Source organism: Coregonus lavaretus (genome assembly GCF_964263955.1).
Source record: "Coregonus lavaretus genome assembly, chromosome: 10".
NCBI classification, from domain to species: domain Eukaryota; kingdom Metazoa; phylum Chordata; class Actinopteri; order Salmoniformes; family Salmonidae; genus Coregonus; species Coregonus lavaretus.
Window position 1 is genome coordinate 3,216,032 of NC_139997.1, and position 72,089 is coordinate 3,288,120.

General features: G+C 44.2%; 3 protein-coding genes across 4 annotated transcripts in view; 1 reads left to right on the plus strand and 2 right to left on the minus strand.

The window, feature by feature from the left end:
• mbd2 (methyl-CpG binding domain protein 2) overlaps positions 1–2,082 on the minus strand; it is a 57,822-nt gene extending 55,740 nt beyond the window's left edge. The window contains exon 1 of the mRNA XM_084169925.1: positions 1,605–2,082. Coding sequence (XP_084026051.1) covers positions 1,605–1,720 — 116 coding nt within the window. The 5' untranslated portion in view covers positions 1,721–2,082. The remainder of the gene's footprint in view (positions 1–1,604) is intronic.
• Positions 2,083–12,523: 10,441 nt separating this feature from the next.
• LOC311135859 (lung adenoma susceptibility protein 2-like) lies at positions 12,524–16,405 on the plus strand. Of its 2 annotated transcripts, none has more exons than XM_084169883.1 (8): positions 12,524–12,618; positions 12,939–13,231; positions 13,412–14,350; positions 14,484–14,682; positions 15,206–15,281; positions 15,455–15,667; positions 15,803–15,849; positions 15,976–16,405. In XM_084169883.1, exons 2-8 carry the CDS (start codon positions 12,940–12,942, stop codon positions 16,061–16,063), a joined length of 1,854 nt encoding a protein of 617 aa, XP_084026009.1. In that variant the 5' UTR covers positions 12,524–12,618; position 12,939; the 3' UTR covers positions 16,064–16,405. The 2 variants fall into 2 exon arrangements, with proteins under 2 accessions (XP_084026009.1, XP_084026008.1); XM_084169882.1 differs by having other exon boundaries at positions 12,537–12,618; positions 12,927–13,231.
• A 4,217-nt stretch (positions 16,406–20,622) lies between these two features.
• wdr91 (WD repeat domain 91) lies at positions 20,623–56,338 on the minus strand. Its single transcript, XM_084170299.1, is given in 17 exon segments — positions 20,623–21,378; positions 26,503–26,700; positions 29,843–29,955; positions 30,461–30,569; positions 30,971–31,142; positions 32,353–32,447; positions 33,931–34,081; positions 34,938–35,149; positions 41,074–41,232; positions 43,649–43,820; positions 47,857–47,963; positions 48,408–48,494; position 48,498; positions 49,534–49,733; positions 50,883–51,062; positions 55,196–55,330; positions 56,265–56,338. Coding segments are annotated over 16 exon segments (2,247 nt in total). The 5' UTR covers positions 55,319–55,330; positions 56,265–56,338; the 3' UTR covers positions 20,623–21,210.
• Positions 56,339–72,089: the final 15,751 nt, after the last annotated feature.

Sequence of the window (72,089 nt, forward strand, 5' to 3'; positions counted from 1 at the left end):
GGCCTACACACCCCCCACACAGCAAACACTTTCTCACACGCTGCTGGGATCACACCATTTGAATAAGAATGAGAGGCATGTTTTTCACCAGGGGAGGGAGGGAGGGAGGGAGGGAGGAGGGGGTGTAGAGTAGACGGGCAGGCTCATTGGCCCAGGATGCAGCCAGAGTCACACTCCAGAGGCACTAGGCCAGCCCGAGGGCTTTGCCTTCAAACACTGAGCTGAGGAGGGGGGTGGGGAGAGCATGCAAGGCCTCCTATGTTGTTTTTCATGCTGATCACTACACAGGGGTATACTACAAAGCAGTATCAATGACTTAGCCAGCTAACTTGCCAAATTTCCTTTGTATTTTTTTTTAGAAAGATAAGCTTGAAATGGCCATGGTCTCTTTGACTCAACAACCAAAAACACATATCTGAGTTTAGCTTTCTTAACAAACCAAAACATCTAGTTAGCATTTTAACTGATTGATCCTGCTTTGTAGTATACCCCCCTGATGTTAGGCTTACCTGGAAGACAAATGTTATCAATGCGTCTCAATCTGATAGATAATTGAATAATTGGGCTCCCGAGTGGCGCAGCGGTCTAAGGCACTGCATCTCAGTGCTTGAGGCGTCACTACACACCCCCTGGTTCGATTCCAGGCTGTATCACAACCGGCCGTGATTGGGAGTCCCATAGGGCGGCACACAATTGGCCCAGCGTCGTCCGGGTTTGGCCGGTGTAGGCCGTCATTGTAAATAAGAATTTGTTCTTAACTGACTTGCCTAGTTAAATAAAGGTAAAATAAAAATAAATAAAAAGGGAGGGAAAAAATGATTGCTTGTGCTGCATTTCAGTCAGATTTTCCCAGGTGGAAGGAACGCACATGATCACAACACACACAAATGTTCAGAACTTTCATAGTATTGATTATTTAAATCTTGACTCCCCCCAAACATACACAAACACAGGCACACATATAGTCAGCAACAAGCTGGACACCTTTCTTGAGGCCACAAACTGGAGGGGCCTGCATTGGGTCACCAATCGATGAGTTACTGGGGAAGGTGAAGGCCTACAGCAAAGCAGCTAAATGAAAAGATGAACTGTCATTTAGCGTTGAAGAGTCCAAAGCATAGACAACAATTATGGCTTATAGACCATTTATGAAGGACCATGTTGTAAATTGCCAAGGAATTAGCCGCACAGATAATGTACTTTAGACAGAGGGCTGAGTTCCAATGGTTTAGCCTAGATTGTAAACATAGTTTCAGTTTCAGAGGTGCCATTTATCAAGATCATCACGCATATCATATCAATCACATGATGAGATATGGTCAAGAAGGCAAGTGACCTAATGAAGTCTAAACTAAGTTACATTTGAACTTCCGCTGGCGATACAAAGTGTGATACAATGTTCACACTGATGGCATTAACTAGCATGACACAGTGTGAGTGGGTGCCCAAGCTTAAGGTTTTGCTAGCTAGTTAGCTTTAGCCCATACTTTTCTCCTTGGAAAATAGTTATTGTAGCTAATCAGACAACCAGGTAACTATCATAACTTGTGCACGTATCAAGGTAGCCAAAGTTACTGTTATCTAACTTCATGTTCGATCATTACCTGTAGTAATACACATCACACTTGCCAGCACTGAGCCCTGACTTCCGGATCACTTCTTCTTTCTTCCAACCCGGTGGCAGAGAGGGGCAATCCATCCTCTTCTTCTCCATAATCATCCAGCAATACTTTATGATTGGGAATCACCCCAATCGTTATTCAAGGCCGACAAATAGCTAAAAGAATACAACAATGTGTTAATAAATACAGCTGACCTGGCGATCTAACGTGAAGCTCCTGAAGCCGTTTCAACTGCTAACTACTAAACGGGAGCGAAACTTTGAACTTGTTATTTCCGCGATTGTATCGGGACTTTCGGTAGATAGATAGATAGATAGCTATATCGTTAGTTGGACAGTTTCCCTCTTTGATCTTCAACTATCCAACCGTGAGTAACGGCAGTGGTATCTCGGTGCTGTTATCTCGGTGCTGACCCAGCGCTTGGCAACTGCACTGCTCGAAACAGCAACGCCCCGCCTCTTTGGAACGTCCCGTCACTTCTCGCTTCCCCATTGAGATCCTATTTCTAATTCCTAATTCTATATGGGTTCCTCCCTACCTAGGCGGTGATGCACCATTTAACAGATAAAATACCATCTCATTCGTAAAATATGAACCTAAAAAAAAAAGTTATCTAGGTGAACCATTTATTTTGTCATTTTTTCAATTTGAATGTTTCTGCAAGTATTATCATTGGCTTGTACATAGCCGCGTGAAGTAGGGGTACTGAGTGCAGCGGCGTCAACGCTCTAAATAAGCATTTCCTCTTTAAACTCCTCCTGATCATGAATGTGCACCATCATTTTACTTGAATGCTGTACTTTTTTCTTTTTTTTCTGAGAACAATAGAGAAAAGTTCCTATCAAAATATTGTCTGAAAGGTGTAGTTGTGTAGTCAGATTTGCCACTGTGGCGCAACGAAGCAAGCTTCTGTATAGTTATTCATACTGAATTCTAACTCCATTGATAGCATAGTCTTACGCAGTCTTCAAAATGGCCAGTCTATTTCTCCTATTCAACTTATTTTAAATTTTCAGATCATGTTACCATCTTGTCTCTAAATAGCTTTGCTCTCGCACACACTCAAAACAATTTCTAACTGAAACCCAACCGTCTGGCCGAGTTGTGGTGAAAGAGATACTATGGGAGGCAGGAGTAGTAGTATACTTTGATAGTGTTTTACTTTTCTAAAGCCCCCAGTTTGTGAAGCCTGCCTGCATGGCCACCTGGGTAGTATTCATTAGTGCACACCGTCGCAAAACACTTTTGTATAAAAAAAAATAAAAAACCTGAGTGTTTTTTTTGTTTTTTTTGTTTGTTAGGGGGTAGATCAGCTTTAATATTGCAGATAGATTGTAGCTTTCATCAATGTAATTGTCTGCATCATTTCCAATCCCCCATATATTGTTTTGTAAATATATACAGTGCCATTCAAAAGTTTGGACACACCTACTCATTCAAGGGTTTTTCTTTATTTTTACTATTTACTACATTGTAGAATAATAGTGAAGACATTAAAACTATGAAATAACACATGTAGTAACCAAAAAAGTGTTCCTTGATGACATCTTTGCACACTCTTGCCATTCTCATAAACCAGCTTCATGAGGTAGTCACCTGGAATGCATTTAAATTAACAGGTGTGCCTTCTTAAAAGTTAATTTGTGTCTTAATGCGTTTGAGACAATCAGTTGTGTTGTGACAAGGTAGGGGGGGGGTATACAGAAGATAGCCATATTTGGTAAAAGACCAAGTCCATATTAAGGCAAGAACAGCTCAAATAAGCAAAGAGAAATGACAGTCCATCATTATTTAAGACATGAAGGTCAGTCAATATGGAACATTTCAAGAACTTTGAAAGTTTCTTCAAGTGCAGTCGCAAAAACCATCAAGCACTATGATGAAACTGGCTCTCATGAGGACCGCCACAGGAAAGGAAGACCCAGAGTTACCTCTGATGCAGAGGATAAGTTAATTAGAGTTACCAGCCTCAGAAATTACAGCCCAAATAAATGCTTCACAGTGTTCAAGTAACAGACACATCTCAACATCAACTGTTCAGAGGAGACTGCGTGAATCAGGACGTCATGGTCGAATTGCTGAAAAGAAACCACTACTATAGGACACCAATAAGAAGAAGAGACTTGCTTGGGCCAAGAAACACGAGCAATGGACATAAGACCGGTGGAAATCTGTCCTTTGGTCTGAAGAGTCCAAATTTGACCTGTAGTAATACTGTAGTAATGACCAACCGCCGTGTCTTTGTGAGACGCAATAGTATGTGAATGGATGATTTCTGCATGTGTGGTTCCTACCGTGAAGCATGGAGGAGGAGGTGTGATGGTGTGGAGGTGCTTTGCTAGTGACACTGTCTGTTATTTATTTAGAATTCAAGGCACACTTAACCAGCATGGCTACCACAGCATTCTGCAGCGATACACCATCCCATCTGGTTTGCGCTTAGTGGAACTATCATTTGTTTTTCAACAGGACATTGACCCAACACACCTCCAGGCTGTGTAAGGGCTATTTGACCAAGAAGGAGAGTGATGGAGTGCTGCATCAGATGGCCTGGTCTCCACAATCACCCAACCTCAACCCAATTGAGATGGTTTGGGATGAGTTGGACCGCAGAGTGAAGGAAAAGCAGCCAACAAGTGCTCAGCATATGTGGGAACTCCTTCAAGACTGTTGGAAAAGTATTCCAGGTGAAGCTGGTTGAGAGAATGCCAAGAGTGTGCAAAGCTGTCATCAAGGCAAAGGGTGGCTACTTTGAAGAATCTCAAATATAAAATATATTTTGATTTGTTTAACACTTTTTTGGTTACTACATGATTCCATATGTGTTATTTCATAGTTTTGATGTCTTCACTGGTACTGTATATATATATATATATATATATATATATATATATATATATATATATATATATATATACTACCGTTCAAAAGTTTGGGGTCACTTAGACATTTCCTTGTTTTCCATGAAAACATACATGAAATGACTTTGAATAGGAAATATAGCAAAATGAATAGGAAATGTAGTCATTGACAAGGTTAGAAATAATGATTTTTAATTGAAATAATAATTGTGTCCTTCAAACTTTGCTTTCATCAAAGAATCCTCAATTTGCAGCAATTACAGCCTTGCAGACCTTTGGCATTCTAGTTGTCAATTTGTTGAGGTAATCTGAAGAGATTTCACACCATGCTTCCTGAAGCACCTCCCACAAGTTGGATTGGCTTGATGGGCACTTCTTACGTACCATACGGTCAAGCTGCTCCCACAACAGCTCAATAGGGTTGAGATCCGGTGACTGTGCTGGCCACTCCATTATAGACAGAATACCAGCTGACTGCTTCTTCCCTAAATAGTTATTGCAGAGTTTGGAGCTGTGCTTTGGGTCATTATCCTGTTGTAGGAGGAAATTGGCTCCAATCAAGCGTCGTCCACAAGGTATGGCATGGCGTTGCAAAATGGAGTGATAGCCTTCCTTCTTCAAGATTCCTTTTACCCTGTACAAATCTCCCACTTTACCACCACCAAAGCACCCCCAGACCATCACATTGCCTCCACCATGCTTGACAGATGGCATCAAGCACTCCTCCAGCCTCTTTTTATTTGGTCTGCGTCTCACAAATGTTCTTCTTTGTGATCCGAACACCTCAAACTTCGATTTGTCTGTCCATAACACTTTTTTCCAATCTTCCTCTGTCCAGTGTCTGTGTTCTTTTGCCTTTTTCTTTTTATTGGCCAGTCTGAGATATGGCTTTTTCTTTGCAACTCTGCCTAGAAGGTCAGCATCCCGGTGTCGCCTCATCACTGTTGACGTTGAGAGTGGTGTTTTGCGGGTACTATTTAATGAAGCTGCCAGTTGAGGACCTGTGAGGCGTCTGTTTCTCAAACTAGACACTCTAATGTATTTATCCTCTTGCTCAGTTGTGCACCGGGGCGGGGCCTCCCACTCCTCTTTCTATTCTGGTCAGAGCCAGTTTGCGCTGTTCTGTGAAGGGTGTAGTACACAGCGTTGTACGAGATCTTCAGTTGCTTGGCAATTTCTCGCATGGAATAGCCTTCATTTCTCAGAACAAGAATAGACTGACGAGTTTCAGAAGAAAGTTATTTGTTTCTGGCCATTTTGAGCCTGTAATCGAACCCACAATTGCTGATGCTCCAGATACTCAACTAGTCTCAAGAAGGCCAGTTTTATTGCTTCTTTAATCAGCACAACCGTTTTCAGCTGTGCTAACATAATTGCAAAATAGTTTTCTAATGATCAATCAGCCTTTTAAAATGATAAACTTGGATTAGCAAACACAACGTGCCATTGGAACACAGGACTGATGGTTGCTGATAATGGGCCTCTGTACGACTATGTAGATATTCCATTAAAAATCAGCCGTTTCCAGCTACAATAGCCATTTACAACATTAACAATGTCTACACTGTATTTCTGATCAAATTAGCTTTTCTTTCGAAAACAAGGATATTTCTAAGTGACCCCAAACTTTTGAACGGTAGTGTATATATACACATCTTTTAAAAAATATATTTTCCTTTATTATTTTCCACTAACCCTACCACCCCTCCCCTAATTGGAGTAAACTAATTGATAACAACATTTAGGCTTCTACTTCCAGCTTATACATACTATATACATTTTATGGACACAATCTATTTGATATATAGTAGTTATATAAAATACAATAGTTATAATTTGTTTGTTTTTAGTCCTGTCCTTCGTCTACCCTCAACCTCTTCCATCTATTTCCATCCAGTTTGATTTCTATTTGCCATATATTTTTAACTGTACTGTTTCTGCATTTTCAGATCATGTCACCATCTTGTCTTTAAATAGCTTTTAGGTTCTAGATAGCACCTTTTTTTTCTAAGAGTGTAGAGATATTATAGGATTCATCATATTCAGAGCCACTGTTAGCGAGGTCTTTCTCTCTCTCTCTCTCTCTCTCTCTCTCTCTCTCTCTCTCTCTCTCTCTCTCTCTCTCTCTCTCTCTCTCTCTCTCTCTCTCTCTCTCTCTCTCTCTCTCTCTCTCTCTCTCTCTCTCTCTCTCTCTCTCTCTCTCTCTCTCTCTCTCTCTCTCTCTCTCTCTCTCTCTCTCTCTCTCTCTCTCTCTCTCACACACCCACCCCTGATCCCTGAAGGCCCTTGTGGTTTCGTTAAACCCCAATGTGGAGCATGATGTCGGGCCAGTCTGGACTGTCTCTGTCTGAGTCTGACTAACAAGAGGAGATGTGTGATGGTAGTTGATATGAAGTTATTCTGATGTAAACAAAATCTACAGAATAAACCATATTCGTTGTGTTCTAATTTTTTTTTTTTAAATGCTGTCTAAATGAATGTAACATAATCAGTAGACATCCTCATAGCCCCCTGTCTTCCCTCCCTTCCAGCCCTTCATACGAGCAAGGGCAGCCCAAATGACCGTTGCTTTATTCTGAGCAGCCACATGAAAAGGCCTGACAATGGCTGGGTTCAGCCTAGCGAAGAGACAACAGGGAGCCCCCTCGCCCTGCACTGTTCATCCTGCTGAGGGAATAAAACACCACAGAACCAGGCAGAACACTCTCTGGACCCCCTGATCATTTTTTTATCGGACATCTTTTAGTAGCCTATCCCTAGCCCATATTCTACTTGTGGAAGCCTAAAATCATTCATCTATCTTCATAATAGTGAAGCATTAATGTGTCAGAGTGAAGCACTAGCATTTCAAGTTTCTCACCGTGTTTGAAAATGTGTGCTCCAAGCAGGGTGTGCTCCAAGCTGGGTGTGCTCCAAGCTGGGTGTGCTCCAAGCTGGGTGTGCTCCAAGCCTTTTCTTTTACTGCAGTGTTTTCGGGCTGAAGTTGTCAAGAGACTGTCTGAACTTAACTGCTCTAAAGCCACAGGTCCTGCCAGGTTTTTAAGAGATGGTGCTGAACTTATTGTCCCCTGTGTCACCCATTTAATCAACATCTCTGTTGAGTAACTCCTGAGTGGCGCAGTGGTCTAAGGCACTGCATCGCAGTGCTAACTGTGCCACTAGAGATCCTGGTTCGAATCCAGGCTCTGTCGCAGCCGGCCGCGACCGGGAGACTCATGGGCGGCGCACAATTGGCCCAGCGTCGTCCAGGGTAGGGGAGGGAATGGCCGGCAGGGATGTAGCTCAGTTGATAGAGCATGGCGTTTGCAACGCCAGGGTTGTGGGTTTGATTCCCACGGGGGGCCAGTATAAAAATAAAAATATTCACTAACTGTAAGTCGCTCTGGATAAGAGCGTCTGCTAAATGACTAAAATGTAAATGAGTAGGGAAATAGTTCCCACAGATACCAAACATGCTAGAGGGATCCCTCTCCGCAAGACAGACAAGGGCAACTGAAGTCGGAAGTTTACATACACTTAGGTTGGAGTCATTAAAACTCGTTTTTCAACCACTCCACAAATTTCTTGTTAACAAACTATAGTTTTGGTAAGTCGGTTAGGACATCTACTTTGTGCATGACACAAGCAATTTTTCCAACAATTGTTTAAAGACAGATTATTCATTTATAATTCACTGTATCACAATTCCAGTGGGTCAGAAGTTTACATACACTAAGTTGACTGTGCCTTTAAACAGCTTGGAAAATTCAAGAAAATTATGTCATGGCTTTAGAAGCTTCTGATAGGCTAATTGACATCATTTGAGACAATTGGAGGTGTACCTGTGGATGTATTTCAAGGCATACCTTCAAACTCAGTGCCTCTTTGCTTGACATCATGGGAAAATCAAAAGAAATCAGCCAAGACCTCCACAAGTCTGGTTCATCCTTCGGAGCAATTTCCAAATGCCTGAAGGTACCACGTTCATCTGTACAAACAATAGTACGCAAGTATAAACACCATGGGACCACGCATCCGTCATACCGCTCAGGAAGGAGACACGTTTTGTCTCCTAGAGATGAATGTACTTTGGTGCGAAAAGTGCAAATCAATCCCAGAACAACAGCAAAGGACCTTGTGAAGATGCTGGAGGAAACAGGTACAAAAGTATCTATATCCACAGTAAAACAAGTCCTATATCGACATAACCCTTCTGATAACCAGGTGGCGAATCGCATCTCTGCATGTCTGGCAGACATATCAGTATGGATGACGGATCACCACCTCAAGCTGAACCCTGGCAAGACGGAGCTGCTCTTCCTCCCGGGGAAGGACTGCCCGTTCCATGATCTCGCCATCACGGTTGACAACTCCGCTGTGTCCTCCTCCCAGAGTGCGAAGAGCCTAGGCGTGACCCTGGACAACACCCTGTCGTTCTCCGCCAACATCAAGGCGGTGACCCGCTCCTGCAGGTTCATGCTCTACAACATTCGGAGAGTACGACCCTGCCTTACACAGGAAGCGGCACAGGTCCTAATCCAGGCACTTGTCATCTCCCGTCTGGACTACTGCAACTCGCTGTTGGCTGGCCTCCCTGCCTGTGCCATTAAACCCCTACAACTCATCCAGAATGCCGCAGCCCGTCTGGTGTTCAACCTTCCCAAGTTCTCTCACGTCACCCCCCTCCTCCGCACACTCCACTGGCTTCCAGTTGAAGCTCGCATCCGCTACAAGACCATGGTGCTTGCCTATGGAGCAGTGAGGGGAACGGCACCTCTGTACCTTCAGGCTCTGATCAGTCCCTACACCCAAACGAGGGCATTGCGTTCATCCACCTCTGGCCTGCTGGCTCCCCTTCCTCTGCGGAAGCATAGCTCCCGCTCAGCCCAGTCAAAACTGTTCGCTGCTCTGGCACCCCAATGGTGGAACAAGCTCCCTCACGACGTCAGGACAGCGGAGTCACTCACCACCTTCCGGAGACATTTGAAACCCCACCTCTTTAAGGAATACCTGGGATAGGATAAAGCAATCCTTCTAACCCCCCCCCCCCCCCCCCCCCCCCCTGAAAGGCCGCTCTGCAAGGAAGAAGCCACTGCTCCAAAACCGCCATAAAAAAGCCAGACTACGGTTTGCAACTGCACATGGGGAAAAAGATCGTACTTTTTGGAGAAATGTCCTCTGGTCTGATGAAACACAAATATAACTGTTTTGCCATAATGACCATTGTTATGTTTGGAGGAAAAAGGGGGTTCTTGCAAGCCGAAGAACACCATCCCAACCGTGAAGCACGGGGGTGGCAGCATGTGGGGGTGCTTTGCTGCAGGAGGGACTGGTGCACTTCACAAAATAGATGGCTTCATGAGGAAGGAAATTATGTGGATATATTGAAGCAACATCTCAAGACATCAGTCAGGAAGTTAAAGCTTGGTCGCAAATGGGTCTTTCAAATGGACAATGACCCCAAGCATACTTCCAAAGTTGTGGCAAAATGGCTTAAGGACAACAAAGTCAAGGTATTGGAGTGGTCATCACAAAGCCCTGACCTCAATCCTATAGAAAATGTGTGGACAGAACTGAAAAAGCGTCTGCGAGCATGGAGGCCTACAATCCTGACTCAGTTACACCATCTCTGTCAGGAGGAATGGGCCAAAATTCACCCAACTTATTGTGAGAAGCTTGTGGAAGGCTACCCGAAAAGTTTGACCCAAGTTAAACAATTTAAAGGCAATGCTACCAAATACTAATTGAGTGTATGTAAACTTCTGACCCACTGGGAATGTGATGAAATAAATAAAAGCTGAAATAAATCATTCTCTCTACTATTATTCTGACATTTCACATTCTTAAAATAAAGTGGTGATCCTAACTAACCTAAGACAGGGAATTTTTACTAGGATTAAATGTCAGGAATTGTGAAAAACTTAGTTTAAATGTTTATTTTATTTATTTTTATTTAATTAGGCAAGTCCGTTAAGAACAAATTCTTATTTACAAAGACAACCTACCCCGGCAAATTATGCGCCGCCCTTTGGGACTCCCAATCATGGCTGGATTGTGATACAGCCAGGAATCAAACCAGGGTCCGTACTGACGCCTCTAGCACTGAGATGCAGTGCCATAGACGGCTGCGCCACTCGGGAGCTCCAAAATGTATTTGGCTAAGGTGTATGTAAACATCTGACTTCAACTGTATATATATTTTGAGTGTGTGGTCTAAAGTAATTTACGAACAGATAGAGGAATATGCTAGCATGAAAAATATTTTTTTATGACCTACAATCTGGTTTTAGAAAGTCCCACTCCACTGACACATCTGTTGTTTTTAACTGACTTTATCAGGAAAGAAGGTGACTTGGGAAAGTTCTGTGGAATGGTAATGCTTGATCTGCAGAAGGCATTTGACTGTTGATCATGATATTATGCTCTACAAGATAAGCCCTTGGTTTTAACAGCAGGGTCATTGACTGGGTTAAATCCTATTTAACAGGATGAGACCAAATGGTGGATGTTAATGGAACACTTTCTAGTGCAAAGAGAATTAGCTGTGGGGTCCCGCAGGGGAGCATCCTTGGCCCAAGTCACTTCCTACTGTACATTCATGATATGAAATCAGCCTGCTCTCGTGAATTGTTTTTGTACGCGAATGACTCTGCTCTACTGGTCTCCCATAAGAACAAAGCCTCAGTAGAATAGATCCTTAGTGCAGAGTTATCCGATATCAGTAGATCCAAGCGTCTTGGAAAAACAGAATCCATCTTATTTGGTTCCAGAGTAAAGCTTGCAAGGACCCCTGGTTTTAGTGTCAAAGTGGTCAACTCAGAGGTCACACCAAACACCTCAGTCCTTGGGTGTGAATTGGATAGATACCTGACTGGTGACACTATGACCCTGAAGGTTTTAACTAAGATAAAGCAAAACATAAATGTCCTTGCTCGGACCTCAAAATATCTTGATAGTGTCACACTAAAGACTCTGGCCGGTGCGCTAGTTCAGTTTCACTTTGATTATGGGTGCCCATATTGGTTCACCGGCAGCCCCAAACATCTACAGAATAAGCTACAGACCAGCCAAAAACAAGCTGGTTGGAATTGTACTTAAACTACCCCCTCGTACTCATCTGGGGGCCAAGCATTTTAATCAGCTAGGCTGACTTTCTGGGTAATATTAATTCAACCTGGGCTGGTCCACATAATTATTTCTGACTCAGCCACCAGGTAATAATCACATTATTTTACCTATATTAGAGATGTCCACCAATACAACACCAGAGCCAGAGACTCTGATATTGTCTGTTTTAAATTTAAGAATGTATCTGGTAAGAACACGTTTTACATACTGCCGCTGTTGAGTGGAACAAACTACCACAGCAACTCAAAGCCATACCGACCATAACTTCATGTAAAAAATAATTTGATAAAGCTGGCTAATGATCAAGCAATATAACACTTTTGCATGTCTGTATTTATGTAATGTTTCTGTATCTATGTCATTTTGTAATGTTTTTGCACCATGGAATTTAGGGACCACAATGGAAATAAGTCTCTTTTGAAATGTATATACTGTGTGTATATGTGTTTTTTTAACTGGCAAATCAAATCAATCAATCAATGGAAAATTCAATCATTGTGATAAATAACCTAATGATGATCACCATTATATCAAATTGTATTGGCAATTCATTGCAATATATTCCAAACTGTACCGCTGTAATTTTGAACATTCTTTCCATTTGATTGAACAGTGTAGAGGAGGGGTAGGCTATCTTGTATCCATAATGACGTGGATGAACAACTTCATCATCACAGTGGAAGACTGCAGAGGGTCTTGTAGCCTTGTAGCCGCTGTGACGTAAGAACGCATGGAATATTTCCTGTTGGCCAACACGTTTGCTGTGCTGGAGAGTTTCCACTAGTTACTATAGCCACAAAGTCAAATGTCTGTATCGTAATTTTTATTTATTTCTTATTTAATGTTAGGGTTAGGCATATCATTAGCAGTGTGATTTAAGAAATGATTAGGTTTAAAATCCCATTTTAAGATGAGAAATTGAATAAATAGGCGGGGGTTATGACTTTGTGGCTGTGGTAGCGACTGTGCTGGCGCTTGTTTGCTACGAACCAACTCAACTATAGGAGCTAGCTTACTAATGTTTACCGGTAAGTTTATAACACGTTTCCCATCGTTTAAATGCTTTTGCTTAATAGGTTACAAGCAGGTAAAACCCGCAAGAGTACGACAAAAGCTGACGTTTAAGTTAACGTTTTGTTTTACAGTCAGCAAGCACAAACTTTTGGCGGGTGGTTTTTTTATTTATCCGTTACAAGTCAGCTGGAGCTACCCACCCCCAGATATTCAGCTTGCTACTAGCCAGATAAACGCATGCTTTCTTTACCATCAGTTTATGGTAACTTGGATATATATGACAAGCTTAAATAAGAAACTATCTAACTTTACAACATGTCAGTTTGTTTGACAGTATGACTTCCGGCCAAGGTGACGTTATCTTTTCTCCGGAGTCAACCGTCACCTCCTTGTTGGCTAGTTCCGGACACCTGAGAGGCACCCAAAGCCTAAATGACCCCGACCTGTCTCTCACCGGCATCAGATACCGGGATCGGGACTACGAATCGGCTACTGAGGCCCTGGAAGCCTACATCGCAGACTTTGACAGAAGCCTGCACACTTCTGAAACTTCTACCGGGAGACTGCAGCTCCAGAAAATCCAGATCAGTTCTGCTCTGCCCAGAACTGAGTTCAGGAATAAAGATGGTGAAGATTTAGGTTTTTGTTTTCAATAATGAAATGCTTAACTTTTATCTGTCCAAGTTGTTTGAAGATGGATATAAAAGTATTATGTTTTATCTAGTGGTGCTTGGAACTTAATTAATGTACAATAATTAGCCACCTTGATTGTGTACTGTAATGGTGTATCATGTCCTTGGTTCCCAGTTCTTAGAGAAAGACTAACGGACAGGGAGCTGGACTTCCTGAATCTTCCTGTGGGTTCTGGTCGCCGTGGAGACTCAGACTGCATCAGCCTGACCACCGACGACCTGCTGGTGCTCCCCTGTGATGGCTCCCTACCCGTGACCCGCACCTCTGCCTTCCTCACCCAGTCTGGGGACTACCCTCTGGGGCAGAGCTCCCACTCTAACTCCTGGTCCTCTGGGAGGCCTAGGCCTAACAGCAGCTCTCATATTAAACGCTGCCTGCACTACTCTGCCCCTCACAACACTCCTCACAAGCTGTACCAGTCCAGAGTGGGAACTCGAGCAGGGAAAACGCAAAAGACAGAGCCCTTCACAGGCCTTAGATCCTCAGGCCCCAGAGTGAAGGGGAGCCTGCCGCCCCAGCCCCATCATGGTCTCTACCACCAGACCCCAGGTCCAGAGGTGAACCAGAGGGACCTACCACCCCCAGACTCCCATGGCCCTTTCTCCCCCCACCATGACTACCCTCGCTGGCTGACCAGCCAAAAGTCTGAGATGGATTTCTCTGGGGTCACCAGCATTCCTGACCTGAAGTACCCTGCCTGGCTCCAGGAGTGTGACAATGTTCCCAAAGACTTTCCCACCACTACCGTAGACCTCTCAGAGTCTCATAAGAAGACGCAGCATTGGGGCCCGACCCAGACCTTGCCCCCCTCCCCTAGACCTCCCTCCTGGCTGGGTGAGCTGGAGGCTTCCTACGAGGAGCTAAAAGGAAACAAGGAGGACGGTAACGGCGGCCATCTTGAGGGCGCCTCTGGTTCTGATGATGACAGGCAACAACTTCTCAGAGGAGAGGCTGATCACAGGACACTGAGGGAGTTGAGACTACAGTTTGCAGAGCGGCTAGCTTTAGCTGCAGAGGGAGAACGGAGCGCTGGTTTCGACGAGCTCTTCAGCGGTATAATACACTTTCTGCATGTCTAAACAACACCACTTGTCCAGACTTAGTCCTCAGTTTACAGTGCAGTACACTGCTACTTTCGTGTGTTGTAAAACTTGCATTAAGAGCTGTCCACCGTGTTTCTCCACAGATGATAAGATAGAGAGTTTGATCTTGAAGGCAGAGGCCCTTAACTCTCCTTCGCTAGGCCTAAACACTAACCGCCAGCTGCAGAACTCTCCTTCACTAGGCCCGACCAGCCAGCTGCAGAAGGACATGGGACAGAGCCCTGGGGGCTCAGAGGATGTCCTAGAAGCTGATCGCTCTTGGGACAACCCTGCCATCACATTGTGAGTGCTAGTCCATGATCCTCCTAGTGTCAAAGTGGTGACATGTACTGTGGTGTATTGAGAAATGTATTATGTGTTAATGAGAATGTTTAGATTTAAAATGGTTGCAAATAGCCAATGGGATTTGTATGCAGGAGTTGAGTTATTTGAATTAACAAATGACAACGGGGTTTCCGTTCTTGCATTGAAGTGATTTGGATTACGAGATGCAAGGGCGGTGAAAAAGTTAAATGACGTAAAGGAGAGTTGGGCTGAAGACACTGTAGTAGTTGATTGGAATGTGTTAAGGTGAACATGAAATAAATCAGTTCTGGTTATTATAAGTACGCTTCGGAGTCATCAGTGAAAGAACCCAGCGTCTCAGGATGCAACATGTACGAATACTCTCAAAATACAAACGAGCATGATACATTACCAATATTAAGTAGGATATGTTTTGCAGAATCTACTTAGTAAACTCAACTATTATTGAGCTATAATTTCACAGAAGGCTTTGCTAAACGTTTTGCTTCTCTCCCTGCAGTAAATCACCAGTGCCAGTAGGGGGAGCAGAAGACACACTCATCACCACAGAGCCTCTGAGAGACAGGAAAGACGAGGTCTGTACAAAATGTTTCTTGATAAGATGATTCCTTTAGTCCATGTAAAGTTTTAACTAAGAATTCTGATTGAGAGTTGGGTTTATTGTAGCCCAGAGCCATGTACTTGAATCCTAACTCAACCCCCCATCCCCCCCCCCCCCCATCTTCCATGTTGTGGCGTGCCTGTGCAGGCTGCCTCAGGCTCATGTTCGTCGGGCTACAGCAGCAGGAAACACCCTGGTCCGGTGGAGGCCCTCAAACAGATGCTGTTTAGCCTGCAGGCCGTGGAGCAACAGGTCAGTCTGGAGAATGACTCGACACAAAAGGAAGTCACCTTGGAGAATCCTTCAACACCGTACCAAACGCCAACGTTGGAGAACGGCACAAAACCACTGATGATAAAGGTACTGAAAATGAGATGGTTGATGTGTAGACTTCAAGTTATCTGGTTTCTAGTTATGAATCTATTTTGCCTGACACATAACTAGATGACATAACTGATGTGAACCTGAGCAGTGATACCGTTGTCTGAATTACAGATGTCAGATGACTATGACACTGCGCTCGGTGGACAATCATTACAGAGGTACAGTGCTTATACAAATAGATACATTTAGTCTACTGTCTTATTTCAGATATGTCCTTTTTTTCTAAAGACCCTGATACTCTGTCACATAAAATGGTTAAATAACTATCTTATCTTTTGTTTTAGGGCCCTGCATCACCTTGGGAGATTGAAGAGGCTTGTTGAAGACTCACCTGGTGAAAAGGCCAAATCTCAGAAAGGGACAGAGTTGTAGAAGAACAGCCATATCTTTATTGGATAGGGTTGGTTATGTGAAAATGGTCTGAAAAAGCATAATGTCTAGGTCTTGACTTGGACATTGAACATGAGGGTCAAACAAGTAAATCATAATTGACAGGGGAATGTCAGTGCCTCGAGTATTAAAGAACAAAACTAGTCCACAGTAACTACACTAATAGCCGGTTTGTATTGTTTGTTTATAAGTTTCAATTTTATGATATCTCAAGTGCACATAACATCTAGTAAATTCAATATTCAGTAAAGCCTTGTGCCTTTATAAACAGGAAGATCTCACAGAACCTGATTTTAATAAATTGTACGTCACAATGCCATGCTTTTTTTTTTTTGTCTGTTTTTATATAGTGAATTTCAGAGAATCCAACGGTAGGAAACCGATTGTAAGTATTTGATCCCCTGCTGATTTTGTACGTTTGCCCACTGACAAAGAAATTATCAGTCTATAATTTTAATGGTAGGTTTATTTGAACAGTGAGAGACAGAATAACAACAAAAAAATCCAGAAAAACGCATGTAAAAAATGAACCGTTTTTTAAATTATATGAGAAAAAAATATTCAATTTTATTTGGAACGGCAAGCCTGACCAAATTAAACGGGCCTATTTATATAATGAATATGATTTCGCAGGACATAAATTATTAAATATTAAAGCATTAGACCTATCACTAAAAGCTTCAGTCATACAAAAGTTATACTTAAATCCGAACTGGTTCTCTAGCAAATTAGTAAGATTGTCTCACCCAATGTTCAAGAATGGCCTTTTTCCCTTTATTCAGATTACAACCTCTCACTTTCAGTTATTTGAAAAGGAAATCATCTCCCAGATATCACTATTTCTAAAACAAGCCATAGAAAGTTGGTTGCAATTTCAATTTAATCCTCCAGAAACGACAGAACAAATAATGCAACAAATATTGTGGTTAAACTCAAATATACTAATTGACAAAAAAAACTTTTTTTTTTGACAAAATGTTTCAAAAAGGTTTAATCTTTGTAAATGATATCATCGGTAGGACTGGTAGAGTTATGTCGCACATGCAGCTAACAAAAACATATGGAAATGTCTGTATAGTGTTTATGAACTGATACGCAAAATGACACCGGATTCAAAACTTAATCTTTCAACTTAAATTATTATATAAAATTCTTGCTACCAATATAATGTTATATATATGGGGGATACAATCTTCTCAGCTCTGCAGATTTTGCTGCGAAGAGACAGAATCATTAGATCATTTGTTTTGGTACTGTCCATTTGTAGCTTGTTTTTGGACACAGGTCCAGGAATGGCTAAAGGATTGCAATATTTACCTGGAGCTAACCCTGCAGATAGCACTACTGGGTGATCTGAAAAGGCATAGTCAATCGATCAATAACATAATACTATTAGCAAAAATGTTTATTTTCAATTTACAATCCTGTAGAAACAATGAGAATAGAAAGGTTCAGAACTTTTGTAAGACATCACAGTACAGTTGAAATATATATGGCAAAGAGAAATCCTATATGGATGGTGTTAAAAGATAGATGGGAGGTGTTGAATGGAATTGAAGGATGGGACTAATAACAACTAACAACAAACAATAACAAGATAACTAATAATGTAGGCATACTGTGTCCATAATAAGTATATGGGTTGTAGGTTGGGAGCTTTTGTGAAGGAGCACAGTTAGAAAGATATGGCATATAGAAGCAAACCGGATGGACATCATGAAAATGATCGGAGAGGTTGAGAGTAGGAGAGGTTGAGAGTAGAAGAAGTTCAGGTGAAAGAACCAGCAAAATGTAATTACTGTAAAATTGACTGTGTCCATAAAATGTAGATAGTGGGTATGGGCAGGAAGTAGAGGCCTAAGCATTGTTGTTCACTAGTTTACTCCAAGTGGGGAAAGGGTGGCGGGGTTGGAAAGTAATAAAGGGGAATATATATATATTTTTAAAAAGGATTATATATGTGTATGTTTGTGTGTATATGTGTATGTGTATATATACAGTGGGGGAAAAAAGTATTTAGTCAGCCACCAATTGTGCAAGTTCTCCCACTTAAAAAGATGAGATAGGCCTGTAATTTTCATCATAGGTACACGTCAACGATGACAGACAAATTGAGATTTTTTTTCTCCAGAAAATCACATTGTAGGATTTTTAATGAATTTATTTGCAAATTATGGTGGAAAATAAGTATTTGGTCACCTACAAACAAGCAAGATTTCTGGCTCTCACAGACCTGTAACTTCTTCTTTAAGAGGCTCCTCTGTCCTCCACTCGTTACCTGTATTAATGGCACCTGTTTGAACTTTTTATCAGTATAAAAGACACCTGTCCACAACCTCAAACAGTCACACTCCAAACTCCACTATGGCCAAGACCAAAGAGCTGTCAAAGGACACCAGAAACAAAATTGTAGACCTGCACCAGGCTGGGAAGACTGAATCTGCAATAGGTAAGCAGCTTGGTTTGAAGAAATCAACTGTGGGAGCAATTATTAGGAAATGGAAGACATACAAGACCACTGATAATCTCCCTCGATCTGGGGCTCCACGCAAGATCTCACCCCGTGGGGTCAAAATGATCACAAGAACGGTGAGCAAAAATCCCAGAACCACACGGGGGGACCTAGTGAATGACCTGCAGAGAGCTGGGACCAAAGTAACAAAGCCTACCATCAGTAACACACTACGCCGCCAGGGACTCAAATCCTGCAGTGCCAGACGTGTCCCCCTGCTTAAGCCAGTACATGTCCAGGCCCGTCTGAAGTTTGCTAGAGTCCATTTGGATGATCCAGAAGAGGATTGGGAGAATGTCATATGGTCAGATGAAACCAAAATAGAACTTTTTGGTAAAAACTCAACTCGTCGTGTTGGAGGACAAAGAATGCTGAGTTGCATCCAAAGAACACCATACCTACTGTGAAGCATGGGGGTGTAAACATTATGCTTTGGGGCTGTTCTTCTGCAAAGGGACCAGGACGACTGATCCGTGTAAAGGAAAGAATGAATGGGGCCATGTATCGTGAGATTTTGAGTGAAAACCTCCTTCCATCAGCAAGGGCATTGAAGATGAAATGTGGCTGGGTCTTTCAGCATGACAATGATCCCAAACACACCGCCCGGGCAACGAAGGAGTGGCTTCGTAAGAAGCATTTCAAGGTCCTGGAGTGGCCTAGCCAGTCTCCAGATCTCAACCCCATAGAAAATCTTTGGAGGGAGTTGAAAGTCCGTGTTGCCCAGCGACAGCCCCAAAACATCACTGCTCTAGAGGAGATCTGCATGGAGGAATGGGCCAAAATACCAGCAACAGTGTGTGAAAACCTTGTGAAGACTTACAGAAAACGTTTGACCTGTGTCATTGCCAACAAAGGGTATATAACAAAGTATTGAGAAACTTTTGTTATTGACCAAATACTTATTTTCCACCATAATTTGCAAATAAATTCATTAAAAATCCTACAATGTGATTTTCTGGAATTTCTTTTCTCTCATTTAGTCTGTCAAAGTTGACGTGTACCTATGATGAAAATTACAGGCCTCTCTCATCTTTTTAAGTGGGAGAACTTGCACAATTGGTGGCTGACTAAATACTTTTTTTCCCCACTGTATATATATATAAAAACATGGGGGATTGGAAGTGATGCAGACAATTACATTGATGGAAGTTACAATCTGCAATATTAAGCTGATCTACCCCCCCCCCCCAAAAAAAAAACACTCCACGAGGTGAGATCTTGCATGGAGCCCCAGGCCGAGGGAGATTGACAGTTATTTTGTGTTTCTTCCATTTGCGAATAATCGCACTAACTGTTGTCACCTTCTCACCAAGCTGCTTGGCAGTGGTCTTGTAGCCCATTCCAGCCTTGTGTAGGTCTACAATCTTGTCCCTGACATCCTTGGAGAGCTCTTTGGTCTTGGTCATGGTGGAGAGTTTGGAATCTGATTGATTGATTGCTTCTGTGGACAGGTGTCTTTTATACAGGTAACAAACTAAAATTAGGAGCACTCCCTTTAAGAGTGTGCTCCTAATCTCAGCTCGTTACCTGTATAAAAGACACCTGGGAGCCAGAAGTCTTTCTGATTGAGAGGGGGGTCAAATACTTATTTCCCTCATTAAAATGCAAATCAATTTATAACATTTTTTACATGCGTTTTTCTGGATTTTTTTGTTGTTATTCTGTCTCTCACTGTTCAAATAAACCTACCATTAAAAATTTAGACTGATCATTTCTTTGTCAGTGGGCAAACGTACAAAATCAGCAGGGGATCAAACACTTTTTCCCCCCTCACTGTATATAGCTAACGTCTCTCACTTCTGTTCCTTCTGTTTCCGTTTGGATGATTCCAATGTTCTGAGATATAATATAATACCCATATTTGGGTCTAGTGAAGTATAACCATTATAATATATCATCATATAACCATAATTCCATTGGTTGTTGTATTTGAATCCAGTTGATTTTCATCCCCCCCCCCCCCTCCGACACCAAAAGGGTCCATAACGACAGAAAAAAGAAGAAAAAAAAACACTTGCTAATACAGGGCTATCTACAAATGTTTATTGTCATAATCACAAGTGATTATACATACATGATGAAACAAAACAACCCCTGATCAGGAGTACTGCGTCAAACAGAGAAGCAAGAAATGGTCCCACGTCTGCACGGTGCAGCCTAGGACCGGTGCACGGTGCAGCCTAGGACCGGTGCACGGTGCAGCCTAGGACCGGTGCACGGTGCAGCCTAGGACCGGTGCACGGTGCAGCCTAGGACCGGTGCACGGTGCAGCCTAGGACCGGTGCATGGCATCTCATAACCAGTTCAGATTTGTAGGCACAACTTCTGTACTGTATCAAATATAACATTGTCTCTCACATGGACTGAACACCACTTGCAGGTAAGGAATGAGTTGATGTTGCTCTAATTATGACTTTCTAATGCCCCATTTCATCCATGATATGTTGTGGACCATCCAGCGCTACTGTATAGGACTGCCTTAGGTCAGTACAAAGTATTACATTTTATAAGACGTGTGCTACTGTACAATACATCGGCTTCAAAAGTGTGATGCTCCAATAAAATGCTCCGCTCCAATGAGGCCCCTCCCTCACGACTTTAAAAATCGATCAACCAATCAGGACTTCTGTGCCAGTAGCGTGCTGAGTTTGATCTTTCCGTCCATGGATGCGGTGAGGCAGGTGCCACAGTCCATGGCAGAGCACCAGTCCACTGTGACCACGGGGGCCTTGTGGCCCCCCAGGGGCAGAACCCTCTCCAGACCACTCTCACTGGAGCTGTTCAGCTGGAAAGGAGAAGAGGAGACACACACAGACAGTCAGGGCAACAAACAAAAAAAACACCCTTGCCTTGTTCGCACTAACTCTCACACTTGCCAACACTGATTTTGCCAATAGCTACTTCTATCGAGGGAAGAATTGACTTCCTATGGCTATGCCTTAAAGATGGAATGCCCATTAAGCGAAGCCACTGATAACACCCAGGGACATTTGTTATTGTTTTGTTTATGAAAGGAGGAGGAGCATCTACGTAAAACAAAACGTGTAGTACATACTCTGCTGTTGTATCCCGCATACAATGATGTGCAATGATGTCAGAGGGGGGGGGGGGGGGGGGGAATGTTTGTTTGTTGTTTGAAATATCGTCTTTGTTGTTGTAATCTCGCAAACAGACGTGGCAGTTTCACCGCTACGGATTCCAGCTTTAAAGATGGACTAACTGTAAGTCGCTCTGGATAAGAGTGTCTGCTAAATGACAAATGTAAATGTAATGTTGGTGCCGTACTTACTACTACACACCGATAGTCTGCTTATTGTAGCTGGGAGAGGCTCCACTGGCCCCATCACTAATACACATCTCCTGCATGACATCCAGTCTTAAAGAGATCTGTTCACTTCACAGCAGAGACTGTATAATATATAACGGTTCACAGGCAGCGGGTCAACAGCAGCAGATGTACAGATCCATTGGTATTAAATTAATGTGGTAGTCGACAAATAATAGGTTTCACTCTCATGCAGGAGGTTTTGTATTAGTGCTGTTCAAACGGAGCCTCCTAGCCACACACAGACACACACACACAGACACACACACAGACACACACAGACACAGACACACACACAGACAGACAGACACTCACACACACACACACACACACACACACTCCCAATAGCCCCCTTAGCCTCTGTTTTGAGCGATCCTGCGAGCCGTTTGAAGTGGGAGTGTTGTCCTAATTCAACTTTGAGCGAGGTGTAGTGCCTTTTCAGCCCTCTAGTTGGGCCTAGTGATTCCAAACTAAGCGAATCGTGTTGCTGGCTTCCTACTGAGTGGTACTCAAAATTCCCATGAAGCTCTGCGACCCAAGGCTAGAAAATTGTATTCCACTGATCTAGCATGTTCCGAACTCCTGTGTGTAACAGAAGGAAGGACGCTAGAAAAATGTAACAGAAAAATAAACCTGGTTAAAACATTTTGCATTTGTGAAATTATTTTGATGTGATATGGAAGTAAAGGCCTTTATGTTTCTAGAACCGTATCGCTTCACGTTTAGATGGAGTATCTGGCTGTTTTGGCTGCCAGAGCCAGTCTCCCTCTAAACATAACATATAAGGTCCTTGGATGTTAAAGAGTAACGGTAAGCTCGCCTGCAATCTTTAAACGTCCAATTGCAGACGCTTTTATCTCAATATCAGATCATTTCTAGGGAACAATTAAGTACCTTACGGTCAATTAAAATGGTTTAAAAAATGCTTCTTATCAAAGAGCAATTTCTCAAGCAAGAAATTTGCTAGGACCGTTTAGGAGTGGTCTGAGTGGGGAGGGGAAAACTGAAAACTAGCCGTTATTGGCAGAGAGGTTTGGAACTCTCTTTCTTATTGGTCTATGAACTAATTTACCACATGGTGATGTCAACAGGCAGGCCAAAACTCCATCCCACCAAAACAGGCTGAAATTTCAGGAGGTCTTTTCAAACAGCTCTTATACTAAAAGGGCATTATCATAATTTTTACAATTTCACAATATTATTCCAAACTCATAGTAGAAATATACACTATGTGGCCAGTTTATTAGGTACACCCATCTAGTACAGAGTCGGACCCCCCTTTGCCTCCAGAACAGCTTGAATTATTTTGGGCACGGCAACGTTGCTCAATTGGTATCAAGGGACCTAACGTATGCAAGGAAAACATTCCCTACACCATTAAGCCACCAGCCTGTACTGTTGACACCAGTCAGGATGGGTCCATGGACTGATGCTGCTTACACCAAATCCTGACTCTGCCATCAGCATGACGCAACAGGAACCGGGATTCGTCGGACCAGGCTGTTGTTTTTCCACTTCTCAGTTGTCCAGTATTGGTGATGGCCTGCCCACTGGAGCCGCTTCTTCTTGTTTTTAGCTGATAGGAGTGGAACCCGGTGTGGTCGTCTGCTGCAATAGCCCATCCGTGACAAGGACCGACGAGTTGTGTGTTCCGAGATGCCGTTCTGCACATCACTGTTGTACTGCGCCGTTATTTGCATGTATGTGGCTCGCCTGTTAGCTTGGGATCTACCTGTTTGTGGCTCGCCTGTTAGCTTGGGATCTACCTGTTTGTGGCTCGCCTGTTAGCTTGGGATCTACCTGTTTGTGGCTCGCCTGTTAGCTTGGGATCTACCTGTTTGTGGCTCGCCTGTTAGCTTGGGATCTACCTGTTTGTGGCTCGCCTGTTAGCTTGGGATCTACCCGTTTGTGGCTCGCCTGTTAGCTTGGGATCTACCTGTTTGTGGCTCGCCTGTTAGCTTGGGATCTACCTGTTTGTGGCTCGCCTGTTAGCTTGGGATCTACCTGCGCCTTCATTGCTGGGACTGCCTGTGTCTGCGACGGCTGTGCCGACTCCAGCAGCGGCTTCGTCGTCGAGTTCAGCTCCCTTCCCTTCTCTCTGGATCTGAAGGGGCACTGGCTGCTGTGGGAGGTCTGGACCTGTCGCCGGGAGCAGCGGGCGTATGCTATCCTACTTCTCATGGGCCCGTGAAAGGTTCCACAAATTGTGTGAGGGTTTCAGATTCCTCCATCCCCTTCTCCAGCCGTTGTGTTGGGCAGTTCAATGGTGACAAATGTCTCAGTCCCTGGAGCAAAAACGTTGTGCTATCCAGGAGCACGAGTACTGGACATCAATAAGCTGCTCCCAAACATTTTAAACCTGCATCAGGAAATTGAGTCTATCATAGTTCATGTGGGATTCAATTACATTATGAAGGGCAGCTCAGAAAAGCTGAAGATGGATTTTAAAGAACTGATTGGGTCTCTGCTAGACACCAACAAACGCCCCATAATATCTGGCCCTCTGCCCTCCCTAAATCATGGCATTGAACGTTTCAGCAGACTTTTAGCCTTCAATAACTGGCTTCGAGACTATTGCAGCTCTGTGGGTGTAACATTTATTGACAATTTTGATACCTTCTGGAAACAAAGCTAGTTTTATAAGGAGGATGGGATCCACCCAAATCATTTGGGTTCCTGGATCCTTTCACATTATAAGGCTGCGTTGATACAATGACTTATCAATGACCCAAGCCCAGCTCAGTTAATCCCTACCATTGTGTCGCTGAGTTCCCTAGGGTGATGTAGTGATGTCCCATTCCCTAGGGTGATGTAGTGATGTCCCATTCCCTAGGGTGATGTAGTGATGTCCCATTCCCTAGGGTGATGTAGTGATGTCCCATACCCTAGGGTGATGTAGTGATGTCCCATTCCCTAGGGTGATGCCGTGATGTCCCATTCCCTAGGGTGATGTAGTGATGTCCCATGCCCTAGGGTGATGTAGTGATGTCCCATTCCCTAGGGTGATGCCATGATGTCCCATTCCCTAGGGTGATGTAGTGATGTCCCATTCCCTAGGGTGATGTAGTGATGTCCCATACCCTAGGGTGATATAGTGATGTTCCATTCCCTAGGGTGATGCCGTGATGTCCCATTCCCTAGGGTGATATAGTGATGTCCCATACCCTAGGGTGATATAGTGATGTCCCATTCCCTAGGGTGATGTAGTGATGTCCCATTCACTAGGGTGATGTAGTGATGTCCCATACCCTAGGGTGATGTAGTGATGTCCCATTCCCTAGAGTGATGTAGTGATGTCCCATTCCCGAGGGTTATTTATCTCTCCCTACCAATAGTTGCTCCGTTTTCCAGTGCCACTCCCCTACTGAGGGACACTCCCCTACTGAGGGACACTCCCCTACTGAGGGACACTCCCCTACTGAGGGACACTCCCCCACTGAGGGACACTCCCCTACTGAGGGACACTCCCCTACTGAGGGACACTCCCCTACTGAGGGACACTCCCCTACTGAGGGACACTCCCCCACTGAGGGACACTCCCCTACTGAGGGACACTCCCCTACTGAGGGACACTCCCCCACTGAGGGACACTCCCCCACTGAGGGACACTCCCCTACTGAGGGACACTCCCCTACTGAGGGACACTCCCCCACTGAGGGACACTCCCCCACTGAGGGACACTCCCCTACTGAGGGGAGGGCTATTGGGATTGAGCCACACACACAGGCTGGCATTACTAAAACTGTAGTACTGAGTCATGGTCAAGCGAGTGGGGACACTCCTGGCTCTACGCTACTGCCAAGGGGTGTATTCATTCGTTTTTTGCTACGGAAAACGTTTCCTCCCCGTTTGCTTCCGTTTGGTTCATTTTTTTACATTTTAGTCATTTAGCAGACGCTCTTATCCAGAGCGACTTACAGTTAGTGAGTGCATACATATTTTAATATTTTTTTTGTTTCATACTGGTCCCCCGTGGGAAACGAACCCACAACCCTGGCGTTGCAAACGCCATGCTCTACCAACTGAGCTACACGGGACTAGACTGGGGGACTAGACTGGTTCCTAGTGAATACACCACATGAGAGCAGGGTCCACCCTTGTAAAGCACCTTCTCTCCTCCACATCTCCCTCTCTGTTTTTGTATCTACATAAAAAATACGAAAAGGTTTCAAAAAAAACTTTAAGCCAGTGGTTCTCAAACCTTTCCTTGGGGACCCTCAGCCGTTCCACGTGTTTGATCTACTCCAGAGCTTGCACACCTGATTCAACTGGTAAACTCATATTCAAGCCCTTGACTCCTTGAATCAGGTGAAATAGCTCAGGGCTACAACACAAATCGTGAAACATCTGGGGGGTCCTTGAGGAGAGGTTCGAGAGCCACTGCTCTGAGCAGCCTTACTACCTTAGGTTTTATTGAACGGTTCGTATTTTAGTGTGCGTCCCAAATGACACCCTATTCCCTACATATAGTACACTACTACCCCTATGGGCCCTGGTCAAAAGTAGTGCTCCATAAAGGAAATAGGGTGCCATTTGGGAAATGGTTAATCAACAAAAAAAAAAAAACTCTTAAGCAGCCTTTACCCTGTAGATGATTCCTCCATTGTTGGAGCAGGTGAGGACGTGTTGTCCCTCCGAGTCGAAGGCGAAGAGCCGTCCGCGTGGCACCTGGACCTGCTTGTACCCACTGTACCCAGACAGCACAAAGGGCCCCGTGGCATCCTGGGGCAGGGAGTGCTCGAACTGCTTCTCCCCACATCGGTGGATGTTCCACTGGATAAACTGGAAAACACACAATTACAGATGGTTATTACCGTGTAATTACCATTTAACTACTATGTTACTGATTCAGAGGGGTTGGGTTAAATGCAGAAGACACATTTCAGTTGAATGCATTCAGTTGTACAACTGACTAGGTATCCGCCTTTCTCTTTCTGTCTGTGTTACTATTTGGCTACCAGGTCAGTAAGTGACTGTAACGTTGACATTTTAGTCATTTAGCAGACACTTATCTAATCTAGAGCCAATCAGATACTATTATGTTACAACTTGGTTACTAGTGTGACACTACCATGTTACTACAGTCTCACTACCATGTTACTACAGTCTCACTACCATGTTACTACCATGTTACTACAGTATCACTACCATGTTACTACCATGTTACTACAGTCTCACTACCATGTTACTACAGTCTCACTACCATGTTACTACCATGTTACTACAGTCTCACTACCATGTTACTACAGTCTCACTACCATGTTACTACAGTCTCACTAACATGTTACTACAGTCTCACTAACATGTTACTACCATGTTACTACAGTCTCACTAACATGTTACTACCATGTTACTACAGTCTCACTACCATGTTAATACCATGTTACTACAGTCTCACTACCATGTTACTACCATGTTACTACAGTCTCACTAACATGTTACTAGTCTCACTAACATGTTAATAACATGTTACTACAGTCTCACTACCATGTTACTACCATGTTACTACAGTCTCACTACCATGTTACTACAGTCTCACTACCATGTTACTACAGTCTCACCACCATGTTACTACAGTCTCACTAACATGTTACTACAGTCTCACTAACATGTTACTACAGTCTCACTAACATGTTACTACAGTCTCACTACCATGTTACTACAGTCTCACTACCATGTTACTACCATGTTACTACAGTCTCACTAACATGTTACTACAGTCTCACTAACATGTTACTACAGTCTCACTAACATGTTACTACAGTCTCACTACCATGTTACTACAGTCTCACTAACATGTTACTACAGTATCACTACCATGTTACTACAGTCTCACTACCATGTTACTACCATGTTACTACAGTCTCACTACCATGTTACTACCATGTTACTACAGTATCACTAACATGTTACTACAGTCTCACTAACATGTTACTACAGTCTCACTACCATGTTACTAACATGTTACTACAGTCTCACTACCATGTTACTACAGTCTCACTACCATGTTACTACCATGTTACTACAGTATCACTAACATGTTCCTACAGTCTCACTAACATGTTACTACAGTCTCACTACCATGTTACTACAGTCTCACTACCATGTTAATACCATGTTACTACAGTCTCACTAACATGTTACTACCATGTTACTACAGTCTCACTAACATGTTACTACAGTCTCACTACCATGTTACTACAGTCTCACTACCATGTTACTACCATGTTACTACAGTCTCACTACCATGTTACTACCATGTTACTACAGTCTCACTACCATGTTACTAGTCTCACTAACATGTTACTACAGTCTCACTACCATGTTACTACCATGTTACTACAGTCTCACTACCATGTTACTAACATGTTACTACAGTCTCACTAACATGTTACTACAGTCTCACTACCATGTTGCTACCATGTTACTACAGTATCACTAACATGTTACTACAGTCTCACTACCATGTTACTAACATGTTACTACAGTCTCATTAACATGTTACTACAGTCTCACTACCATGTTACTAGAATGTTACTACAGTCTCACTACCATGTTACTAACATGTTACTACAGTCTCACTACCATGTTACTAACATATTACTACAGTCTCACTAACATGTTACTACAGTCTCACTACCATGTTACTACCATGTTACTACAGTATCACTAACATGTTACTACAGTCTCACTACCATGTTACTAACATGTTACTACAGTCTCACTAACATGTTACTACAGTCTCACTACCATGTTACTAACATGTTACTACAGTCTCACTACCAAGTTACTACCATGTTACTACAGTCTCACTACCATGTTACTAACATGTTACTACAGTATCACTAACATGTTACTACCATGTTACTACAGTCTCACTACCATGTTACTATCATGTTACTACAGTATCACTAACATGTTACTACAGTCTCACTAACATGTTACTACAGTATCACTAACATGTTACTACAGTCTCACTACCATGTTACTAACATGTTACTACAGTCTCACTAACATGTTACTACAGTATCACTAACATGTTACTACAGTCTCACTAACATGTTACTACAGTCTCACTACCATGTTACTAACATGTTACTATGGTCACAAATTATAATTTGCTTTTTGATAAACAGAGACTAAACTCACCTGATATGGAGTTGAGGTAACTCACCTTAGTTAGTAGCATGTTAGTACCGTGTTACTACCTGAGTTCAGTTAACTCACCTTGCCGTCCTCTCCAATACTGAACACTGTATTCTCATCATAGCTGAACTCAACACTGTACACCTCCCCATCATGTTACTTACTAGTGTTACTACCATGTTACTACCGTGTTAGTAGCATGTTACTACCATCTTACTACTGTGTTAGTAGCATGTTACTACCATCTTACTACCGTGTTAGTAGCATGTTACTACTGTGTTACTACCGTGTTAGTACCGTCTTACTACCGTGTTAGTAGCATGTTACTACCATGTTACTACAGTGTTAGTAGCATGTTACTACCATCTTACTACCGTGTTAGTAGCATGTTACTACTGTGTTACTACCGTGTTAGTAGCATGTTACTACTGTGTTACTACCGTGTTAGTACCGTCTTACTACCGTGTTAGTAGCATGTTACTACCATGTTACTACAGTGTTAGTAGCATGTTACTACCATCTTACTACCGTGTTAGTAGCATGTTACTACTGTGTTACTACCGTGTTAGTAGCATGTTACTACTGTGTTACTACCGTGTTAGTAGCATGTTACTACTGTGTTACTACCGTGTTAGTAGCATGTTACTACTGTGTTACTACCGTGTTAGTAGCATGTTTGTACCATCTTACTACCGTGTTAGTAGCATGTTACTACTGTGTTACTACCGTGTTAGTAGCATGTTAGTACCGTCTTACTACCTGAGTTCAGTTAACTCACCTTGCCGTCCTCTCCGATACTGAACACTGTATTCTCATCATAGCTGAACTCAACACTGTACACCTCCCCATCATGGGCCCTCCAGCTCATAGCACAGTCATAACGCTGCATGTCTATGGAGAATAGAGAGATGTTAGAACAGCTCATAGCACAGTCATAACGCTGCATGTCTATGGAGAATAGAGAGACATTATAACAGCTCATAGCACAGTCATAATGCTGCATGTCTGGAAAATACAGACATTATAACCGCTCATAGCACGGCCATAGCTCTACATGTCTGGAGGATAGAGAGAAAATAGAGGCACATGTTAACAGCCATATAAATATTATTATTAGAACAGCAATCCCCATTGAAGTCAATGAGTGGCCTTTTTCATTCTAGTTATTCTATGTTCACAGCCTCCTCTTCATTCAGAGACCTCATTGCAGTCAGCTATGTCAACTCCGAGATCTAGTTATTAGTGCCTACAGTGCGTCAAGCATTATAATGCATTATGAAGAGGCTATTCATAGGAGAAGTGTTACCATATCATCTATTTCATCTCTCATCATAGTGCCGGTCTTCGTTAAGCACAGTCAACAAATGAGTGAGAGTAAATGAATAAAGTGACTTACCGAACAGTCGAATGACTCCGTCAGCAGCTCCAGTCACCAGTAGGTTTCCGTTGTGGTTGAAGGCTGTACAGTTGATGGCTACAGGACCTGGCTCCAGAGAGAACTGAAGCTGAGGACAGAAACAGGAAATGGCGATATCACATGGTTCAGTGACTGGAAAGACATGAATGAGGCTACAGGGCTATAACTTCAGACGGCTAGGGTATACATGTAAAATATTTATATATATATATCTAGTACATATCTGTAATTGTATCTATAATATCTAGATATTTACGCATATATAACTGTGATGCATTTCTCAATGTTTTAGCAAAATGAAGTTACTGTTCTAAGAAATACCAGCAAGTTGCCCCATTCAACTTTAAACTATAACAGCAAGCAACACTGGTAAATGAGAAAAATAGATGTGTCCCTCCTCTACAAGGACTTGGGTGTTAGGGTGACACAGTACACGTGTTTGGGTGACACAGTACACGTGTTTGTGTGACGTGTTTCCTACAGCAGTACCTGCTGTTTGACAGTCTTGGTGTCCCACAGCAGCAGCTGTCCAGAGACAGGGAGGGGATTGGGACAGCGTGGTACCGTCTCTGTTACACTGCCAGAGCGCCCGGGTCCAGCGTGGGCTGCTGCAGAACACACAAAGGACGTACCACTGGGGCTACAGGCCAGGGACAGGATCCTACACAGCAACAGGACAGGAGACACCAGACAGATCACTGAGTAGTGCCTTCCATTATCAAACCTCTTCGGCAACAGGACAGGAGACACCAGACAGATCACTGAGTAGTGCCTTCCATTATCAAACCTCTTCGGCAACAGGACAGGAGACACCAGACAGATCACTGAGTAGTGCCTTCCGTTATCAAACCTCTTCAGCAACAGGACAGGAGACACCAGACAGATCACTGAGTAGTGCCTTCCATTATCAAACCTCTTCGGCAACAGGACAGGAGACACCAGACAGATCACTGAGTAGTGCCTTCCGTTATCAAACCTCTTCAGCAACAGGACAGGAGACACCAGACAGATCACTGAGTAGTGCCTTCCATTATCAAACCTCTTCGGCAACAGGACAGGAGACACCAGACAGATCACTGAGTAGTACCTTCCATTATCAAACCTCTTCGGCAACAGGACAGGAGACACCAGACAGATCACTGAGTAGTGCCTTCCGTTATCAAACCTCTTCAGCAACAGGACAGGAGACACCAGACAGATCACTGAGTAGTGCCTTCCATTATCAAACCTCTTCGGCAACAGGACAGGAGACACCAGACAGATCACTGAGTAGTGCCTTCCATTATCAAACCTTTTCGGGAACAGGACAGGAGACACCAGACAGATCACTGAGTAGTGCCTTCCGTTATCAAACCTCTTCGGCAACAGGACAGGAGACACCAGACAGATAACTGAGTAGTGCCTTCCATTATCAAACCTCTTCGGGAACAGGACAGGAGACACCAGACAGATAACTGAGTAGTACCTTCCATTATCAAACCTCTTCGGCAACAGGACAGGAGACACCAGACAGATCACTGAGTAGTGCCTTCCATTATCAAACCTCTTCGGGAACAGGACAGGAGACACCAGACAGATCACTGAGTAGTGCCTTCCGTTATCAAACCTCTTCGGGAACAGGACAGGAGACACCAGACAGATCACTGAGTAGTGCCTTCCATTACCAAACCTCTTCGGGGGTGGTTTACCAGATACAGATTAAGATGGTGAATCTCCATAGAATTGTTGTTTTTGTCCAGGACTAGGGTTTAAATCTGTGTCTGGGAATCCAACCCACTCTAATGAGACATGAAGACTTTTGCTATAGATATCCATTATTCCAACCACGATGCTTTGTCAAATCACTCTGAATAAGAGGCCTCTCAGCTTACCGTGGATGAGTGTCATCTATGGCCATCTCGTACAGGTTCTTCTTAGCGTCAGTGTCGTACAGCCTCACTGTACCCGCACCACTGCCCAGCAACAGCTATAAGGACGCAGGAGCAAAGACAGTATTACTGATGGGGTTTCCGCTTCCCCACATCACTCTGCAAACAGGCAGAGAACAGGGTGCTGAGGACCGAGGATGCCATTACTACCACATGGAAATATAGACCTGGCCGGACAGTGTTCATTAGGGCACACAACTGAAGAAAACAGACTGAAACAGGGTAGGGGACAACTGGGACTTGTCCAATAAGAAACGTTTGTTTTTGCTATGATGATGTACCCTAATGAACATAGCCCCGATGTGCCGTGTTGAGGTTAGAGGTCAGAGGTCATACCAGTCTGTCAGGCTTGGTGGCCCACTCCAGAGACAGCAGAGGTTTAGGGTTAGAGAAGCTGTGTTGAGGTCATGGCTCGAATTTCCCGGTGGCATCGACGGCCACGTACGGCCGTAATGCCCCCTATAAATATCTGTGCCTTGCGGCCAAAGTGGCTAAACATAGTAATTATACATTATTTTATCCCGTCTGCCAATCGCCCTGCTCCGAAGCACCTCTCACTCACACGGCTTTCTCAGATATCTCAATTCTTATTAGCCATAGCCCGTCACGTGATCGGGTCCTTCTCACAGGCATTGCAGCTCCGAAGTAGGCTACTAGTGAAGACAGACACATCGGGGATGCAACGGCGCCAGTCCTTGTCTTTCTGTGCGATAAATAAATATTTCAAAAAGACTCTGGGACAGGTGTTGATAAACTATTAGGCTATTTCTTCACATTATAAGCGCAAATCTTCCAAAATGCGGGAAAACACAGTTCTCTAAAGCGCTCCGCGTGGGTTGTTAAGATTGTGTCTTTGGTTGCCAGACAACGAAAGAAAGTTGAGAACATGAGAGCAATACTGGTTTCAATGGTATATGAGGAAGTGTTTATAAAAGAATCCCCTTAATATTCCTATGTTTTCGGAAGGCGGTACGATACATCCAGGTTTTAAACAATTACGTTTCTGGTTAAAAAGTTTCAAAATGTTGACTGCCTCCGTTCAGATGGCAATGTTGCAGTGCATCACAGGCACTGGCCTTTCTCACCTATATGAACTAACAGCACACCTCAAGTATGACAGAATCAAGCCTTTAGACGTTAATATTATCCGACCTACATTATATATTTGTTAAACATGACTGCCGTTTAGCCTATAAATACATGTAATTAAAAAGTCTCATTAAAGTGTGGCTATATTTTCTGGCGCCTCCCTCCTGTCAGCATTGGTCTGGACATGACCGACTACAGCCAATACCATTGGCTATCACCTGCACTTCAACATGTAGGGTCATTATTTATGTACGTTTACATACACTTATGTTTCTCTTTACAGAATAACTGTTTTTGGTTTTCAAATCAATTTAATGTGCTATTTTGGTTATGGACTTGGTGCCCTGGCAGATTGGGCACCTCTTGAAGGCCAAATGGCCTTGCCCCTAAAAATCACATAATTCCAGGCCTGGTTGAGGTCAGAGGTCATACCAGTCTGTCAGGCTTGGTGGCCCACTCCAGGGACAGCAGAGGGGACTTGGACATGATGGTGGCCTTGGTCTGCATGATGGGGTTGAAGGACCACACCTTGATGACCCCGTCCACGTCCAAACTGGCTACTCTCCTCCCTGAGCAGTCCACCCTGGGACCGGAGACAGGGGGACACAGTGAATACACATGACGGACCTGGACCTCATTAATACCCTTTTCACACTATTGAACAGGGGGACACAGTGAATATACATGACGGACCTGGACCTCATTAATACCCTTTTCACACTATTGAACCATACTGTGTCGTGTCTTTTATTTGACCAGGTCAGTTGACTGACAACACATTCTCATTTACAGCAACGACCTGGAGAACAGTTACAGGGATGAATGAGCCAATTGGAAGCTGGGGATGATTAGGTGGCCATGATGGTATGAGGGCCAGATTGGGAACTTAGCCAGGGCACCGGGGTTAACACCCCTACTCTCACGATAAGTGTCATGGGATCTTTAGTGACCACAGAGAGTCAGGACACCCGCTTACACCCGTCCCATCCGAAAGACGGCGCCCCCTACACAGGGCAATGTCCCCAATAACTGCCCTGGCTGGGGCAGTGGGATTTATTATTTTCTTTAGACGAGAGGAAAGAGTGCCTCCTACTGGCCGTCCAACACACACTTCCAGCTCGGATATTTTATTTCCAGCATGGTTCCACGGTCAGGGCAGTAGGTAGCTCTGCTACTATGGAAGACGTGTCACCAGGTCGGAGCAGTAGGTAGCTCTGCTACTATGGTTGACGCGTCACCAGGTCAGAGCAGTAAGGACACCAGGGTATAAGACACTGGAAAGTGTCTGCTTATACAGTATGTGACGGTGATTAGCATGTCTGATTACCTAAGAGCTACTGTAGCAGATCAATAACAAACCCGTGTTCATCAGGAGTTCCACTCCACTAGATGCTGACTGTAACAGGTGTTCAATGTAACGTTAAAAGGCGCTGTCCTACCTGCAGTGCATGATTGACGAGTGATGCTCGCCGTACTCTTCCTGACTGAGCTTGATGAAGGGTTGTCCCTCCCCCAGCCCCCCTGTGCCCCTCGGTCCCTCCCCGCTGACCAGTGTCTGGCTGGGGGGAGGAGTGTCTGTCAGGTCACTGCTGGTGGTCCCCCCCTCAGGGTGGGGTTCTGGGTCCCCACTCTCCCCTCTCTTTTCAGGCATCTGAAAGAAGAGACAAGCCTCATTTAGCCTCGTTGATAATACCTCCCCCATACTGCCCATCATGCTCCACGCAGATGTCAGATCTTAATATGACCCATTTCGTCACAGGAGGAAACTAATCCTGCAGCAGGCGGATTTGAATGTCTATATAATATTTAGAAATCGGCGCCAGGGGGCAGCTGGAAGCGGTGACTGTAGGCTACAATAACTTAGACTGCAGGTCCACTGGGCGTCAGTTCAAATAGCCTATGCAGGCTAAGTGCAGGTTACAGCGCGTCTCGTGTGAATTCTTATGTGGATTATAATAAATGTAGGGGGTATTTTTCGTTAGGGAAAATCTGTTTTTTTAGATCAATTGTTTTATTACAGTTCATTGGGAAAGTATTCAGACCCCTCCACTTTTTCCACATTTCTGTTACGTTACAGCCTTATTCTAAAATTGATGAAATTAGTTTTTTTCCCCTCATCAATCTACACACAATACCCCATAATGACAAAACAAAAACAGGTTTTTAGAAATGTAAGCAAATTAAATAAGTATTCACACCCTTTACTCAGTACCTTGTTGAAGCACTTTTGGCAGCGAATACAGCCTTGATTCTTCTTGGGTATGACGCTACAAGCTTGGCACACCTGTATTTGGGGAGTTTCTCCCATTCTTCTCTGCAGATCTTCTCAAGCTCTGTCAGGTTGGATGGGGAGCGTCGCTGCACAGCTATTTTCAGGTCTCTCCAGAGATGTTAGATCGGGTTCAAGTCCAGGTTCTGGCTGGGCCACTCAAGGACATTCAGAGACTTGTCCAGAAGCCACTCCTGCATTGTGCTTAGGGTCATTGTCCTGTTGGAAGGTGAACTTTCTCCCCAGTCTGAAGTCCTGAGCGCTCTGGAGCAGGTTTTCATTAAGGATCTCTCTGTACTCTGCTCCGTTCATCTTTCCCTCGATCCTGACTAGTCTCCCAGTCCCTGCCACTGAAAAACATCCCCACAGCATGATGCTGCCACCACCATGCTTCACCATAGGGATGGTACCAGGTTTCCTCCAGATGTGACGCTTGGCATTCAGGCCAAAGAGTTCAATCTTGGTTTCATCAGACCAGAGAATCTTGTTTCTCATGGTCTAAGAGCACTTTAGGTGCCTTTTGGCAAACTCCAAGCTTTCTGTCATGTGCCTTTTACTGAGGAGTGGCTTCCGCCTGGCCACTCTACCATAAAAGCCTGATTGGTGGAGTGCTGCAGAGATGGTTGTCCTTCTGGAAGGTTCTCCCATCTCCACAGAGGAACTCTGGAGCTCTGTCAGAGTGACCATCGGGTTCTTGGTCACCTCCCTGACCAAGGCCCTTCTCCCCCGATTGATCAGTTTGGCCGGGCGGCCAGCTCTAGGAAGAGTCTTGGTGGATCCAAACTTCTTGCATTTAAGAATGATGGAGGCCACTGTGTTCTTGGGGACCTTCAATGCTGCAGAAATGCCTCGACACAATCCTGTCTCGGAACTCAACGGACAATTCCTTCGACCTCAACTCGCTTGGTTTTTGCTCTGACATGCACTGTCAACTGTGGGACCTTATATAGACAGGTGTGTGCCTTTCCAAATCATGTCCAATCAATTGAATTTACCACAGGTGGACTCCAATCAAGTTGTAGAAACCTCTCAAGGGTGATCAATGGAAACAGGATGCACCTGAGCTCAATTTCGAGTTTCATAGCAAAGGGTCTGAATACTTATGTAAATAAGGTATTTCTGTTTTATATTTGTAATACATTTTCTAAAATGTCTAAAAACCTGTTTTCGCTTTGTCATTATGGGGTATTGTGTGTAGATTGATGAGGGAAACATTTTATTTAATACATTTTAGAATAAGGCTGTAACTTAACAAAATGCGGAATAAGTGAAGGGGTCTGAATACTTTCCGAATGCACTGTATTCCTGACAATACACACACACCTATTCACATACAATCATCATATACGCTGCTGCTACTCTGTTTATCATATATCCTGATGCCTAGTCACCTTTATTCATATCTACCTCCATCACTCCAGTATCCCTGCACACTGTAAATATGGTACTGGAACTGACCCTGTATATACACTGAACAAAAATATAGAAGCAACATGTAAAGTGTTGGTCCGATGTTTCATGAGCTGAAATAAAATATCCCAGAAATGTTCCATAAGCACAAAAAGCTTATTTCTCTCAAATGTTGTGCACAATTGTGTTTATGTGTCTGTTAAAGAGCATTTCTCATTTGCCAAGATATTCCATCCACCTGACAGGTGTGGCATATCAAGAAGCTGATTAAAGCCAATAAAAGACCACTCTAAAATGTGCAGTTTTGTCACAACAACACAATGCCACAGATGTCTCAAGTTTTGAGGGAGCGTGCAATTGGCATGCTGACTGCAGGAATGTCCACCAGAGCTGTTGCCAGAGAATGTAATGTTCATTTCTCTACCATAAGCCGCCTCCAACGTTGTTTTAGAGAATTTGGCAGTTCGTCCAACCGGCTTCACAACCGCAGACCACGTGCATGGCATCACGTGGGTTTGCTGATGTCAACGTTGTGAACAGAGCGCCCCCTGGTGGCGGTGGGGTTCTGGTATGGGCAGGCATAAGCTACAGACAACCAACACAACTGCATTTTATCAATGGCAATTTGAATGCATAGAGATCCCGTGATGAGATCCTGAGGCCCATTGTCGTGCCATTCATCTGCCACCATCACCTCGTGTTTCAGCATGATAATGGCCCCGTGTAGCTCAGTTGGTAGATAATTGGCGCTTGAAACGCCAGGGTTGTGTGTTCGATTCCCACGGGGGGCCAGTATGAAGAAATTAATAATGTATGCACTCACTAACTGTAAAGTCGCTCTGGATAAGAGCGTCTGCTAAATGACTAAAATGTAAAAGGATCTGTACACAATTCCTGGAAGCTGAAAATGTCCCAGTTCTTCCATGGTCTGCATACTCACCAGACATGTCACCCATTAAGCATGTTTGGGATGCTCTGGATTGACGTATACGACAGCGTGTTCCAGTTCCCGCCAATATCCAGCAACTTCGCACAGACAGCCATTGAAGAGGAGTGGGAAAACATTCCACAGGCCGCAATCAACAGCCTGACCAACTCTATGTGAAGGATATGTGTCACACTGCATGAGGCAAAATGGTGGTCAATGACTGGTTTTCTGACCCATGCCGCTACCTCTTTTTTAAGGCATCTGTGACCAGATGCATATCTGTATTCCCGGCATAGTATGTGAGCGGAGCTGGAGCAAGGAGCGTGCCCAATTTGACTGGAGAGAGATTCCCAAAGGCTAGAGCATATCTGAGAGTTGCAAAGAAAAAGCCATATCTCAGACTGCCTGCCCATCTTAATCTTTTATTTTTATTGGCCAGTCTGAGATATGGCTTTTTCTTTGCAACTCTGCCTAGAAGGTCAGCATCCCGGAGTCGCCTCTTCACTGTTGACGTTGAGACTGGTGTTTTGCGGGTACTATTAAATGAAGCTGCCAGTTGAGGAACTGTGAGGCATCTGTTTCTCAAACTAGACACTCTAATGTATTTGTCCTCTTGCTCAGTTGTGCACCGGTGCCTCCCACTCCTCTTTCTATTCTGGTTAGAGCCAGTTTGCGCTGTTCTGTGAAGGGAGTAGTACACAGCGTTGTACGAGATCTTCAGTTTCTTGGCAATTTCTCGCATGGAATAGCCTTCATTTCTCAGAACAGGAATAGACTGACGAGTTTCAGAAGAAGGTTATTTGTTTCTGGACATTTTGAGCCTGTAATCGAACCCACAATTGCTGATGCTCCAGATACTTTTATTGCTTCTTTAAATCAGCACAACAGTTTTCAGCTGTGCTAACATAATTGCAAAAGGCTTTTCTAATGATAAATTAGCCTTTTAAAATGATAAACTTGGATTAGCAAACACAACGTGCCATTGGAACACAGGACTGATGGTTGCTGATAATGGGCCTCTGTACGCCTATGTAGATATTCCATTAAAAATCAGCAGTTTCCAGCTACAATAGCCATTTGCAACATTAACAATGTCTACACTGTATTTCTGATCAATTTGATGTTATTTTAATGGACCAAAAAACTACAACGGTAGTGTATATGGGCAATTTATAGACTATAATGATTTAATACAACAAAATGTTGTTTAAATACTGAGTGCTTTATGTTCCTACCAGCCTATTGTGTTGCACTCGCTAATGTTTCACAATGTATTTCTGTGTAGGCTTTAGCCTTGAAATAATATAAATAATATAGCCTAAATAATTAATTGTCTTTCCTTCTTAGACTCCCCGTCTGTCTCCTGACCTATTTAGAGTGTTTATATGCTGTTTAATACGACATGTAGCCTATTTGAAATGATGAGCGCTTCTTACATTCACCTTTTCATGTTTATTCAAATACTTTTCAGATACTTCAAAACCGAACGGTAGGTCCAGGTAGTCACAAAAATAGATGGCCGTTGGTTCAATTGTGATTTTAATGTGTCACGCTACACTACTCCTGCTCCCTCCCTCCGGCTCTCGACGCCGCCGGTCTACTAACCACCGGTCCTGGCAACCCACATTGCACACACCTGGCAACCATCATTACGCACACCTGGCAACCATCATTACGCACACCTGGCAACCATCATTACGCACACCTGGCAACCATCATTACGCACACCTGGCAACCATCATTACGCACACCTGGCAACCATCATTACGCACACCTGGCAACCATCATTACGCACACCTGGCAACCATCATTACACACACCTGGCAACCATCCTTACGCACACCTGGCAACCATCATTACGCACACCTGGCAACCATCATTACGCACACCTGGCAACCATCATTACGCACACCTGGCAACCATCATTACGCACACCTGGCAACCACCATTAAGCACACCTGCTCCCCATCGTTAAACACACCTGGACTCCATCACCACCCTGGTTACGCTCCCTTCATATAGCCCTCAGTAGCCTCAGTACTCAGGCAGTATTGGTTCAGTTTTCACGTCCAGACGCTTCTCTTGTTTTGTAACTCTCCATGTTCGTTATTATTAAACTGACCATCTGCACCTGCTTCCTGACTCCCTGCGTCTACGTCCAAGTTCCAGATGTTCGCTTCTTACATTCACCTTTTCATGTTTATTCAAATACTTTTCATTCAAATCCATATGGTTTGGTTTCAATACTTAAAACCAATTGGTAGGTCCAGGTAACGTATACACAAAAATAGATGGGTGTTGGTTAAATTGTGATTTTAATGATTTTTTAAATATATTTTTTTTGTGAGCTTTTAGCAGAGCGGCAGGAAAGGACAGCCTCTCCAAGAGCGATGAGCGGGATGTCGAACCGATCAACTCCGCTCACATGCTCTGATTCCCAGTCATTTGAAATCCCATCGACTAGAGCCTAATGAATTGATTTCAATTGATTGATTTCCTTACATGAACTGTAACTCAGTAAAATCTTTGAAACTGTTGCGTTCATATTTTTGTTCAGTATAGTATGCTTACCTACTTTCTCCTGTTCTTATTTCTTATTTTTATTTGTCTTGTGTTTTTGTTCTACCTTGTTATTTTTAGTAATACATTGTTATTGATTACTGCTGTTGGGTTTAGAGCTTGCAAGAAAGGCATTTCACTGTACTGTGAATGTGACATTAAAACTTGATGCTTGAATGGCGTTGCCATAGCATTTCCATTGTTTTGGTCGATTGATCTCTTTACCAATTGATCTCTTTAGAATGTAATATGTAAATAGAACTTCATTATACTTCTACGGGGTATTCAAGGAGGGAATGCATGTAAATGTAAAGCCAGGAACTTTGTTACAGAAAGTGGAATTTGCTAATTAAATCCAAAACATGCCCACTAGGCAACATCCTTTCCTTAGTAATACAGGAGTTGAAACCTGAATTTGTGGCTTGGAGAACAACTCCTTCCTCTCCTTCTCGTGGTCCTGGTGTCGTCTCTGTCTGGGGTGGGAGTTGGGCCCGGCCTGCTGCTCGCTGGTTCCCCCAGCGCTATTCACCGGCCTGGGCTCCTTGGAGACCGGTAATGGGTCCTTGGCCTTCACAGAATAAGATACATGAAAGCGGTTTGTTTTCCAAAACATGTTATTGTGTTACAAAGTGGGATTAAAATGGCTTTTTTTGGGTCAACGATCTACACAAAATACTCTGTAATGATTAATGAAAAAGAAACACTAATACTGCATACTGTACCTTGATTAGATAAGTATGATATATGTATTCACCCCCCTGAGTCAATACATAGAAGCGCCTTTGGCAGTGATTACAGCTGTGAGTCTTCTTGGGCAAGTCTCTAAGAGCTTTTCACACCTTGATTGTCCCAATATTTTCCCATTACTCTTCAAGCTCTGTCAAGGTGATGGGGATCATGGCAAGACAGCAATTTTCAAGTCTTGCCATAGATTTTCAAGACAATTTAAGTCAAAACTGTAACTCGGCCACTCAGGAACATTCACTGTCTTCTAGGTAAGTAACTCCAGTGTAGATTTGGCCTTGTGTTTTAGGTTATTGCCCTGCTGAAAGGTGAATTCCTCTCCCAGTGTCTGGTGGAAAGCAGACTGAAGCAGTACTCCCGAGTGGCACAGTGGTCTAGAGATCCTGGTTCGAATCCAGGCTCTGTCGTAGCCGGTCGCGACCGGGAGACCCATGGGGCGGCGCAGGGATGTAGCTCAGTTGGTAGAGCATGGCGTTTGCAATGCCAGGGTTGTGGGTTCGTTTCCCGTGGGAAGTATGAAAAAAAAAAAATAGTTGGCCCACTTAGGAAGCAACACTGATTGACAATACATTTCACATGCTGTTGTGCAAATGGAATAGACAACAGGTGGAAATTATAGGCAATTAGCAAGACACCCCCAATAAAGAAGTGGTTCTGCAGGTGGTGACCACAGACCACTTCTCAGTTCCTATGCTTCCTGGCTGATGTTTTGGTCACTTTTGAATGCTGGCGATGCTTTCACTCTAGTGGTAGCATGAGACGGAGTCTACAACCCACACAAGTGGCTCAGGTAGTGCAGCTCATCCAGGATGGCACATCAATGCGAGCTGTGGCAAGAAGGTTTGCTGTGTCTGTCAGCGTAGTGTCCAGAGCATGGAGGCGCTACCAGGAGACAGGCCAGTACATCAGGAGACGTGGAGGAGGCCGTAGGAGGGCAACAACCCAGCAGCAGGACCGCTACCTCCGCCTTTGTGCAAAGAGGAGCAGGAGGAGCACTGCCAGAGCCCTGCAAAATGACCTCCAGCAGGCCACAAATGTGCATGTGTCTGCTCAAACGGTCAGAAACAGACTCCATGAGGGTGGTATGAGGGCCCGACGTCCACAGGTGGGGGTTGTGTCTGGGTGCTTTAATATATAATCCACAGCATCATTATTAACTTGAACATGCTTAAAAAGATATTCAATGTCTGATTTGTTATTGTTACCCATCTACCAATCACTGCCCTTCTTTATGAGGCTTTCGAAAAGCTCGCTGGTCTTAGTAGTTGAATCTGTGCTTGAAATTCAATACTTGACTAAGGGGCCTTAGAGATGTATGTATGGGGGATAGAGGAAGGGTTAGTGATTCAACAACCATGCAAACCCCTATTATTTCCTACAGAGTCCATGTAACTTATTATGTGATTTGTTAAGCCAAATGTTACTCCTGAACTAATTTAGTCTTGCCTAAACAAAGGGGGTTGAATACTTACGCAACGACTATATTTTAGCTATACATTTTCTTATTAATTTGTATTTTGTGTAGATCAATGACCCAACAAAAAAAAATCACAATTAAATATATTTCAATCCCAATTTGTAACGCAACACAATGTGAAAAAAATCCAAGGGGGGTGAATACTTACAGTATGATACCCACTGTAAATACTTATGTTGTCAATAGGTTTTCTAGAAAAATGCTTACTGCTAATCATGAAATAAATGGTGAAAACTGCTAAATACTGGTATAAGTTTAAAGCCACTCGAGTAACAGTTATCTACATTTACATTTACATTATTTAGCAGACGCTCTTATCCAGAGCGACTTACAGTTAGTGCATACATTATTATTTTTCTTTTTCATACTGGCCCCCCGTGGGAAACGAACCCACAACCCTGGCGTTGCAAACGCCATGCTCTACCAACTGAGCTACCTCCCTGCCGGCCATTCCCTCCCCTACCCTGGACGACGCTGGGCCAATTGTGCGCCGCCCCATTGGTCTCCCGGTTGCAGCCGGCTACAGCAGAGCCTGGATTCGAACCAGGATCTCTAGTGGCACAGCTAGCACTGCGATGCAGTGCCTTAGACCACTGCGCCACTCGGGAGGTATCTAACACAGTACTGCACACACAGTGAGTGGAAGGGATTTTCCACTGAAACTTTATCTAGCCCCCTTAAAACACATCCCTAAGGGTCTATAAATCCAGCGTCTCAGTCTCAACAGAAATGTCCTAATTTCCGGAGGAACATATGGTCTCACTTGATTGGCTGCGGGGTCCTTGCATCCCAGAGAGGCCTGTGTTGGTGAGGATCCAGGAAGTCCTCGAGGCGTCTTGCCAGGTACCCGTCTGGTCTGGGGCAGGAATGTAGCGAAGAAGTTCCTCGAAGGGGTGGTGGTGAGGGCGGGGTTATGCTGGCTCGTCACCAGGTCCCTGTGTGGAGATAGGACAGATGAATCATATGTGAATCAAACATGAATCAAGTGTGAATCAAACAGATCTCTGTGTGGAGGTATTAAAGGTGATGAAGACCTGAGTGGTCGAAAAGTTGTCACCAATAAGATTGATTCAACATTTTGAGATATCGGAAACCTCGGGCTGCTTTATAAAAGTAAATTTCCCTCCCAACACCATTCTTCGCTGATGCTGTGCGCAGGTCCACTCACTCACAACTGTAAAACTCAATTAACCCTCAGATACCACGTGATGTTGTGTGCCCAGTGAGTAAAACGAGGTCTATTTGGGAGACAAGCCAAGAATGTAGTGGAAGAAAATGAAATGCGTCATGAGAAAAAACCTAGACAGATACTAGATTCCTTATCTGAAGACCTTTTGATTTAGTTTCAAAATGAGTCTCTTAAACTGGGGTTCTCGCTAAGTGGTGTGGAAGCTTTTATGAGTGTTTCCTGCCTTTTGCAGGCCATTTGCTTTGTTAAATAGAACGTTACAGATCAAACTACAGACCAAGCCGTCAGACTAGCTGGAAATGTCCTCAGACCACTTTTGTGTTGTGATTCCTCTGCTACATCGTGTATTGTATTGTATTGTATTCTCAAACGCCAAACCCTGACTGTAGTCAACCCCATACCATTCACACCAAGGCCCTGACTGTAGTCAACCCCATACCATTCACACCAAGGCCCTGACTGTAGTCAACCCCATACCATTCACACCAAACCCTGACTGTAGTCAACCCCATACCATTCACGCCAAACCCTGACTGTAGTCAACCCCATACCATTCACACCAAGGCCCTGACTGTAGTCAACCCCATACCATTCACACCAAGGCCCTGACTGTAGTCAACCCCATACCATTCACACCAAGGCCCTGACTGTAGTCAACCCCATACCATTCACACCAAGGCCCTGACTGTAGTCAACCCCATACCATTCACACCAAGGCCCTGACTGTAGTCAACCCCATACCATTCACACCAAGGCCCTGACTGTAGTCAACCCCATACCATTCACACCAAACCCTGACTGTAGTCAACCCCATACCATTCACACCAAGGCCTGACTGTAGTCAACCCCATACCATTCACACCAAACCCTGACTGTAGTCAACCCCATACCATTCACACCAAGGCCTGACTGTAGTCAACCCCATACCATTCACACCAAGGCCCTGACTGTAGTCAACCCCATACCATTCACACCAAGGCCCTGACTGTAGTCAACCCCATACCATTCACACCAAGGCCCTGACTGTAGTCAACCCCATACCATTCACACCAAGGCCCTGACTGTAGTCAACCCCATACCATTCACACCAAACCCTGACTGTAGTCAACCCCATACCATTCACACCAAGGCCTGACTGTAGTCAACCCCATACCATTCACACCAAGGCCCTGACTGTAGTCAACCCCATACCATTCACACCAAGGCCCTGACTGTAGTCAACCCCATACCATTCACACCAAGGCCCTGACTGTAGTCAACCCCATACCATTCACACCAAGGCCCTGACTGTAGTCAACCCCATACCATTCACACCAAGGCCCTGACTGTAGTCAACCCCATACCATTCACACCAAGGCCCTGACTGTAGTCAACCCCATACCATTCACACCAAGGCCCTGACTGTAGTCAACCCCATACCATTCACACCAAGGCCCTGACTGTAGTCAACCCCATACCATTCACACCAAGGCCCTGCCTGTAGTCAACCCCATACCATTCACACCAAGGCCCTGACTGTAGTCAACCCCATACCATTCACACCAAGGCCCTGACTGTAGTCAACCCCATACCATTCACACCAAACCCTGACTGTAGTCAACCCCATACCATTCACACCAAACCCTGACTGTAGTCAACCCCATACCATTCACACCAAACCCTGACTGTAGTCAACCCCATACCATTCACACCAAACCCTGACTGTAGTCAACCCCATACCATTCACACCAAGGCCCTGACTGTAGTCAACCCCATACCATTCACACCAAACCCTGACTGTAGTCAACCCCATACCATTCACACCAAACCCTGACTGTAGTCAACCCCATACCATTCACACCAAGGCCCTGACTGTAGTCAACCCCATACCATTCACACCAAACCCTGACTGTAGTCAACCCCATACCATTCACACCAAGGCCCTGACTGTAGTCAACCCCATACCATTCACACCAAGGCCCTGACTGTAGTCAACCCCATACCATTCACACCAAGGCCCTGACTGTAGTCAACCCCATACCATTCACACCAAGGCCCTGACTGTAGTCAACCCCATACCATTCACACCAAGGCCCTGACTGTAGTCAACCCCATACCATTCACACCAAGGCCCTGACTGTAGTCAACCCCATACCATTCACACCAAGGCCCTGACTGTAGTCAACCCCATACCATTCACACCAAGGCCCTGACTGTAGTCAACCCCATACCATTCACACCAAGGCCCTGACTGTAGTCAACCCCATACCATTCACACCAAACCCTGACTGTAGTCAACCCCATACCATTCACACCAAACCCTGACTGTAGTCAACCCCATACCATTCACACCAAACCCTGACTGTAGTCAACCCCATACCATTCACACCAAACCCTGACTGTAGTCAACCCCATACCATTCACACCAAGGCCCTGACTGTAGTCAACCCCATACCATTCACACCAAGGCCCTGACTGTAGTCAACCCCATACCATTCACACCAAGGCCCTGACTGTAGTCAACCCCATACCATTCACACCAAGGCCCTGACTGTAGTCAACCCCATACCATTCACACCAAGGCCCTGACTGTAGTCAACCCCATACCATTCACACCAAGGCCCTGACTGTAGTCAACCCCATACCATTCACACCAAGGCCCTGACTGTAGTCAACCCCATACCATTCACACCAAGGCCCTGACTGTAGTCAACCCCATACCATTCACACCAAGGCCCTGACTGTAGTCAACCCCATACCATTCACACCAAGGCCCTGACTGTAGTCAACCCCATACCATTCACACCAAGGCCCTGACTGTAGTCAACCCCATACCATTCACACCAAGGCCCTGACTGTAGTCAACCCCATACCATTCACACCAAGGCCCTGACTGTAGTCAACCCCATACCATTCACACCAAGGCCCTGACTGTAGTCAACCCCATACCATTCACACCAAGGCCCTGACTGTAGTCAACCCCATACCATTCACACCAAGGCCCTGACTGTAGTCAACCCCATACCATTCACACCAAGGCCCTGACTGTAGTCAACCCCATACCATTCACACCAAGGCCCTGACTGTAGTCAACCCCATACCATTCACACCAAGGCCCTGACTGTAGTCAACCCCATACCATTCACACCAAGGCCCTGACTGTAGTCAACCCCATACCATTCACACCAAGGCCCTGACTGTAGTCAACCCCATACCATTCACACCAAGGCCCTGACTGTAGTCAACCCCATACCATTCACACCAAGGCCCTGACTGTAGTCAACCCCATACCATTCACACCAAGGCCCGTGTCCACAAAGCGTCTCTGCTGATCTAGGATCAGTTTTGCCTTTAAAAAATAAATAAAAAAATCTGTAGTAACAAGATTGGGGGGGGAACCCGATCGCACATCAGCACTTCTACTTGGAGACACTTTGTGAATACAGGCCCAGGGCTCCAGACATTTCAGCAGCCGCTGAGACCCTCAGGGATCGGAGCTTTGCATCCCTGCATAGAGCAAACAGACAGAACTACTGAAACTAATCATGGTGAAAAACAACAATTCAGGGTGAATTGTTTATTTATCGTCCTTATCCATATGTAAAACACGTTAAAACAGTTTAATAAATATTATTTTAACAATAAATTAGTTAAATAGTACATCTACAGTATCGTACGAAGAGGAGAAAATACTAAACAAATAACTATAATCACACAATTATTATTAAAACGTTCACTAAACCCCCCCCCCCCGCCCCCTCAAACCCAAAGGGGGTCAATCCAATCTCAAAGTTAGTCCTCACAGCTCAGTGTCTCCGAGGCGGTCCATGTTTTGTACGTAGGGGGGGAGTTTGTGATGCAGCATCTCTTCCTGCTTCTTTAGTTTAGCCTCTCCCTGCAGGGAAAATAGCTGGAGGCAGAGATGGGAAGAGACAGAGAGAAGAGAGCGAGAAGGGGGGGGGGGGGGGGGTGCAGAGATTGGAAGAGAGAGAGAGAGAGGGGGGGGGGGGGGGCAGAGATTGGAAGAGAGAGAGAGAGAGAGAGAGAGAGAGAGAGAGAGAGAGAGAGAGAGAGAGGAGAGAGAGAGAGAGAGCTTTAGCAGCCATCCTTAGGCCTTTTGAGGGGAGCAGTATATGCTAGCGCCACAGGTTTGAAACGGAGAGACTTAACAAGTGATTACTTAAATAACCAGTATGGAAGTAACTATCACACTCCAAAACACGTTGGTGTGAGTATACCTCGCCCGGCATTACAGGAAGTAATCAAATGTGTCTCGGTTTCAAACTTCTCTGGTATTTAGCACAAACTTGCTCGCAAGGATATGGCACTTTTTTTTTTAGATGAGAAGACAGACCACATGTCTGAGCTGTTCGTTCTCCTCCTGTAGACCAGTGGTCCTCTGGACTTCAGCGTCAAAGCTCAAGAGCACAGGCTGGGGTGGTTAGCTGTCAAGGAAGAAACTACTCAAAGCTCGTCTGTACAGTTTGTTTCCATTTAAATGGAAATGGTTTAGTTGCCATTTTCTTTACTTTCTTGTTTTGAAACGGTTCCATTTTCCTATTTACTAGATCTGGCATTCTGTTAACACAACCTGGGGTGATGCAGATGCAGCATGACATCTGCCAAGTCAAGCAAAAACAGTGTGAGTGAATGTGAGTCAATTATTAACCAGATATTAACCTGATGGTTTGCCTCTGAGAGTATGTGTCATAGTGTGTCTGTGGTCATAGTGTGTCTGTAGTCATAGTGTGTCTGTAGTCATAGTGTGTCTGTAGTCACAGTGTCTGTAGTCATAGTGTGTCCGTAGTCATAGTGTCTGTAGTCATAGTGTGTCTGTAGTCAAAGTGTGTCTGTAGTCATAGTGTGTCTGTAGTCATAGTGTGTCTGTAGTCATAGTGTGTCTGTAGTCATAGTGTGTCTGTGGTCATAGTGTGTCTGTGGTCATAGTGTGTCTGTGGTCATAGTGTGTCTGTAGTCATAGTGTGTATGTAGTCATAGTGTGTCTGTGGTCATAGTGTGTCTGTGGTCATAGTGTGTCTGTAGTCATAGTGTGTCTGTAGTCATAGTCTCTGTAGTCATAGTGTGTCCGTAGTCATAGTGTGTCTGTAGTCATAGTGTCTGTAGTCATAGTGTGTCTGTAGTCATAGTGTGTCCGTAGTCATAGTGTGTCTGTAGTCATAGTGTCTGTAGTCATAGTGTGTCTGTAGTCATAGTGTGTCTGTAGTCATAGTGTGTCCGTAGTCATAGTGTGTCCGTAGTCATAGTGTGTCTGTAGCCATAGTGTGTCTGTAGTCATAGTGTGTCTGTAGTCATAGTGTGTCTGTAGTCTAGTGTGTCTGTAGTCATAGTGTGTCTGTAGTCATAGTGTGTCCGCAGTCATAGTGTGTCCGTAGTCATAGTGTGTCTGTAGTCATAGTGTGTCCGTAGTCATAGTGTGTCAGTACTGTAGTCTTGCCCAGAACAAAAGGATATGCATGCACTGGAACAGCACAGAGAGGAAGTTGTGCAGGGAGACCAGGAAGGTGTCAGACCACTGACGGGAGAAGTACGGCGAGAAGACGGGATTCTGCTCGGGGGCGGGGATAAACGGCAGGATGAACCAATCACGCCACTCCGACTGGCCCTGCAGATCCTGAGCCTGACGCTGGAAAAACTCCTGGGTCTTCTCTAGGTTCTTTAACTGGAAGGAGACAGCGAGAGAGTGAGGGGGGGTGGGGAGGGATGGATGGAGGGAGGGAGAGAAGGAGGGACAGGGGAGAGAGGAGGGAGGGATGGATGAAGAGAGGGAGGAGGGATGAGGAGAGAGGGAAAGGCCATGCTGTATATCAATAATCAGTCAACAACATTGGGCTATCCACACATAATGGAAGAAGAAGAAGAAGAAGAAGAAGAAGAAGAAGAAGAAGAAGAAGAAGAAGAAGAAGAAGAAGAAGAAGAAGAAGAAGAATCAATCAATCAATTTTATTTTATATAGCCCTTCTTACATCAGCTAATATCTCGAAGTGCTGTACAGAAACCCAGCCTAAAACCCCAAACAGCTAGTAATGCAGGTGTAGAAGCACGGTGGCTAGGAAAAACTCCCTAGAAAGGCGAAAACCTAGGAAGAAACCTAGAGAGGAACCAGGCTATGAGGGGTGGCCAGTCCTCTTCTGGCTGTGCCGGGTGGAGATTATAACAGAACCATGCCAAGATGTTCAAAAATGTTCATAAGTGACAAGCATGGTCAAATAATAATCAGGAATAAATCTCAGTTGGCTTTTCATAGCCGATCATTAAGAGTTGAAAACAGCAGGTCTGGGACAGGTAGGGGTTCCATAACCGCAGGCAGAACAGTTGAAACTGGAATAGCAGCAAGGCCAGGCGGACTGGGGACAGCAAGGAGTCACCACGGCCGGTAGTCCCGACGTATGGTCCTAGGGCTCAGGTCTCTCAGTTGGCTTTTCATAGCCGATCATTAAGAGTTGAAAACAGCAGGTCTGGGACAGGTAGGGGTTTCGTAGCCGCAGGCAGAACAGTTGAAACTGGAATAGCAGCAAGGCCAGGCGGACTGGGGACAGCAAGGTGTCATCATGCCCGGTAGTCCTAGAAGAAGAAGAAGAAGAAGAAGAAGAAGAAGAAGAAGAAGAAGAAGAAGAAGAAGAAGAAGAAGAAGAAGAAGAAGAAGAAGAAGAAGAAGAAGAAGAAGAAGAAGAAGAAGAAGAAGAAGAAGAAGAAGAAGAAGAAGAAGAAGAAGAAGAAGAAGAAGAAGAAGAAGAAGAAGAAGAAGAAGAAGAAGAAGAAGAAGAAGAAGAAGAAGAAGAAGAAGAAGAAGAAGAAGAAGATTATTCACCTGTACAGTGTAAACAACGTAGTATCTGAAGAGACTGGTCCGTAGCTTGGAGACTGTGGGTCTGTAGACGTCTTCTAGCCTACAGAACAGTCTCCGGTCCAGATAGCCCCAGTAGTCCTTCAGGCCATTCAGGTCAAAGCTATGGATGAACAGCTGAAGCTGATCAATGATCTTATCCACCTGAAAATATATAGTCCAGAGGTACAATAAACCTTAATATCATGAAGTGAAACGGAACAGGTTTCATATAATGTAAAAGTTTGCCCTGGGATAAAAATACAGAGAAAAAGGTTTTGACAAGTACCTCATATATACAGTTGAAGTCGGAAGTTTACATACACTTAGGTTGGAGTCATTAAAACTCGTTTTTCAACCACTCCACACATTTCTTGTTAACAAACTATCGTTTTGGCAATTCGGTCAGGACATCTACTTTGTGCATGACACAAGTAATTTCTCCAACAATTGTTTACAGACAGATTATTTCACTTATAATTCACTGTATGACAATTCCAGTGGGTTTAAACAGCTTGGAAAATTCCAGAAAATGATGTCATGGCTTTAGAAGCTTCTGATAGGCTAATTGACATCAGTTGAGTCAATTGGAGGTGTACCTGTGGATGTATTTCAAGGCCTACCTTCAAACTCAGTGCCTCTTTGCTTGACATCATGGGAAAATCAAAGGAAATCAGCCAAGACCTCAGAAAACAAATGGTAGACCTCCACAAGTCTGGTTCATCCTTCTGAGCAATTTCCAAATGCCTGAAGGTACCACATTCATCTGTACAAACAATAGTACGCAAGTATAAACACCATGGGACCACACAGCCGTCATACCGCTCAGGAAGGAGACGCGTTCTGTGTCCTAGAGATGAACGTACTTTGGTGCTAAAAGTGCAAATCAATCCCAGAACAACAGCAAAGGACCTTGTGAAGATGCTGGAGGAAACAGGTACAAAAGTATCTATATCCACAGTAAAACGAGTCCTATATCGACATAACCTGAAAGGCCGCTCAGCAAGGAAGAAGCCACTGCTCCAAAACCGCCATAAAAAAAGCCAGACTACGGTTTGCAACTGCACATGGGGACAAAGATCTTACTTTTTGGAGAAATGTCCTCTGGTCTGATGAAACAAAAATAGTACTGTTTGGTCATAATGACCATCGTTATGTTTGGAGGAAAAAGGGGTAGGCTTGCATGCCGAAGAACACCATCTCAACCGTGAAGCACGGGGGTGGCAGCATCATGCTGTGGGGGTGCTTTGCTGCAGGAGGGACTGGTGCACTTCACAAAATAGATGGCATCATGAGGAAGGAAAATGATGTGGATATATTGAAGCAACATCTCAAGACATCAGTCAGGAAGTTAAAAGCTTGGTCGCAAATTGGTCTTCCAAATGGACAACGACCCCAAGCATACTTCCAAAGTTGTCCCAAAATGGCTTTAAAAATATATATATATTTCACCTTTATTTAACCAGGTAAGCCAGTTGAGAACAAGATCTCATTTACAACTGCGACCTGGCCAAGATAAAGCAAAGCAGTGCGATAAAAACAACAACAGAGTTACATATGGGGTAAAAAAAACATAAGGTCATAAAATACAACAGAAAATATATATACAGTGTGTGCAAATGTAGCAAGTTATGGAGGTAAGGCAATAAATAGGCTATAGTGCAAAATAATTACAATTAGTATTAACACTGGAATGCTAGATGTGCAAGAGATTATGTGCAAATAGAGATACTGGGGTGCAAAAGAGCAAAATAAATAACAATATAGGGATGAGGTAGTTGGGTGGGCTAATTTCAGATGGGCTGTGTACATGTGCAGTGATCGGTAAGGTGCTCTGACAACTGATGCTTAAAGTTAGTGAGGGAGATAAGAGTCTCCAGCTTCAGAGATTTTTGCAATTCGTTCCAGTCATTGGCAGCAGAGAACTGGAAGGAATGGCGGCCAAAGGAGGTGTTGGCTTTGGGAATGACCAGTGAGATATACCTGCTGGAGCGCAGACTACGGGTGGGTAATGCTATGGTGACCAATGAGCTAAGATAAGGCGGGGATTTGCCTAGCAGTGATTTATAGATGGCCTGGAGCCAGTGGGTTTGATGACGAACATGTAGTGAGGACCAGCCAACAAGAGCGTACAGGTCACAGTGGTGGGTAGTGTATGGGGCTTTGGAGACAAAACGGATGGCACTGTGATAGACTACATCCAATTTGCTGAGTAGAGTGTTGGAGACTATTTTGTAAATGACATCGCCGAAGTCAAGGATCGGTAGGATAGTCAGTTTTACGAGGGCATGTTTGGCAGCATGAGTGAAGGAGGCTTTGTTGCGAAATAGGAAGCCGATTCTAGATTTAACTTTGGATTGGAGATTCTTAATGTGAGTCTGGAAGGAGAGTTTACAGTCTAACCAGACACCTAGGTATTTGTAGTTGTCCACATACTCTAGGTCAGACCCGTCGAGAGTGGTGATTCTAGTCGGGTGGGCGGGTGCCAGCAGCGTTCGATTGAAGAGCATGCATTTAGTTTTACTAGTGTTTAAGAGCAGTTGGAGGCTACTGAAGGAGTGTTGTATGGCATTGAAGCTCGTTTGGAGGTTTGTTAACACAGTGTCCAATGAAGGGCCAGATGTATACAAAATGGTGTCGTCTGCGTAGAGGTGGATCTGAGAGTCACCAGCAGCAAGAGCGACATCATTGATATACACGGAGAAAAGAGTCGGCCCAAGTATTGAACCCTGTGGCACCCCCATAGAGACTGCCATAGGTCCAGACAACAGGCCCTCCGATTTCACACATTGAGCTTAAGGACAACAAAGTGAAGGTATTGGAGTGGCCATCACAAAGCCCTGACCTCAATCGTGTAGAAAATCTGTGGGCAGAACTGAAAAAGTGTGTGTGAGCAAGGAGGCCTACAAACTTCACTCAGTTAAACCAGCTCTGTCAGGAGGAATGGACCAAAATTCACCGGAATTGTGATACAGTGAATTATAAGTGAAATAATCTGTCTGTAAACAATTGTTGGAAAGATTACTTGTGTCATGCACAAAGTAGATGTCCTAACCGAATTGCCAAAACTATAGTTTGTTAACAAGAAATTAGTGGAGTGGTTGAAAAACAAGTTTTAATGACTCCAACCTAAGTGTATGTAAACTTCCGACTTCAACTGTATATACCAGTGGAGACATCTGAAGGGAGGACGGCTCATAATAATGTCTGGAATGGAGTCATTGGTATGGCTTCAAACACATCAAACACGTGGTTTCCATGAGGTTGATACCATTCCATTGACTCCATTCCAGACATTATTATGAGCCAGTCCTCCCCTCAGCAGCCTCCACTGGTATATACATATACACTACATGACCAAAAGTATGTGGACACCTGCTCTTCAAACATCTCATTCCAAAATCATGGCCATTAATATGGAGTTGGTCCCTCCTTTGCTGCTATAACAGCCTCCACTCTTCTGGGAAGGCTTTCCACTAGATGTTGGAACATTACTGCGGGGACTTGCTTCCATTCAGCCACAATAGCATTAGTGAGGTCGGGCACTGATGTTGGGCGATGGTGCCAGATGGTGAAGCATGCTTCATCACTCCAGAGAACACGTTTCCACTGCTCCAGAGTCCAATGGTGGTGAGCTTTACACCACTCCAGCCGACTCTTGGCATTGCATATGGTGATTTTAGGCTTGTGTGCAGCTGCTTGGCCATGGAAACCCATTTCATGAAGCTCCCAACGAACAGTTTGGAACTCGGTAGTGAGTGTTGCAACCGTGGACAGACGATTTGTACACGCTAGGCGCTTCAGCGGTCCAGTCCTGTGAGCTTGTTTGGCCTACCACTTCGCGGCTGAGCCGTTGTTGCTCCTAGACGTTTCCACTTCGCAATCACTGCACTTACAGTTGATCGGGGGAAGCTCTACCAGGGCAGAAATTATGAAGGTGCAACGTTCAAAGTCACTGAGCTCTTCAGTAAGGCCATTCTACTGCCAGTGTTTGTCTATGGAGATTGCATGGCGGTGTGCTCGGTTTTATACACCTGTCAGCAACGGGTGTGGCTGAAAATAGCCAAATCCACTAATTTGAAGGGGTGTCCACATACTTTTGTATATACAGTGTACATACAAAGATCTAACTTCTCACCTGTCTACATCGGTCAGAGTGACAAGGCTATAAGCTACTGCTATAGCCTGGTCCCACATCTGTTTGTGCTGTCTTGCCAACGCTGGGACCAAGCTACTGCTGTTGTGCTTTGCAATACCTGGATGGTTAAATGACTTCAAATACACTGTTTCATACATACTCTGAATCCTTTCTCCTTGTCTGCTTTTATATCAGAGTCTAGGTGCTTCAGTGTGCTGGTGAAACCGCGATATATCAAGTATTCTCGGACATGTTCATCCGTCCTTTCGACAGCTGACCCCATCTTTCTCTCCCCCTGTCGGACCACCATGACACAAAAGGGTGATTGGTTATAATATATAAGCGACTTATGCCTCGATCACACCGACATTGCATTTTGGTACACCAGAAGTACATTAAATTCCAATGGAACGCTGCGTTTGCTTCGTTGCAAACATATCCAGAAGATGCTGCGTACCATTTTGCGCAATTACGCCTTGTCATTGCGCAAAATGGTACACAGCATCATCTAGATATGTGTGCAACAAAAGTTCGACATTCACCTTCTGCTACCATTTCTGTCAAGCCGTCGACGCATACAGTTTGACGCATACGTTCGATAAATCCAACGTATGCGCCACACAGAACGCAATGCTGCAAGGCAAACGCAGCGTTCCATTGGACATGACTGTACTTCTGGTGTACCAAAACGCAAAGACACGGTCGGTGTGTTCAAAGCAGTCATGCATTCTTTTTAACGTATGAGTGGTCCCTGGAATCGAACCCACCATCCTGGAGTTGCAATGCTCTACCAAGTGACCCATACACAAAAATGTATGCACGCATGACTGTAAGTCGCTTTGGATAAAAGCGTCTGCTAAATGGCATATTATTATTATTATTATTAAGTGAGCAACAGAGGACCACTCATGTGTAAGTAAAGTAATAAACATTGAAGCAAACAGACAGGCTATAACTGCATGCTAACTATTCATGTACACATAAATCAACATACAATCGTTCACATTTTCAAATTGCATAGCTAGAGGAGGTTGCTTTTCTGCCTGGACAGGCAGCATTGCATGAGCCCATCGCTAGCTAAACAAGAGTAGCTAGTTTGGTTAGACGAGTGGTGATTTTTCAACAACAAATACGATGAGGTTTAGTGTCATTTACTCTTTTATGCGTAACTCTCTTGGTAATAGTGAGATCAACATTTTATAAACACTGTATTTAGTGGCAAAACTTACCAAAGTGAAAGCGCTGGCTGAAATATTTCCTGTTTTCTTTTTCTCGAGGCTATCATGTGATCGAATTCGTGTGACGTCATGTGACAGGAGGGTCATTTTTGCCTGTGGTCCGCTAGAGGGCATAAACAGCTACTATTGGACCGGTAATATGCATTCTAATAATAGGCGACCGAGCACTGACCAGTCGCTGCAGTAAGTAAATATGGTAGCCTAAAAGTGATATTGCAATCTGGCAGCATTGCAGCTAATTTATAATGTGCAGGAGAAGATAACGCGTTAGAAATACATGCAAATTGACCAGAATGATCAACTGTCCCCGATAGAATGATTAAATCCTATAACTAAAGTTACAAAACAGATCAGGTGGTTAGATCTTCAGGCATTCACCCAAGCATGATGCTTCCCTGTAGGCCCGACACAGCGATTCAAAACGTTACTGTGACTCATCATTACTCCAATGTCTGATCAGGACTGCGCCTACCCTAATGTGACTGACTAGATCACAACACAAAATACAGTGTTGTTGCAGTTCATCACATGCCGTTACATATTGTGCTATTTTACACATAGGCTTGCAGCTAAATCAACACATTATCTAACTTCATTTACACCATTGTCATGGTGATGAGCATACTTGTTGTATCTCAGAAATCTACTCTTAGACAACTGGCAGTCATAGGCTTTGTCCCAAATGACACCCTATTCCCTATATAGTGCACTACTCTTGACCATAGACCTATGGTCAAAAGTAGTGCACTATGTAGGGAATGGGGTGCCATTTGGGACGTGGATGTTATTGTGATGCTAGGAGAAGGGGAAAGAAAAAGGAGAACAGGCATGAATGAACACAGTGTCCAGAAGAGGCTGTATAGCCTCAGACATGAATAAACACAGTGTCCAGAAGAGGCTGCATAGCCTCAGACATTAATAAACACAGTGTCCAGAAGAGGCTGCATAGCCTCAGACATGAATGAACACAGTGTCCAGAAGAGGCTGTATAGCCTCAGACATTAATAAACACAGTGTCCAGAAGAGGCTGCATAGCCTCAGACATTAATAAACACAGTGTCCAGAAGAGGCTACATAGCCTCAGACATGAATAAACACAGTGTCCAGAAGAGGCTGCATAGCCTCAGACATGAATAAACACAGTGTCCAGAAGAGGCTGCATAGCCTCAGACATTAATAAACACAGTGTCCAGAAGAGGCTGCGTAGCCTCAGACATGAATAAACACAGTGTCCAGAAGAGGCTGTATAGCCTCCATTGAATCTCTTTCCCCAGGATAGATGTGAAGGCCTTGTGTGTTGTCACAGCATGCTGCTGGTGGTGTAGACCATTGCAAATCAAACATGATTATAACCCTAAAGTGTCGATCGTTTCTGGTAACTTCTTTCTCTCCTGTTTGTTCTAGTGAAACGTTATTGTCAATGAACACAGCTATGAGTAATTCAATTATATGTTTTCCTTCTTTTCTGTACTGAACCATATTTGTGTCCCAAATGGCACCCTATTCATTGTCTAGTGCACTACTTTTCATCAGGGCCCGTGTAGGGAATAGGGTGCAATTTGGGAGACAGCCAATGTGATATACGTTCCTCCTACAGTACTCTGTACTGAACCATGAATCATATTCATTTCCCCACTACAGTACAATGCAATAGGAATTTACATTTAATGTCATTTAGCAGACGTTCTTATCCAGAGCGACTTACAAATTGGTGCATTCACCTTATAGCCAGTGGGATAACCACTTTACAATATGTTTTTTTTTTTGGGTGGGGTAAGGGGGGGTGGGTGGATTACTTTATACTATCCCAGGTATTCCTTAAAGAGGTGGGGTTTCATGTGTCTCCGGAAGGTGGTGAGTGACTCCGCTGTCCTGGCGTCGTGAGGGAGCTTGTTCCACCATTGGGGTGCCAGAGCAGCGAACAGTTTTGACTGGGCTGAGCAGGAACTGTGCTTCCGCAGAGGTAGGGGGGCCAGCAGGCCAGAGGTGGATGAACGCAATGCCCTCGTTTGGGTGTAGGGTCTGATCAGAGCCTGAAGGTACGGAGGTGCCGTTCCCCTCACAGCTCCGTAGGCCTATCCTATATTAATAAAGGAAGGTATCTCCAGATCTAAAATCCATTTGCTAGAGCTTTTCCATGAACGTGCAACAGGGATTTTTTCCTCCCAAAAAACAACCATTTAACTGATTTATTGCAATATTTTCTGCACAGCACAAAATTTTCAGACAGTTTACACTGGAGTTAAGAGGCAGAGAGACACATGGGATCTAAAATCAGCAAAAAAAAAGAAACGTCCCTTTTTCAGGACCCTGTCTTTCAAAGATAATTCGTAAAAATCCAAATAACTTCACAGATCTTCATTGTAAAGGGTTTAAACACTGTTTCCCGTGCTTGTTCAATGAACCATAAACAATTAATGAACATGCACCTGTGGAACGGTCGTTAAGACACTAACACCTTACAGACGGTAGGCAATTAAGGTCACAGTTATGAAAACTTAGGACACTAAAGAGGCCTTTCTACTGACTCTGAAAAACACCTAAAGAAAGATGCCCAGGGTCCCTGCTCATCTGCGTGAACGTGCCTTAGGCATGCTGCAAGGAGGCATGAGGACTGCAGATGTGGCCAGGGCAATAAATTGCAATGTCCGTACTGTGAGACGCCTAAGACAGCGCTACAGGGAGACAGAATGGACAGCTGATCGTCCTCGCAGTGGCAGACCACGTGTAACAACACCTGCACAGGATCGGTACATCTGAACATCACACCTGCGGGACAGGTACAGGATGGCAACAACAACTGCCCGAGTTACACCAGGAACGCACAATCCCTCCATCAGTGCTCAGACTGTCCGCAATAGGCTGAGAGAGGCTGGACTGAGGGCTTGTAGGCCTGTTGTAAGGCAGGTCCTCAACACACATCACTGGCAACAACGTCGCCTATGGGCACAAACCCACCGTCGCTGGACCAAACAGGACTGGCAAAAAGTGCTCTTCACTGATGAGTCGCTGTTTTGTCGTTGAAGGAATGAGCGTTACACCGAGGCCTGTACTCTGGAGCGGGATCGATTTGGAGGTGGAGAGTCCGTCATGGTCTGGGGCGGTGTGTCACAGCATCATCGGACTGAGCTTGTTGTCATTGCAGGCAATCTCAACGCTGTGCGTTACAGGGAAGACATCCTCCTCCCTCATGTGGTACCCTTCCTGCAGGCTCATCCTGACATGACCCTCCAGCATGACAATGCTACCAGCCATACTGCTCGTTCTGTGCGTGATTTCCTGCAAGACAGGAATGTCATGGCCAGCGAAGAGCCCGGATCTCAATCCCATTGAGCACGTCTGGGACCTGTTGGATCAGAGGGTGAGGGCTAGGGCCATTCCCCACAGAAATGTCCGCAAACTTGCAGGTGCCTTGGTGGAAGAGTGGGGTAACATCTCACAGCAAGAACTGGCAAATCTGGTGCAGTCCATGAGGAGGAGTTGCACTGCAGTACTTAATGCAGCTGGTGGCCAGATACTGACTGTTACTTTTGATTTTGACCCCCCCCCCCCCCCCCTTTGTTCAGGGACACATTATTCCATTTCTGTTAGTCACATTTCTTTGGAACTTGTTCAGTTTATGTCTCAGTTGTTTAATCTTATGTTCATACAAATATTTACACGTTAAGTTTTCTGGAAATAAACGCAGTTGACAGTGAGAGGACGTTTCTTTTTTTGCTAAGTTTACAAGGGAATGCACAGGTGTGAGATGTGCATGTCAACGTACATTTGGGATACAATCTTTTTAGAATCAATATTCCGCTTCAATATGTTAGACTTTCTGAGGAGTGAACTGTATAATGTATGCATGCATGCATGGATTTGGATATTCATGCTTTCTCCACATCCAGGTTTTGTTGTCATGGAAACTTTTTGATGTCTGTAGTATATTTTTCGTCTGGTGGTAAAGCTCTCATTTTCACCCTCTGCTCCACTCAGAAAGCAACGGTACCTTCAAAAATATTCCAACTACCTAAAGCTAGGCCACACCACACACCCAGATCCCTTTGACATCGGAACATTCTCCTTTATCAGTATTCAGACTAATTGGACATCGAATAGACAGTGTTGGCCAAAGCTTTCCTTTTTAAAAGTGTTCCATGGAAATATGTTTTATTTATACCTCTTTGATTCTGGAATTGGTGATATGCCAGAATTATAGCATTTTTGTTTGATCTAACCAGAATGTCAGTCCTCGTTGAGCGTCATCTTCATCAGTACAGTAAACTATAGACGGCTCTGTCTACAAACGATATACCTGCCCCCCTACAGGTGTTCACAGCAGAATAAAGAGTATCCATGACAACAGGGGAGTAAATAGATAACGTTTATAGGAGGAAGGTATTAAACTTGTGTGTGGTGTTACGTTCCCCAACAAGAAAACCCCCCCCAAAAAATTATGTCAAACAGAAAGGGGAACTAACAAAGAGTCACTGACAACAACCAAAACGAAACAGGTGGGGGTTTCAGGAGGGGTTCTGAAAGACACTCTGATAGATTAATTATTAATGACTAATTATTACACCCTGAAACTGTGTATAATGTGTTAGAAATGTGTGAGTGTAGGACCAGTAAAGACTCAGCAATGTGAGTAAGAGTTAGGCCAGACAAAGGACAAGGAGAACTGTCTACAGACAACTGAGAAACCAAGATAAAGAGGCCTCCCAATTTAGGGAGGGGAGAAACTGTTATGAAAACATGGTGCAGAATATTGTGAGAACGGACATAAATGAGGAATGCAGGGAGTAGGCTATGATAAGAAAGTGTGTGTGTGTGTGTGTGTGTGTATGTACAGTGGGGAAAAAAAGTATTTAGTCAGCCACCAATTGTGCAAGTTCCCCCACTTAAAAAGATGAGAGAGGCCTGAAATTTTCATCATAGGTACACGTCAACTATGACAGACAAATTGAGGAAAAAAAATCCAGAAAATCACATTGTAGGATTTTTAATGAATTTATTTGCAAATTATGGTGGAAAATAAGTATTTGGTCACCTACAAACAAGCAAGATTTCTGGCTCTCACAGACCTGTAACTTCTTCTTTAAGAGGCTCCTCTGTCCTCCACTCGTTACCTGTATTAATGGCACCTGTTTGAACTTGTTATCAGTATAAAAGACACCTGTCCACAACCTCAAACAGTCACACTCCAAACTCCACTATGGCCAAGACCAAAGAGCTGTCAAAGGATACCAGAAACAAATTTGTAGACCTGCACCAGGCTGGGAAGACTGAATCTGCAATAGGTAAGCAGCTTGGTTTGAAGAAATCAACTGTGGGAGCAATTATTAGGAAATGGAAGACATACAAGACCACTGATAATCTCCCTCGATCTGGGGCTCCACGCAAGATCTCACCCCGTGGGGTCAAAATGATCACAAGAACGGTGAGCAAAAATCCCAGAACCACACGGGGGGGCCTAGTGAATGACCTGCAGAGAGCTGGGACCAAAGTAACAAAGCCTACCATCAGTAACACACCACGCCGCCAGGGACTCAAATCCTGCAGTGCCAGACGTGTCCCCCTGCTTAAGCCAGTACATGTCCAGGCCCGTCTGAAGTTTGCTAGAGTGCATTTGGATGATCCAGAAGAGGATTGGGAGAATGTCATATGGTCAAATGAAACCAAAATATAACTTTTTGGTAAAAACTCAACTCGTCGTGTTTGGAGGACAAAGAATGCTGAGTTGCATCCAATGAACACCATACCTACTGTGAAGCATGGGGGTGGAAACATCATGCTTTGGGGCTGTTTTTCTGCAAAGGGACCAGGACGACTGATCCGTGTAAAGGAAAGAATGAATGGGGCCATGTATCGTGAGATTTTGAGTGAAAACCTCCTTCCATCAGCAAGGGCATTGAAGATGAAACGTGGCTGGGTCTTTCAGCATGACAATGATCCCAAACACACCGCCCGGGCAACGAAGGAGTGGCTTCGTAAGAAGCATTTCAAGGTCCTGGATTGCCTAGCCAGTCTCCAGATCTCAACCCCATAGAAAATCTTTGGAGGGAGTTGAAAGTCCGTGTTGCCCAGCGACAGCCCCAAAACATCACTGCTCTAGAGGAGATCTGCATGGAGGAATGGGCCAAAAAACCAGCAACAGTGTGTGAAAACCTTGTGAAAACTTACAGAAAACGTTTGACCTGTGTCATTGCCAACAAAGGGTATATAACAAAGTATTGAGAAACTTTTGTTATTGACCAAATACTTATTTTCCACCATAATTTGCAAATAAATTCATTAAAAATCCTACAATGTGATTTTCTGGAGAAAAAAATTATCATTTTGTCTGTCATAGTTGACGTGTACATATGATGAAAATTACAGGCCTCTCTCATCTTTTTAAGTGGGAGAACTTGCACAATTGGTGGCTGACTAATAACTTGTTTTCCCCACTGTATGTGTGTATGCATGTGTGTATATGTGTGTGTGTGTGAACTGATGGTCAGGAGAGCAGTTTTAGAGTGGAAAACTACAGCTCGCCTACAGAGGGGAGGGATTTTTTTGTATGACGTATGAGTATAAAAGATGGACTCTGAAATTGTGATGGAAGAATTCTCAATGAATAAATCTCTGACTATGCAGATTGAGACTCTGTCCGTTACTTAAATCCCAAAAGACTTACAACCTTTTGGGAGACGCACAGAGACACTGAAATAGTTTGTTAAATAATTCACGTAACACACTCATGGGGTTGTCCACTGAAATTTGCATAGCAACAACAACTGGGACCTAAAAGACGCCCACTAAATTTGCCTGAGTAGAGGTAAACTGAAGAAAAACCCACACCAAACTTAAAGACAGGAAGAAAACCAAAAAGTTGGAGCAAAACAAAGTCAGATAAAGGATGTTTGTGTGTGAAATACAAAATAGGGACCACCAACTCAACTAAACTAAACTACTGTTAACCCTCCACATCTACCAAGACAACTGGAGCACTGGGCCAGCCACTCTTAAATAGCACCTGGGCCAGCACAGGTGAAACACCTTCCCACTAATGAGATGGCAACCAGCAAAGGTGTAACACATACTCAATGTGGAACGGGTTCTATTATTTACTCACCTTTATCTAGAATCTCCAGTTGAAACTAGCTAGCCAGCTAACTAGCTACTTGCTATTAGCCACCGTTAGCGGTTTTCACCCAGAACATCGGATTTTCTGCCGGAAAATTAACTGAATCACTGGACCTTAACATCGGATCGCAACTAGCTAGCCGCAACCAAATGGATGTTGCTGTAGGCTAATCACCACTGCCCCCAAAGCAAGCACCAGTTAGCCTTGAGCTAGCCTCGAGGCAGGCCCATATCCCGGCTATCTACCTCTTTGTCTACCGGACGGGATTAGCCAGCTAACTAGCTACTTGCTATTAGCCACCGTTAGCGGTTTTTCACCATTGTCCGTGGCCTGCACTACCTACCAGCCAGCTCTAGCCTGGACTATTATCGGCCAGTCTGCACTGTCTGCACATCGCGATATCGACCCAGAACCTATCGGATTTTCTGCCGGAATCACTGAATCACTGGACCTTTAACACAGGATCATCGCAACTAGCTAGCTGCAACCAAATGGATGTTGTTGTTGGCTAATCAGCCTTGAGCTAGCCTCGAGTCAGGCACTTCTCCCGGCTTTCTACCTCCCTGTCAACCGGACGGGACCTCCTAGAGTCGACACGGAGCCCCGCTGATCCATCACGACTGGTCTGCCGACGTAATCATCTGTGGTTTCAACAGGCTTCCCGTTGCGACGACCACGAAGATCCATCTGCTAGCCCCGGCCCGCTAGCACACGCAAACAACAGCCGTGCTTCCTGCTCGCTGGGCTGTAGCACCAATTCGAACTGCTCTCGGACTCACATATTGCTGTTCACTGGACCTTATGATCACTCAGCTGCACAGCTGATGCCTGCTGGACTGTTCCTTTACACGGTACCCTGTCCTGTTTATCTGTTTAGCCTCAGCCCAAACTTTCATCGCCATTACCAGTTGTTGTCTTAGCTCTCTCTAATAACACCTGTGATTGCTTTATGCCTCTCTCCCATGTCAATATGCTTTGCCTATTGCTGTTCCAGTTAGTTGTTATTATACAATTTCACTGTAGAACCCCAAGTCCCTCTCAAACTGCCTCAAATAGCTCCTTTATTCCACCCCCCATACACGCCGAGACCGTCTCAATCGGTGCCTCCAGTGATGCTATCTCTTTCATTGTTACCCAACGCTTAGGTTTACCTCCACTGTACTCATATCCTTCCATATCCTTGTCTGTACATAATGCCCTGAATCTATTCTACAACGCCCGGAAATCTGCCCCCTTTATTCTCTATACCCAACGCACTAGAAGACCAGTTCTTAAAGCCTTTAGCCGTATCCTTATTCTAGACCTCCTCTGTTCCTCTGCTGATGTAGATGCTAACCCAGGCCCTGCAGCCCCCAGTATCACTCCTACTCCCCAGGAGCTATCATTTGTTGACTTCTATAACCGTAAAAGCCTTGGTTTTCTGCACATTAACATCAGAAGCCTCCTTCCTAAGTTTTAGTTATTCACTGCGTTAGCACACTCTGCCAACCCTGATGTTCTAGCAGTGTCTGAATCCTGGCTTAGGAAGGCCACCAAACATTTCCATCCCCAACTACAACATTTTCCATCTAGATAGAACTACCAAAGGGGGTGGAGTTGCAATCTACTGTAGAGATAGCCTACAGAGCTCTATCATACTATCCAGGTCTGTGCCCAAACAGTTTGAGCTCCTACTTCTAAAAATCCACCTTTCCAGAAATAAGTCTCTCACTGTTGCCGCTTGCTACAGACCCCCCTCAGCCCCCAGCTGTGCCCTGGACACCATATGTGAATTGATTGCCCCCCATCTATCCTCAGAGTTCGTACTGCTTGGTGACCTAAACTGGGATATGCTTAACACCCCGGCCATCCTACAATCCAAACTAGATGCCCTCAATCTCACACAAATTATCAAGGAACCTACCAGGTACAACCCTAAATCCGTAAACATGGGCACCCTCATAGATATCATCCTGACTAACTTACCCTCTAAATACACCTCTGCTGTCTTCAACCAGGATCTCAGCGATCACTGCCTTATTGCCTGCATCCGTAACAGGTCTGCGGTCAATCGACAACCCCTCATCACTGTCAAACGCTCCCTAAAACACTTTAGCGAGCAGGCCTTCCTAATTGACCTGGCCCAGGTATCCTGGATGGATATCGATCTCATTCCGTCAGTAGAGGATGCCTGGTTGTTCTTTAAAAGTGTTTTCCTCTCAATCTTAAATAAGTATGCCCCATTCAAAAAATTCAGAACTAAGAACAGATATAGCCCCTGGTTCTCCTCAGACTTGACTGCCCTTGACCAGCATAAAAACATCCTGTGGCGTACTGCATTAGCATCGAATAGCCCCCACAAAATGCAACTTTTCAGGGAAGTTAGGAACCAATATACACAAGCAGTTAGGAAAGCAAAGGCTAGCTTTTTCAAACAGAAATTGGCATCCTGTAGCACTGACTCCAAAAGGTTTTGGGACACTGTAATGTCCATGGAGAATAAGACCACCTCCTCCCAGCTGCCCACTGCACTGAGGCTAGGAAACACTATCACCACCGATAAATCTACAATAAACAAGAATTTCAACAAGCATTTTGCTACGGCTGGCCATGCTTTCCACCTGGCTACCACTACCCCGGACACCAGCTCTGAACCCTCCGCTGCAACTTGCCCCTGCCACCCCCACTTCTCCTTCACACAAATTCAGACAGCTGATGTTCTGAAAGAGCTGCAAAATCTGGACCCCTACAAATCAGCTGAGCTAGACAATCTGGACCTTTTCTTTCTAAAATTAGCCGCCGGAATTGTCGCAACCCCTATTACTAGCCTGTTCAACCTCTCTTTCGTAACATCTGAGATCCCCAGAGATTGGAAACCTGCCGCGGTCATCCCCCTTTTCAAAGGGGGAACAGCTCAAATAAGCAAAGAGAAATGACAGTCCATCATTACTTTAAGACATCAAGGTCAGTCAATATGGACAATTTCAAGAACTTTTAAAGTTTCTTCAAGTGCAGTCGCAAAAACCATCAAGCGCTATGATGAAACTGGCTCTCATGACGACCGCCACAGGAATGGAAGACCCAGAGTTACCTCTGCTGCAGAGGATAAGTTCATTAGAGTTACCAGCCTCAGAAATTGCAGCCCAAATAAATGCTTCACAGTTCAAGTCACAGACACATCTCAACATCAACTGTTCAGAGGGGACTGTGTGAATCAGGCATTCATGGTCGAATTGCTGCAAAGAAACCACTACTAAAGGACACCAATAAGAAGAGGCCTGCTTGGGCCAAGAAACATGAGCAATGGACATTAGACCGGTGGAAATGTGTCCTTTGGTCTGGAGTCCAAATTTGAGATTTTTGGTTCCAACCGCCGTGTCTTTGTGAGACGCGGTGTGGGTGAACGGATGATCTCCACATGTGTAGTTCCCAGCATGGAGGACGAGGTGGTATGGTGAGGGGGTGCATTGCTGGTGACACTGTCTGTGATTTATTTAGAATTCAAGGCACACTTAACCAGCATGGCTACCACAGCATTCTGCAGCGACACGCCATCCCATCTGGTTTGGGCTTAGTGGGACTATCATTTGTTTTTCAACAGGACAATGACCCAACACACCTCCAGGCTTTGTAAGGGCTATTTGACCAAGAAGGAGAGTGATGGAGTGCTGCATCAGATGACCTGGCCTCCACAATCCCCCGACCTCAACCCAATTGAGATGGTTTGGGATGAGTCGGACGGCAGAGTGAAGGAAAAGCAGCCAACAAGTTCTCAGCATATGTGGGAACTCCTTCAAGACAGTTGGAAAAGCATTCCAGGTGAAGCTGGTTGAGAGAATGCCAAGAGTGTGCAATGCTGTCATCAATGCAAAGGGTGGCTACTTTGAAGAATCTCAAATATAAAATATATTTTGATTTGTTTAACACTTTTTTGGTTACTACATGATTCCATATGTGTTATTTCATAGTTTTGATGTCTTCACTATTATTCTACAATGTAGAAAATAGTAAAAATAAAGAAAAACCCTTGAATGAGTAAGGTGTGTCCAAACTTTTGACTGGTAATGTACTCAAATGTGTAACTGATTAGTTATATGAACGCAACATGCAACAATATCAAAGATTTTATTGAGTTACAGTTAATAGAAGGAGATCAGTCAATTGAAATAAATTAATCAGGCCCTAATCTATGGATTTCATATGACTGAGAATACAGACAAGCATCGCTTGGTCACAGATACCTTAAAATAAATAAAAGGTAGGGGCGTGGATCAGAAAACCAGTCAGCATCTAGTGTGACCACTATTTTCCTCATGCAGCGTGACACATCTTCACATAGAGTTGATCAGGTTGTTGATTGTGGCCTGTTGAATGTTGTCCCACTCCTCTTCAATGGCTGTGCGAAGTTCCTGGATATTGGCGGGAACTGGAACACACGTCGATACAGATCATCCCAAACAGCAATTATGCTTAAATGCCTTGCTCAAGGGTACATTGACAGATTCGAACCTAGTCATCTCAGGGATTCGAACCAACAACCTTTTGGTTACTGGTCCAACGCTCTTAACCGCTAAGCTACCTGCCACTACCTGTTTACATCCAGGGATGTAAAAAAATGTGTGCACCAAATTTTTTATAAATAATATTTTTGTGCGTATGGAACATTTCTGGGATCTTTTATTTCAGCTCATGAAACATGGGACCAACACTTTACATGTTGTGTTTATATTTTTGTTCAGTGTACATTATTTTGGTTATGGAAAATAACCAAGGTGCACCTGTGTAACCCTGAAGTGAACTTTTCTCCTTTGCCAAGATAATCCATTAACTTGACTGGTGTGGCATATCAAGAAGCTGATTAAACAGCATGATTGTTACACAGGTGCACCTTGTGCTGGGGACAATAAAAGGCCACTCTAAAATGTGCAGTTTTGTCACACAATGCCTCAAGTTTTGAGGGAGCGTGCAATTGGCATGCTGACTGCAGGAATGTCCACCAGAGCTGTTGCCAGAGAATTTAAAGTTTATTTCTCTACCAAATTTAGAGAATTTGGCAGTACGTTCAACCGGCCTCACAACCGCAGACCACGTGTATGGCGTCGTTTGGGCGAGCGGTTTGCTGATGTCAACGTTGTGAACAGAGTGCCCCATGGTGGAGGTGGGGTTATGGTATGGGCAGGCACAAGCTACGGACAATGAACACAATTGCATTTTATCAATGACAATTTGAATGCACAGAGATACCGTGACAAGATCCTGAGGCCCATTGTCGTGCCATTCATCCGCCGCCATCACCTCATGTTTCAGCATGATAATGTTGCAAGGATCTGTACACAATTTCTGGAAGCTGAAAATGTCCCAGTTCTTCCATGGCCTGCATACTCATCAGACATGTCACACATTGAGCATGTTTGGGATGCTCTGGATCAACGTGTATGACAGCGTGTTCCAGTTCCTGCCAATATCCAGCAACTTCACACAGCCATTGAAGAGGAGTGGGACAACATTCCACAGGCCACAATCAACAGCCTGATCAACTCTATGTGAAGGAAATGTGTCACGCTGCATGAGGCAAATGGTGGTCACACCAGATACTGACTGGTTTTCTGATTAACGCCCCTACCTTTTTATTAAGGCATCTGTGATCAATGGATGTAGATCTGTATTCCCAGTCACGTGAAATCCATAGATTAGGGTCTAATTACTTTATTTAAATTGACTGATTCCCTTATATGAACTGTAACTCAGTAAAATCTTTGAAATTGCTGCGTGTTGCGTTTATATTTGTGTTCAGTATTTTGTCAGCTGGTTGTCCCACTCCTCTTCAATGGCTGTGCGAAGTTCCTGGATATTGGCGGGAACTGGAACACACGTCGATACAGATCATCCCAAACAGCAATTATGCTTAAATGCCTTGCTCAAGGGTACATTGACAGCTGGTTGTCCCACTCCTCTTCAATGGCTGTGCGAAGTTCCTGGATATTGGCGGGAACTGGAACACACTGTTGTACACGTCGATACAGATCATCCCAAACAGCAATTATGCTTAAATGCCTTGCTCAAGGGTACATTGACAGATTCGAACCTAGTCATCTCAGGGATTCGAACCAACAACCTTTTGGTTACTGGTCCAACGCTCTTAACCGCTAAGCTACCTGCCACTACCTGTTTACATCCAGGGATGTACACAACCGAAAGTAAAAGAGGCAAAAAAAAACGAATCTGAAGAAAGTGCACAGAATGACAGATCTATAACTCCCATTTCTATGTGAATTTGGTCGGGTCGCCCAAAAAGTTACATGTTGCAGCTTTATTAACAATGACTTGGCCAATTGCTTCCAAAAACATACTACAAAGAAGAAAAAATCTTGCTACCTAGCCATAAAAGAAAGACATTTAAATGTACCTGCCATGACAGCTAACCAGGGCCGGCGTTATGGGCGGGACGTAGGGGTCCTGGCCCGCACCTACCGTACCTCCTTGCCCGTCCAAATAAAATATTGAAATATTGATCATTTATTTGACCGAGACACGCGCCGTCAGAAAGACGCATCAACCTCAGATAAAGCATCCAAGCGAGCGAAACAGCGCCCCTCTGTCTCCGTATGTGTAGACCATGTATCTGATGCTGTCTGGACAAAAGGAGTATGGCATGTCATACTTTTTCTGTCCTGAATAAACCCAATGCGTTTCTATGGGCATAATATGCAGACCTAAGCTTGTCGCCTGCATTCCCGCCTTCGGGACAACGACTCGCATTGTTAGGGCGGAGACATTAGCATCTCGTCATTATATACAGATCTCTGGTTTCAGCAAAGTTGGCGGGTGCACAGTGCCCTGTTCGGATGCTGGCTTCCCCTAAAGTAAATTGATGTTTTGTCAAAATTATATAATTGCTCCTGTCTAATTAAAATCATTCAAAAATACTTTACCAGAGAGCTTGACTTAGCCACAGAGGATAATTATCTTTTTTTATTTTTTATTTTATTTTTATAGCTGTGGATTGTTTCAAATCACAAGTGCAAATGCCTATTTGGGAATGCCAGCAATTTGTGCAGTATAAATTAAAATGTTGAGAAAAGAAGGGCTGTGTAGCGAAGATATGGGCATCTCTCTCCAGAATGCATGCACTCAGCTCTCCAGAATGTGCTCCGCTGTCTCCCGCTAATTCTTGCACATTCATTGTTTAATTGTGTGACTTGCTCTTTGATTGTTTATTATGTATAAATTCCCCATTACGTATGTAACCAGTAGGCCTAGTAAATGTACCGTTAATCCCTGTCATTTGGCTACATTAATTTATGTTAATGCATGTTTTACAGTCATTTACCGTTCTCATTCTCGGAGTGGAAACATTGTTTGCAGAGTTCACAACCTGATACACTTGTGAGAAACAAGTTTTGGTTTATTTCATAACCATAATTTAGGAGTTTTGTCAATTTTTTCCATTGTCTTTTGTTTAGAGTGTGTGGTTTCTCTGTCCTGATAACGTTGAGGGAGCGCGCGCGCCTGAGCACGCCAACCTGCTGAGTTGATACAATGTTGCACTTCACTTGGGATGGATCAAGTCAAGACAGATAGAAAGAGAGGCAGACAGGCGGAGTAGAGAGATTAATGAGATTAAAAGAACCAGAATTTTCATCAGGATATTTTCTACCGTTTTTATTTGTTGGCTTTAGGCCTATGTATTTTACTTAGTTAACGATGGAAATTATAGGCCTACTGCTGCATTGGCCTATTGGCTATCTCTGAGTTTAGCCGCCAATGGATCACGGTGTACCAATGTGTCCATATGGCAAAGGCTTGTGCTCTTGCATTAGTTGAATTTTAACTTTTAGAATTTTATGATTTTTTATTACGATTTTTATGATTAACCATGACAATAATTTTGAGAAATTAAAACATTATCAAAAATGAAACTGTTCCACCAAAATGTACATATAAAAATAATCATAATTCGCACGCAGCTAAGTAGACATGCTAGGATAAATTGTAAGCTTCTGTAACAGTGTTGCTTCCATCCCTCTCCTCGCCCCTACCTGGGCTCGAACCAGGGACCCTCTGCACACATCGACAACAGTCACCCTCGAAGCACCGTTACCCGTCGCTCCACCAAAGCCGCGGTCCTTGCAGAGCAAGGGAAACAACTACTTCAAGGTCTCAGAGCGCACCGCTAACTAGCTAGCCGTTTCACACCGGTTACACTTCCTCAAACTTGAAACTCACGAGCTACCTATACTCTACTCTTTATTATAAACTGGGTGGTTCGAACACTGAATTCTGATTGGCTGAAAGCCGTGGTATATCAGACCCTGTACCAGGGGTATGACAAAACATGACTTTTTACTGTTCAAATGATGTTGGTAACCAGTTTATAATAGCAATAAGGCACCTCAGGGATTTGTTGTATATAGCAGGACTAAGTTCTGTGTTGTGTCATACCGAAGAACAGCCCTTAGCCATGGTATATCGGCCATATTCCACACCCCCTCTGGCCTTAGTGCCTAATTATAACACCCATTAAGACAATTCATGCAGGCGTGCACACAGGAGGTCCTGTAAATAAAAACGGGCATGCCTATATAAATCAAATGCCCGTCCAACTGGCCCTGCAGCTAACAGCCGGGATTCATTGGTGGACATTGTGCAATCAGTGGTAAACTGCTAAGACACGTCGTAATTGACAGGTTGCGCCAGCCAACACGGCACATGTGAGCTGTCACCAA

Bases quoted from the DNA above. Each gene is read 5' to 3' on its own strand.
- LOC311135859 (XM_084169883.1), top strand. From the start codon at position 12,940: ATGACTTCCGGCCAAGGTGACGTTATCTTTTCTCCGGAGTCAACCGTC. The intron at 14,683-15,205 runs GTGAGTGCTAGT...CTCTCCCTGCAG, and splicing joins GACAACCCTGCCATCACATT to TAAATCACCAGTGCCAGTAG. The intron at 15,850-15,975 runs GTACAGTGCTTA...CTTTTGTTTTAG, and splicing joins GGTGGACAATCATTACAGAG to GGCCCTGCATCACCTTGGGA.